The sequence below is a fragment of the Oncorhynchus tshawytscha genome, linkage group LG13, assembly GCF_018296145.1.
Source record: "Oncorhynchus tshawytscha isolate Ot180627B linkage group LG13, Otsh_v2.0, whole genome shotgun sequence".
Taxonomy (NCBI): domain Eukaryota; kingdom Metazoa; phylum Chordata; class Actinopteri; order Salmoniformes; family Salmonidae; genus Oncorhynchus; species Oncorhynchus tshawytscha.
The window spans coordinates 28,027,481-28,089,572 of NC_056441.1; the positions used below are offsets into that span (position 1 = coordinate 28,027,481).

Sequence of the window (62,092 nt, forward strand, 5' to 3'; positions counted from 1 at the left end):
CGTGTCTGTCACTTTTGCATTTTTGTTACAAGTTCAGGAAATCTAAACTTTCCTCTTCTAATCACTCAGGCCTTTGAAAGGGCTACAAATAATTAGTGGGGACAGTAATTCCCCCTTCTGCCCCCCTTATCCACCCCCCCTCCCCCTCCCCTCCCCTCAACCCTCTAGAAGACTAGTGGAGGTGGAAGCACCTTTGGGATGCTAATGCAAACTCAGCTAATGCCAGCTCAGCTTAGGCTCAGCTTTGACACGACAGATTAACTTTCTCTGTAGAGTGGTTGCTTTTGACTTGGGATACTGTCGTAGGATACTGTAATATAATACTGTAGTAGGATACTGTTGTAGAATACTGTAGTAGGATACTGTAGTAGAATACTGTAGTAGGATACTGTAATATAATACTGTAGTAAAATACTGTAGTAGGATAATGTAGTAGGATACTGTAGTAGGATACTGTAGTAGAATACTGTAGTAGGATACTGTAATATAATACTGTAGTAGGATACTGTAGTAGAATACTGTAGTAGGATACTGTAATATAATACTGTAGTAAAATACTGTAGTAGGATAATGTAGTAGGATACTGTAGTAGAATACTGTAGTAGGATACTGTAGTAGAATACTGTAATAGAATACTGTAGTAAAATACTGTAGTAGGATAATGTAGTAGGAAACTGTAGTAGAATACTGTAGTAGGATACTGTAATATAATACTGTAGTAGGATATTGTAGTAGGATACTGTAGTAAAATACTGTAGTAGGATACTGTAATATAATACTGTAGTAGGATACTGTTGTAGAATACTGTAGTAGGATACTGTAGTAGAATACTGTAATATAATACTGTAGTAAAATACTGTAGTAGGATAATGTAGTAGGATACTGTAGTAGAATACTGTTGTAGGATACTGTAGTAGAATACTGTAGTAGATTACTATAATATAATACTGTAGTAGGATAATGTAGTAGGATAATGTAGTAGGATACTGTAATATAATACTGTAGTAGGATACTGTTGTAGAATACTGTAGTAGGATACTGTAGTAGAATACTGTAATATAATACTGTAGTAAAATACTGTAGTAGGATAATGTAGTAGGATACTGTAGTAGAATACTGTAGTAGGATACTGCAGTAGAATACTGTCGTAGAATACTGTAATATAATACTGTAGTAGGATAATGTAGTAGGATACTGTAATATAATACTGTATTAGGATACTGTTGTAGAATACTGTAGTAGGATACTGTAGTAGGATACCGCAGTAGAATACTGTGGTAGGATAATGGGGCGGCAGGGTAGCCTAGTGGTTAGAGCATTGCATTGGACTAGTAACCGGAAGGTTGCAAGTTCAAACCCCCGAGCTAACAAGGTACAAATCTGTCGTTGTGCCCCTGAACAGGCAGTTATAACCCACTGTTCCTAGGCCGATATTGAAAATAAGAATGTATTCTGACTTGCCTAGTAAAATAATTAAAAAAAAAAAAAATAGAATACTGTAGTAGGATACTGTAATATAATACTGTAATAGAATACTGTAGTATACTACTGTAGTAGGGAAGGTGTTAGAAGATCAGCTTTGGTAAAGCTAGGATTCTAGCTACTAGCTATAACTAGGCCACTGTGACTGGACTGATAGTTCACTTGACAGCTAGTTTTGCATCTGCCACGCATGCTCTCGTAGTGAAACATACAGCGCAACACAATGTAACTACAACTGTGTGGTACAATATTGTATCGTAACAATTACCTTTCTAGGACTACTGTCCATCACTGCCATTGAATTGAGGTGAAACACAGATTCACAGATTGTGGCTTTAAGTCATTGGATTGATGATTTAGATCAGGTATTCCCAAACTCGGAGGGGGAGGTTTTTTCCTCGCCTGAGTAGCCTCATTTCACTGCCAAAAATACAATTAAACTATCTAGTGTTCAGCAAAATAATAACACAATGTCAAATACACAATGTAAAATAATGAAACATCCAATCACATTAACCATTACACTCTCACAGGAATGTCCCTAAAGGTCCATATGTAGCCAAACGTAGCTAATGCTTATTTTGTTTGCTCCAAAATAGATAAATGGTCAAAATAAATGTATGGCTCGCGTCCATAGAGATATACCAGCTCTACATCATGGCTACATCTGCACCTTTAGATGACACAAGTTGTTCTGCTTCCACGAGCACATCCAATGCTAGCATCAGTAATTCCACATTTGTTGCTAGCCCAGCTATCATGGACACTGACAGTTGTGAATCTGCTGCAGCCTAAATGCTATTGCCCCCTTACCCGGGAAAGCACCAAACATCAGGGACGTTGGACCATCGAAGAGATGCAAATATGATGAGAACTACATTGATTTGGGGTTCACTTATATTGGGAGTAGTGCCTTTCCTCAGCCACAGTGTGTTATATGTGCAAAAGCACTATCTCATATCTCAATGAAACCTTCACTCTTGCACAGACATTTAGAAACAAAACCTGCCAATTTGGAAAATACGTTTTTTGAGCGACAATTAAGATGACTTTCGAGTAGTAAGACATGTATAAAAGCAACATATACCATTAATTAGAAGGGGCTAGAATCATCTTATATGGTGAGCTACTATTGTGCAGGACTTAAATCTTCCTGCTACGTAGATATGGCTGGGACAATGTTGCGGGAAAAAGGCCAAAAAAACTATACAGACAATGTCTTCATCAAACAACACTGTTTCATGACGCATCAGTGACATGGCAGGAGATGTTTTGAAACAACAATTATTTCTTTGGATACAAGCCAGTGAATTCTATGCGTTACAGCTGGATGAGTCAACAGATGTGGCGGGCCTGGCACATCTCCTGATATATGTCCGTTAAGTTTATGAGGTGTCAATTAAGGAAGGCATCCTCTTCTGCAAACCACTGGAAACCAGAAGAACAGGAGAGGATATTTTTAAAGTACTTGACAGCTTTGTGACATCAAATGGACTTTGGTGGTCAAGATGTGTTGGTATCTGTACTGATGGTGCAAAAGCCATGACAGGGAGACATAGTGGAGTGGTAACGCGCGTTCAAGAAGTTGCTCCCGATGCATCTTGGGTACACTGCAGCATCCACCGAGAGGCTCTTGCTGCCAAGGGAATGCCTGACAGCTTGAAATATGTTTTGGACACCACAGTGAAAATGCTTAACTTTGTTAAAGCAAGGCCCCTGAACTCTCGTGTATTTTCTGCACTATGCAATGATATGGGCAGCAACCATGTAACGCTTTTACAACATACAGAAGTGCTGGTTATCAAGGGCCAAAGTATTGACACATTTCTTTTAATTGAGAGACAAGCTTAAAGTTCTCTTTACTGACTATAATTTTCACTTGTCTGACCGCTTGCATGATGACGAGTTCCCCACACGACTGGCCAATATGAATGATGTTTTCTCTCGCCTGAATGATCTGAATCTAGGATTACAGGGACTCTCGGAACTATAATCAATGTGTGGGACACAATTGAGGCTATGATTAAGAAGTTGGATCTCTTCTCTTTCTGCATTAACAAGGACAACACAGGTCTTTCCATCATTGTATGATTTTTGTGTGCAAATGAACTCGAGCTTACGGACAATGGCAAATGTGTTATAGCGAAGTACCCGAGTAAGGTGTGTGCGCAATTACGCATGTACTTTCTTGAAATGGACGACACAAACAACTGGATTAGTTATCCCTTTCATGCCCTGCCTTCAGTCCACTTACCGTTATCTGAACAAGAGAGCCTCATCGAAATTTCAACAAGCGGTTCTATGAAAATTGAATTGAATCAAAAGCCACTGCCAGATTTCTGGATTGGGCTGCGCTCAGAGTATCCTGCCTTGGCAAATCGTGCTGTTAAGACACTGTTGCCCTTTGCAACCATGTACCTATGTGAGAGTGGATTCTCGGCCCTCACTAGAAGGAAAACTACAGTTGAAGTCTGAAGTTTACATACACTTAGGTTGGAGTCATTTAAACTTGTTTTTCAGCCACTCCACAATTGTTTCCAGACAGATTATTTCACTTATAATTCACTGTATCACAATTCCAGTGGGTCAGAAGTTTACATACACTCAGTTGACTGTGCCTTTAAACATCTTGGAAAATTCCAGGAAATTATGTTATGGCTTTAGAAGCTTCTGATAGGCTAATTGACATCATTTGAGTTAATTGGAGGTGTACATGTGGATGTATTTCAAGGCCTACCTTCAAGCTCAGTGCCTCTTTGCTTGACATCATGGGAAAATAAAAGGGAAAAAAATTGTAGACCTCCACAAGTCTGGTTCATCCTTGGGAGAAATTTCCAAACGCCTGAAAGTACCGCGTTCATCTGTACTAACAATAGTACGCAAGTATAAACACCATGTGACCACGTAGGCATCATACCGCTCAGGAAGGAGACGCGTTCTGTCTCCTAGAGATGAACGTACTTTGGTGCAAAAATTGCAAATCAATCCCAGAACAACAGCAAAGGACCTTGTGAAGATGCTGGAGGAAACAGGTACAAAAATATCTATATCCACAGTAAAAGGAGTCCTATATCGACATAACCTGAAAGGCCAATCAGCAAAGAAGAAGTCACTGCTCCAAAAACGCCATAAAAAAGCCAGACTACGGTTTGCAACTGCACATGGGGACAAAGATCATACTTTTTGGAGAAATGTCCTCTGGTCTGATGAAACAAAAATATAACTGTTTGTCCATAATGTCCATCATTATGTTTGGAGGAAAAAGGGGGAGGCTTGAACCAGGGACCCTCTGCACACATCAACAGACAGTCACCCACCCGGGCGCGAAGGGACCCTCTGCACACATCAACAACAGTCACCCACCCATCGCTCCACAAAAGCCGTGGCCCTTGCAGAGCAAGGGGAACCACTACTTCAAGGTCTTAGAGCAAGTGACGTCACCGATTGAAACGCTATTTAGCGCGCACCACCGCTAACTAGCTAGCCGTTTCACATCCGTTACACTAGCATTATGTTGTGGGGGTGGAAGCATCATGTTGTGGGGGTGCTTTGCTGTAGGAGGGACTGGTGCACTTCACAAAATAGATGGCTTTATGAGGAAGGAAAATATTGTAGATATATTGAAGCAACATCTCCAGACATCAGTCAGGAATTTAAAGGTTGGTCGCAAATGGGTCTTCCAAATGGACAATGACACCAAGTATACTTTCAAAGTTGTGGCAAAATGGCTTAAGGACAACAAATTCAAGGTATTGGAGTGGCCATCACAAAGCACTGACCTCAATCCCATAGAAAATGTGTGGGTAGAACTGAAAAAGCGTGTGCGAGCAAGGAGGCCTACAAACCTGACTCAGTTACACCAGCTCTATCAGGAGGAATGGGCCAAAACTTATTGTGGGAAACTTGTGGAAGGCTCTCCAAAACATTTGACCCAAGTTAAACAATTTAAAGGCAATGATACCAAATACTAATTGAGTGTATGTAAACTTCTGACCCACTGGTAATGTGATGAAAGAAATAAAACCTGAATTAAATCTCTATTATTCTGACATTTCACATTCTTAAAATAAAGTGGGGAGCCTAACTGACCTAAGACAGGGAATTTTTACTAGGTTTAAATGTCAGGAATTGTGAAAAACAGAGTTTAAATGTATCTGGCTAAGGTGAATGTAAACTTTTGACTTCAAATATAATACAGGCACTGACTGTGTGTGTAAAATGATTTAAGACTGAGAATCTCTCCAATACAACCCAACATTGCAGAGTTATGTGTATCCTTTAAAGCACGCCCTCCTCATTAACCTGTGGTGAGTTATTCACCATTTCTGATGAACAAATAAGGTTTTATATGCAAGATGGTTAAATAAAGAGCAAAGTATTGATTATTATTATTTGTGCCCTGGTCTTATAACAGCTCTTTGTTTCTTCCCACAAGCCGGGTTGTGACAAACTCACTCATTCTTATGTTTAATAAATGTATTGTATAGGTTGTGTGTGTGGCAGGCTTTCAATGATGGCAAAAAACAACAACATTTGAGAGTGCGCTGACCCTGGTGCTAGAGGGGGTACACAGATGGAGGTTGAATGTTTGAAGGGGTACGGGACTATAAAACGTTTGGGACCACTGCTGTAAAAGCTGTATAGTAGGGCTCCAGACTAACTTTTTCCCCTGGTGCCACTAGAACTTGTGGGTTTGCACCTTGACACCAGTCCACCTTGACACCAGTCCACCTTGACACCAGTCCACATTAAAATCATTCACTGCTGTAATGTGAGAGTGAGCATCTCATAATATTTTCAGGCCTGTATACTATATACTAATCACAGGTATATGATTAAGGAAAATCCTCATTCTCTACGGAGGCTAAAATCAAGCCATTCAGTTTCCTGAAAGCAGTCTGCCGGTCACGCTGGTTAGAAGGATTTTTAATACACCTTAACAAACACGTGTACAAAACACTGGTATGTACCCAAACAAAAGAGCGAGGGTTAACCTCGTAGAACTACACGGGACGAGACCCGTAATACACGCAGCACAAAACACACCGCATAGGTACTCACACCACCAACAGACATGGGATAATCAACAGTCAATGGGGAAACAAAGGGCACATTTATACAAACACAATCAGTGAGGAATTGGAACCAGGTGTACGTAATGACACCGTTCAGTGCAGCCTAGAAGGCCGGGAACGTCGACCTCCGGAACTGGTAAACAGAATGAGCAGCAGTACCGGGGGGAGCCGTGATACTGCCGGTCTGTCTGTCTGTGAGTGTGTTTCTGTTTTCAGTCTGTTTCAGTGGGTTTGGTGTTGCCTGGTGTAAATATGAGCAGCTGATTTCAGTCTGTTTCAGTGGGTTTGGTGTTGCCTGGTGTAAATATGAGCAGCTGATTTCAGTCTGTTTCAGTGGGTTTGGTGTTGCCTGGTGTAAATATGAGCAGCTGATTTCAGTCTGTTTCAGTGGGTTTGGTGTTGCCTGGTGTAAATATGAGCAGCTGATTTCAGTCTGTTTCAGTGGGTTTGGTGTTGCCTGGTGTAAATATGAGCAGCTGATTTCAGTCTGTTTCAGTGGGTTTGGTGTTGCCTGGTGTAAATATGAGCAGCTGATTTCAGTCTGTTTCAGTGGGTTTGGTGTTGCCTGGTGTAAATATGAGCAGCTGATTTCAGTCTGTTTCAGTGGGTTTGGTGTTGCCTGGTGTAAATATGAGCAGCTGATTTCAGTCTGTTTCAGTGGGTTTGATGTTGCCTGGTGTAAATATGAGCAGCTGATTTCAGTCTGTTTCAGTGGGTTTGGTGTTGCCTGGTGTAAATATGAGCAGCTGATTTCAGTCTGTTTCAGTGGGTTTGGTGTTGCCTGGTGTAAATATGAGCAGCTGATTTCAGTCTGTTTCAGTGGGTTTGGTGTTGCCTGGTGTAAATATGAGCAGCTGATTTCAGTCTGTTTCAGTGGGTTTGGTGTTGCCTGGTGTTAATACTGTATGAGCCGTTGAGGTCAGCAGACACTAGTGTGTGAGAAAACATGTTTAAATCTGCTCAGCGCAGCTGTGCGATCTCTTTAACCAGTGGTGTAAAGTACTTAAATACTACCTAAGTCGTTTTTTGGGGTATCTGTATTTTATTTTAATATTTATATTTTTGATCACTTTTTTTTTTTTTACTTCACTACATTCCTGAAGCAAATAATGTACGTTTTACTCCATCCAAAAGTACTCGTTACATTTTGAATGCTTAGCAGGACAGGAAAATGGTCTAACATTATCAACAGAACATCCCTGGTCATCTCTACTGCCTCTGATCTGGCGGACTCACTAAACACACCTACTTCGTTTGTAAATGATGTCTGAGTGTTGGAGTGTTACAATAACTACATTAACTTTTTGATACTTACGTATATTTAAAACCAAATACTTATAGACTTACTCAAGTAGGATTTTACTGGGTGACTTTCACTTTTACTTGAGTCATTTTCTATTAAGGCATCTTTACTTTTACTCAAGTATGACAATTGGATACTTTTTCCACCACTGTCTCTAACACACACGCAGACACACACACATGTACATACATGAACACACACACACACACACACACATGTACATACACACACGCACACACACACATGTACATACACACATGCACACACACACACACACACACACACACACACACACACACACACACACACACACACACACACACACACACACACACACACACACACACACACACACACACACACACACACACACACACACACACACACACACACACACACGTACATACATACACACGCACACAGACACAAACACACGCGCACGTGCACACGCACTCACACACACACACACACACACACACACACACACACACACACACACACACACACACACACACACACACACACACACACACACACACACACACACACACACACACACACAATCATTATTCATGTCATAGTTTGTATTTTCTGTGTGCCTTTTCTAGGAAACTAGCACCCTTTCCACTGGATATGAGGTGGCTGGGTTACATACTGTAGGTATGGTAGGAAGGACATGAGATGGCAGGGTTACATACTGTAGGTATGGTAGGAAGGACATGAGCTGGCAGGGTTACATACTGTAGGTATGGTAGGAAGGACATGAGCTGGCAGGGTTACATACTGTAGGTATGGTAGGAAGGACATGAGCTGGCAGGGTTACATACTGTAGGTATGGTAGGAAGGACATGAGCTGGCAGGGTTACATACTGTAGGTATGGTAGGAAGGACATGAGCTGGCAGGGTTACATACTGTAGGTATGGTAGGAAGGACATGAGCTGGCAGGGTTACATACTGTAGGTATGGTAGGAAGGACATGAGCTGGCAGGGTTACATACTGTAGGTATGGTAGGAAGGACATGAGCTGGCAGGGTTACATACTGTAGGTATGGTAGGAAGGACATGAGCTGGCAGGGTTACATACTGTAGGTATGGTAGGAAGGACATGAGCTGGCAGGGTTACATACTGTAGGTATGGTAGGAAGGACATGAGCTGGCAGGGTTACATACTGTAGGTATGGTAGGAAGGACATGAGCTGGCAGGGTTAGGTATGGGAGTAGAGAGAGAGTTGATGGAGAGAGATCAAAAGGACAGATTCACAGACACACAGACAGAAAGTTCTGACAAACAGAAAGTGTTAACCACCCCCATACATGGATTAATGGTAGCAGGTCTCACCTCTGAGGACGTTATTTACCCAGAAGACTGACGGGACGTGAGCCCACAGAGCAGACACATCACTAAGCACTCTCTTCCTGTTTCATCACTTCCTCTTTAAAAATGCACATGTTCACATGATACGGTGTCAGCTACTGATGAATGTTCTACGACCTATTAGGATTTCTTATTCATCTGTTATGAAGCTTTTGTCACCACTGACATACAGCGGACTAACAACACCATTTATTTTGATGGTCTTTTCTGGTGTTCATCCTGGGACACATAGGGGAGATGGATTACGATGGTCTGTTGCTGAGTATTTGAATGTAATCTTTGGCTAATCTTTGTTAAAAGAACACACACTGCTGAGGAAATTCCCGACAGAAGTGGTCCTTTTTTGACTGATCATCTACCCTATACACTACCGGTCCAAAGTTTTAGAACACCTACTGATTCAAGGGTTTTTCTTTATTTTTTACATTTTTCTTCATTGTAGACATCAACACTACGAAATAACACATAAGGAATCATGCAGTGACCAAAAAATTGTTAAACAAATCAAAATATATTTTATATTTGAGATTCTTCAAATAGCCACCCTTTGCCTTGATGACAGCTTTGCACACTCTTGGCAATATCTCAACCAGCTTCATGAGGAATGATTTTCCAACAGTCTTGAAGGAGTTCCCACATGCTGAGCACTTGTTGGCTGCTATTCCTTCACTCTGTGGTCCGACTCATCCCAAACCATCTCAATTGGGTTGAGGTCAGGGGATTGTGGAGGCCAGGTCATCTGATGCAGCACTCCATCATGCTCCTGGGTCAAATAGTCCTTACACAGCATGGAGATGTGTTGAGTCATTGTCCTGTTGAAAAACAAATGATAGTCCGCCTAAACCCAAACCAGATGGGATGGCGTATCACTGCAGAATGCTGTGGTAGCCATGCTAGTTAAGTGTGCCATGAATTCTAAATAAATCACTGACAGTGTCACCAGCATAGCACCCCCACACCATAACACCTCCTCCTCCATGCTTTGTGTTGGGAAATACACATGCGGAGATCATCCGTTCACCTACTCTGCGTCTCACAAAAACACGCTGGTTGGAATCAAAAATCTCAAATTTGGACTCCAGACCAAAGGACAAATTTCCACCGGTCTAATGTCCATTGCTCGTGTTTCTTGGCCCAAGCAAGTCTCTTCTTCTTAATGGTATCCTTTAGTAGTGGTTTCTTTGCAGCAATTCGATGATGAAGGCTTAATTCACGCACTCTGCTTTGAACAGTTGATGTTGAGATGTGTCTGTTACTTGAACTCTGTGAATCATTTAGTTGGGCTGCAATTTCTGAGGCTGGTAACTCTAATGAACTTATCCTCTGCAGCAGAGGTAACTCTGGGTCTTCCATTCCTGTTGCGGTCCTCATGAGAGCCAGTTTCATCATAGCACTTGATGGTTTTTGCGACTTCACTTAAAGAAACTGTCAAAGTTCTTGAAATGTTCCGTATTGACTGACCTTCATGTCTTCAAGTAATGATGGACTGTCATTTCTCTTTGCTTATTTGAGCTGTTCTTCCCATAATATGGACTTGGTCTTTTACCAAATAGGGCTATTTTCTGTATACCACCCCTACCTTGTCACAACACAACTGATTGGCTCAAATGCATAAAGAAGGAAATAAGTTCCTCAAATGAACTTTTAACAAGGCACACCTGTTAATTGAAATGCCTTCTATGTGACTACCTCAAGAATCTGGTTGAGAGAATTTCAAGAGTGTGCAAAGCTGTCATCAAGGCAAAGGGTGGCTATTTGAAGAATCTCAAATATAAAATATTTGTTTCACACTTTTTTGGTTACTATATGATTCCATATGTGTTATTTCATAGTGTTGATGTCTTCACTATTATTCTACAATGTAGAAAAAGTACAAATAAAGACAAAACCCTTGAATGAGTTGTTGTTGTAAAACTTTGGACCGGTAGCATATGTGTCCCAGGTTTTCCAGGTAGGAAGCAGCCCTTCTCTAGGCAGCCAGAACCACAGCCAGGACAAGAGCCAGCCAGGGCCTCAGCCAAGCGTCTTGTCTGTCTGGCCAGTCTGAGGGAGCTAACCAGGAGCTGGAGGCCAGCAGACTATAAAACGGAATAAACAAAGGGGTTGGGCATGAGCAGGGTGCTTTTTACTGCATTCCCACGCCAGCAGCAGCAGCAGCAGCTTACTGAGAAGTGCTACCTGAAAAACGCAGGACCCTCCCCCTTCCATCCCCCTTCCATCTACCCCCATCCCTACTAGCAGCAGGAGTAGACAACCAATCCAAGGCGACTGCTGCAGCCCAGGTGTACAAACACTTAACACAGCCCGAGATCAAAGGGTCTCATTAAAGCACAATAGATCCCTATCCCCCACCCCCTAATCCAGACTTGTACCACAGCATGGGCTTTCTCTATATCAATCCACTTCCTTAGGCTACACCTGCTAGAGCTCCCCCTACTGTCTGTTCAAACCTGGGACAAGACAGTCACTTTGAGTCAGGGAATCAATGAGGATTGTAACACTTCCCCTAGTGGTCGGTTAGTGGCTGGCCTTTGTCCTGACCTTTAAACTTTGCTGAGATTATAGGTGGTTTGCTTGGATACAACATCCATACAACTCTACTTTATTATCACCCAAGATTTTACAGGTTTACTGTATGCAGACAAATAGACACAGAGCATTACTGAGCTATAAAGATAGTCCAAAACAATTATTCACTCTGTCCAGTCATTTTGGACAAGAAATGAAACATTTAAGTGATACTTAGCAACAGTGGATTTCAGCCTGTCCAAGTATTCAACCACACGTATGAGTGAGCAGTGAAACTGTATCAGCCTCTTATAATAAGATAAACAAATGGAAACACAATCAACTGGATGCCGTGTCCCTGTGATCCAGATGTGCTGGTATTACAACAGTTTTATATAGCAATGATAAATATACAAGAGTGGGTAGATATTTTATAGCGGAATCATCCTTCAGAATTTGTGTGTCAACTCAGGCAGGTTCTCAAAAACAAGCTGCAAAAGAAGAGCCAGAACCCTATAGAAATCATTTGATTTAGATTTCGAAAACTTTATTGACAGATGTCAGTGAGTCAGTCAGATCAGGCCTGGGAAAGGTCAGCCTCAGAACCTCAGAGCCCGCTACCAGCCCCGGTGTGTCTTTGATGGGGAGGCCCTCTCTTTGTAGTCGGCGTGTTAGTCAGTAAAAGTTAAAGGGCCTAAATGGTCCCTAACAGGAAGCAGTTTACACAGTGAAGCTCAAGCTGCCTGTGGCCCCTATTGTTCCCGGGCCCCTCACCACTTCATTACGATTTCCATAAGAAAGGAACAGTAATTTACCCTTTTCTTCTGGTCTCCCTTCATCTTGGTGGAGTGGACCTCTCTCTGTCCTCAGTCACTTGTTCATTCTCTCCTTCATGCTACCAATGTATGGGTGGTGATGTAATGGCCTTGTATGCTCTGAAAGCATTTAAAACATCATGGAGACCAGTTAGTAAGGATTACAAATAAGGACAAGTTAGAATAAAACTGTATAATGGACAAGCATTTGTCTGTTTTGTGATGAGAAGTAGGACTAATTTGCAGAGCACCTTGACCTGAGAAAGTCAGGTCTGTCTTGATGAAAGACTGGCTCGAGTTCATGAGGTGAAACTTGTTGTCTTTGGTGCTTCTGAGGAGGTTAGCATAACTGAGCTGTACACAGAGAAGATGTTCAAATCCTGGCTGACTGAAGGGTCACTGTGACTGGCCACTCTGTCCACTGATCTGGATAGAGAGAAGACTAGTGTCCACGACCAGCTGAGCTGAGCTATAGAGACCACTGTGGAGAGCGTTCAAACTGTTTCACAGAAAGAGAGAAGACTAGTGTCCACGACCAGCTGAGCTGAGCTATAGAGACCACTGTGGAGAGCGTTCAAACTGTTTCACAGATAGCGTTCAAACTGTTTCACAGAAAGAGAGAAGACTAGTGTCCACGACCAGCTGAGCTGAGCTATAGAGACCACTGTGGAGAGCGTTCAAACTGTTTCACAGAAAGAGAGAAGACTAGTGTCCACGACCAGCTGAGCTGAGCTATAGAGACCACTGTGGAGAGCGTTCAAACTGTTTCACAGATAGAGAGAAGACTAGTGTCCACGACTGAGCTGAGAGCTATCAGCTGAGCTGAGCTATAGAGACAGCTGAGCTGAGCTATAGAGACCACTGTGGAGAGCGTTCAAACTGTTTCACAGATAGAGAGAAGACTAGTGTCCACGACCAGCTGAGCTGAGCTATAGAGACCACTGTGGAGAGCGTTCAAACTGTTTCACAGAAAGAGAGAAGACTAGTGTCCACGACCAGCTGAGCTGAGCTATAGAGACCACTGTGGAGAGCGTTCAAACTGTTTCACAGAAAGAGAGAAGACTAGTGTCCACGACCAGCTGAGCTGAGCTATAGAGACCACTGTGGAGAGCGTTCAAACTGTTTCACAGAAAGAGAGAAGACTAGTGTCCACTGACCAGCTGAGCTGAGCTATAGAGACCACTGTGGAGAGCGTTCAAACTGTTTCACAGAAAGAGAGAAGACTAGTGTCCACGACCAGCTGAGCTGAGCTATAGAGACCACTGTGGAGAGCGTTCAAACTGTTTCACAGATAGAGAGAAGACTAGTGTCCACGACCAGCTGAGCTGAGCTAGCTATGAGACCACTGTGGAGAGCGTTCAAACTGTTTCACAGAAAGAGAGAAGACTAGTGTCCACGACCAGCTGAGCTGAGCTATAGAGACCACTGTGGAGAGCGTTCAAACTGTTTCACAGAAAGAGAGAAGACTAGTGTCCACGACCAGCTGAGCTGAGCTATAGAGACCACTGTGGAGAGCGTTCAAACTGTTTCACAGAAAGAGAGAAGACTAGTGTCCACGACCAGCTGAGCTGAGCTATAGAGACCACTGTGGAGAGCGTTCAAACTGTTTCACAGATAGAGAGAAGACTAGTGTCCACGACCAGCTGAGCTGAGCTATAGAGACCACTGTGGAGAGCGTTCAAACTGTTTCACAGATAGAGAGAAGACTAGTGTCCACGACCAGCTGAGCTGAGCTATAGAGACCACTGTGGAGAGCGTTCAAACTGTTTCACAGATAGAGAGAAGACTAGTGTCCACGACCAGCTGAGCTGAGCTATAGAGACCACTGTGGAGAGCGTTCAAACTGTTTCACAGATAGAGAGAAGACTAGTGTCCACGACCAGCTGAGCTGAGCTATAGAGACCACTGTGGAGAGCGTTCAAACTGTTTCACAGATAGAGAGAAGTATAATCGATATAATGGTCATCCACATTATAAGGCATGGTGTTCAAACCCAGCAAAGTTGACTGTATAGAGAATCCCAGCTGTGGCAACGCACATGAAGGTAAGACACCCCCTCTCTCTCTCACACACACACACACACACACACACACACACACACACACACACACACACACACACACACACACACACACACACACACACACACACACACACCCCACTATCCCCTTCCCCTAACCCTCATTCCACACTTTGAACTTCTGAAGTGAGAAGGGGAGAAATGCAGCGAGAGCAGAATTAATTTATGCGGAGAGAACGATGTGTAACTTCTCCAGTTAATCCCATCAACCCTGACGCATGGACACATCCTGGGACACATGCAAACACCGATCAAACATGTCCTCTCTCGCTCACGCCTGGTAGGATACCCCAGATACCCCACTTTGAGAGGTCACTTGTCAACACGAGGTGAAACAGTCTGTTATTATATAATCCAGGGTGGTTATAACTCAGGCTATAACACCAGTTATAACCTCTAAAAGGACCCACGGTGCTCTCTTCATATCTTTCTGTTTCCGAAGGGTCTTGGCTGGAAGGCCGGTTGTTGTTCCTCCAGTCTGAGAAGGGGAGGGCAGCCGGCTGCAGACCCCCTCAGTGAGCCGGGCTGTTTTACCCACGGCCCCATGCAGACCCTGACAATAGAACCCGGCTGGAATCATTGTCTTACCTATTGTTGCAGGGGGAGCCAGAGAGGCTGGGTTCGGGTTGAGGTCCAGAGCACATATGTCTCAGAGTAGGAATGCTGATCTAGAATCAGGTCCCCCCTGTCCATGTACGTCTTAATCATTATAATCTAATAGGCAAAACAGAACCTAGATCTGCAAACCTACTCTGAGAGGCTTTGCCGCCACACCAGCAGGCCTCCTTATTAATACGCTAAATCTCCAAACCTCATTTCCAGGTTATATTTATATTTTATATTTATGTAACCTACAGTTGAGGTCAGAAGTTAACATACACTTTAGCCAAATACATTAAACTCAGGTCTTCACAATTCCTGACATTTAATCCAAGTAAAAATTCCCTGTCTTAGGTCAGTTAGGATCATCACTTTATTTTAAGAATGTGAAATGTCAGAATAATAGTAGAGAGAATGATTTATTTCAGCTTTTATTTCTTTCACCACATTCCCAGTGGGTCAGAAGTTTAAATACACTCAATTAGTATTTGGTAGTGTTGCCTTTAAATTGTTTAACTTGGATCAAATGCTTCAGGTAGCCTTCCACAAGTTTCCCACAATAAGTTGGGTGAATTTTGGCCCATTTCCCCTGACAGAGCTGGTGTAACTGAGTCAGGTTTGTAGGCCTCCTTGCTTTCACAAGCTTTTTCAGTTCTGCCTACAAATGTTCTATTGGATTGAGGTCAGGGCTTTGTGATGGCCACTCCAATACCTTGACGTTGTTGTCCTTAAGCCATTTTGCCACAACTTTGGAAGTATGCTTGGGGTCATTGTCCATTTGGAATACCCATTTGCGACCAAGCTTTAACTTCCTGACTGATGTCTGGAGATGTTGCTTCAATATATCCACAACATTTTCCCTGCCTCATGATGCCATCTATTTTGTGAAGTACACCAGTCCCTCCTGCAGCAAAGCACCCCCACAACATGATGCTGCCACCCCCACAACATAATGCTGCCACCCCAGTGCTTCACGTTTGGGATGGTGTTCTTTGGTTTGCAAGCCTCCCCCTTTTTCCTCCAAACATAACGATGGTCATTATGGCCAAACAGTTCTATTTTTGTTTCATCAGACCAGAGGACATTTCTCCAAAAAGTACAATCTTTGTCCCCATGTGCAGCTGCAAGCCGTAGTCTGGCTTTTGTATGGCGGTTTTGGAGCAGTGGTTTCTACCTTGCTGAGCGGCCTTTCAGGTTATGTCGATATAGGTCTTGTTTTGCAGTGGAAATAGATACTTTTGTACCTGTTTCGTCCAGCATCTTCACAGGGTCCTTTGCTGTTGTTCTGGGATTAATTTGCACATTTCGTACCAAAGAACGTTCATCTCTAGGAGACAGAACGTGTCTCCTTCCTGAGCGATATGATAGCTGCGTGGTCCTATGGTGTTTATACTTGCATGCTATTGTTTGTACAGATGAACGTGGTACCTTCAGGCGTTTGGAAATTGCTGAGGTCTTGGCTGATTTCTTTTGATTTTCCGACGATGTCACGCAAAGAGGCACTGAGTTTGAAGGTAGGCCTTGAAATACATGAACACCTCCGATTGACTCAAATTATGTCAATTAGCCTATCAGAAGCTTCTGAAGCAATGACATAATTTTCTGGAATTTTCCAAGCTGTTTACAGTTAGCTTAGTGTATGTAAACTTCTGACCCACTGGAATTGTGATAGTCAATTATAAGTGAAATAATCTGTCTGTAAACAACTGTTGGAAAAATTACTTGTGTCATGCACAAAGTAGATGTCCTAACCGACCTGCCAAAACTATAGTTTGTTAACAAGACATTTGTGGAGTGGTTGAAAAACTTGTTTTAATGACTCCAAACTAAGTGTATGTAAACTTCCGACTTCAACTGTATATTTGTAATCTTCTCTTCAGTGGAGGTTTCTAAAGAAAAAAATACCATGAAACCCTCATGGGTAACCCAGTAATATTCATTTAACCATTTCAAACCTAGGAACTACAAATATTGATGTCATCCACTCTATACACACACACGTTGTCGGCCTGCTCCATCCCTACCTGACACCTGCTCCATCCCTACCTGACACCTGCTCCAGCCCTACCTGACACCTGCTCCAGCCCTACCTGACACCTGCTCCAGCCCTACCTGACACCTGCTCCAGCCCTACCTGACACCTGCTCCAGCCCTACCTGACTCCTGCTCCAGCCCTACCTGACACATGCTCCAGCCCTACCTGACACCTGCTCCTTCCTCCTTAAACCTGATTCTATATCAGATCATATATAACACCCATATATTTCAAGTGATTCATAGGAGATCCATACAAACCTCAAGTCTCAAGGGCAGCACACGTTACATAATAGCAACATGTGTATGTAATAGCAACACTCAACACAATGAAGTTTAATTTCAAACTTGTGAAATATGTCAGTCAGCCAGCAGCCCTGGATGTCCTCCAAAATAAATATGACTTCCGGTTAACCTGGCCTTCAACTACGTTTTATGATTGGGTAATAAAAACAATAGAACAAATAAAAAAATGTGACATTTGGCACCTTCACCTCTCACGTCTCCGAAAGCTCTGGTTACATTCCACAATGAACTAAACGGAACAAATATATAAACGCAACAATTCATGAGTTACTGTTCATATAAGGGAACCAGTCAATTTAAATAAATTCATTAGGCCCTAATCTATGGATTTCACATGACTGGGAAGGGGTGGGCCTGGGAAGGCATAGGCCCATCCACTGTGGAGCCAGGGCCAGAATGAGTTTTTCCCCACAAAAGGGCTTTATTACAGATAGAAATACTTAATCAGCTGTTCGGGTGGCTGGTCTCTGACAATCCCGCAGGTGGAGAAGCAGGATGTGGAGGTCCTGGGCTGGCGTGGTTACACGTGGTCTGTGGTTGTGAGGCTGGTCTCTGACAATCCCGCAGGTGGAGAAGCAGGATGTGGAGGTCCTGGGCTGGCGTGGTTACACGTGGTCTGTGGTTGTGAGGCTGGTCTCTGACAATCCCGCAGGTGGAGAAGCAGGATGTGGAGGTCCTGGGCTGGCGTGGTTACACGTGGTCTGTGGTTGTGAGGCTGGTCTCTGACAATCCTGCAGGTGGAAAAGCAGGATGTGGAGGTCCTGGGCTGGCGTGGTTACACGTGGTCTGTGGTTGTGAGGCTGGTCTCTGACAATCCCGCAGGTGGAGAAGCAGGATGTGGAGGTCCTGGGCTGGCGTGGTTACACGTGGTCTGTGGTTGTGAGGCTGGTCTCTGACAATCCCGCAGGTGGAGAAGCAGGATGTGGAGGTCCTGGGCTGGCGTGGTTACACGTGGTCTGTGGTTGTGAGGCTGGTCTCTGACAATCCCGCAGGTGGAGAAGCAGGATGTGGAGGTCCTGGGCTGGCGTGGTTACACGTGGTCTGTGGTTGTGAGGCTGGTCTCTGACAATCCCGCAGGTGGAGAAGCAGGATGTGGAGGTCCTGGGCTGGCGTGGTTACACGTGGTCTGTGGTTGTGAGGCTGGTCTCTGACAATCCCGCAGGTGGAGAAGCACTGCGTCTCAGTGAAAGAGGCGTCACTGCAGTACCTGGTTCGAACCCAGGCTGCATTACATCCGGCTGTGATTGCGAGTCCCACAGGACGGCACACAATTGGCCCAGCGTTGTCTGGGTTTGGCCGGGCTAGGCCGTCATTGTAAATAAGAATTTATTCTTAAATGACTTCGCTAGTTAAATAAAAATGAATGTGGTTTGAATCAATTTATAAAAATAAAAAAAAGGTTCCAAACATTTATTGAGACACTCAGAACACATGGAACAGAACAAAGATGTCACTACAGTCATCAAGTTTCTGTCACAGGAATGAGACTAACAGGACGGCAGAAAAGGGGAGAGAAAGAGAGACTGTGATGAAGACAGTAAGATAGGGGTGATTCTATTCAACTGTAACATCGGTGCCAGAGGTTGCTTTTGATAAGGACTCATAGTAGTTGTTTTGTTTTCTTGGGCAGAGTAAGAGTGCAGAGGGGTATGGAGGGTTGGCTGGGGAACGACAGCGACGTCTCTCAGCTGAATTTGGCTTTAGAGAAGTCCATCTCCGGGTGCTGCGACATGAACCTGGAACACAATGACAGGGGTCACATCATGCAGTCTGAACAGTGAAAGAGTAGCCTGGTCCCAGTCGACAAGGAACTGGTAAATGACAATAGGAGTTTGCAAGACTATTTAAGTGCATCTAGCTTAAAGACAGCATACCTGCCATGTGTTAATCAGACTACAGAGGATAAACTCCTCCCAGCGTTGAGCCCAGTAAGGGGACAGGGGAGGAAGTGAAGCTGGTAGCAGCAGTGAAGGCGTTTAGAGATGCACCGATGTGGACATTAACTAATATTTTTAGGCTATTATCGTCCAATACCTAAAGTAACCAAATCAGACTGACATCCATTTCTAAAGGACTTGAATGTCTGCTATTGTGTCAAACAGTAATGAACATACAGTAAAGTCGACCCGTAGTGACCGTACCAGATCTTTTGAATAGGACTCTTTCATAAACTAGAGGAAGTGAGAGGCGATGCAGAACGACACATAACCAGGCAAGTGAACAACCACGGCTAACCTACCATTGGCCTAGTCATGACCAGGACAGGAAGTAGAAGGGCTTAATAACCTGAACTCTGACAAGAGACTGCCCTCCACATAGTCTCCGACGGCTCCTTCCCTAGATCAGGGTTTCCAGTAAACCACAGGGAAACCTAACGCTGGCCATGCTTGTGACTTGGTCTAGAAGGTGTTTCACCTCCACAGTGATGAGACCTTAACATCCATCTCCGACGGCTACAGCTCTGTCCAGTACAGACCCCTTATCTCAGTGGAATTGTCCTAATACTCATGTCTGGCGAGTCATACGGAGATGAAATATTTGCCAACCATCACTAAATGCACCTCAAATTGCCCAAATCACATTGCTAGGAAAGGTCATTGTCTGGTCATCTTTAGAATACGGAGCCTATTCACAAGACTATGTAGTACGTAAACTGAATATAACTTTGTTCTTCAATAAAAACAGGGCACATATATGAGTAGGTGGAATGCACAGTTTAACACAAGTTAAACAGTTGGAGACATGCTTTTCTCACAAACCCCTTGGATCAGGGTTTCTGTACAATGATGTCCAAGGTCAGTGTGGGGCCCTGACTTTGAACAGGGATAACTTATGCACGACTCATAAAAAAGCAGTGTAATGGGAGACATGTTTCCTCCCCAGACACCTCGGGTATTACGACGGTAGAGGAGCAACAGGCGAGGTCAGCTCTGGTCCCGACTCCGTACGGAAGCTGGTACAGACGTCTCACTATCCGTTTATGGCTGCAGTGATTATGTAACCTGACCTTGACTGGAAACAGTCTGCTTTCAAATTCACATTTGACCTCCTTTTTATGGCTATGTTAAACTATACAGTAGCTACTAGAACATGTTAGACAATAAAAAGCAAAGCACCAAGTGGGAGCCTAGTGGTTGGAGCGTTGGGCCAGTAACCGAAAGGTTGCTAGATCAAATCCCTGAGCCGACTAGGTGAAAAATGTGGCGATCTGTCCTTGAGCAAGGCCCTTAACCCTAAGTGCTCCAGGGTCGCTTTCAATAATGGCCGATCCCTGGCTGTGACCCCATTATCTGCGGGTGTCTCAGGGGAATGGGATATGCAAAAAACGAATTTCACACCACACACTTGTACATGTGTGAAACAGAACAAATATGCCCCCCCCCCCCTCTATTGTACCTTTACCTGTGAGAAAGGTCAGTAGTTAAGTCCCAGGGAGGACTTGACATGGGTCAAACTTTACACTGTATATGTGAAGAAAAGTATTGCACTACTTAAACATTATCATAACAGGCATGCTATATGATGGTGCTATAAGCAATGTGCTGAAAGCTACTTTTTGAGGATGTCTTGTTTATTCTGCTCTTCGGAGGTGGGTAGACCCATGGACTTCTGTCTCTGATCGTACATCATCTTCTCCACCATACCACGGGTCTCCCCATCCAGATCTGACAGCTGAGACAGCCGGCACACAGAGATGGAAGAGGAGAGAGCGAGAGAAAGAGGGGGAAGAGGAGAGAGCAAGAGAAAGAGGGGGAAGAGGAGAGAGCAAGAGAGCGAGACGGAGGGTGAGCGATAGAGAGGAGATGAGAGACGGAGGGTGAGCGATAGAGGAGATGAGAGACGGAGGGTGAGCGATAGAGAGGAGATGAGAGACGGAGGGTGAGCGATAGAGGAGATGAGAGATGGAGGGTGAGCGATAGAGGAGATGAGAGATGGAGGGTGAGCGATAGAGAGGAGATGAGAGATGGAGGGTGAGCGATAGAGAGGAGATGAGAGATGGAGGGTGAGCGATAGAGAGGAGATGAGAGATGGAGGGTGAGCGATAGAGAGGAGATAAGATATGGAGGGTGAGGGATAGATGGAGGGTGAGGGAGAGATGGAGGGTGAGGGATAGAGAGGAGATGAGATATGGAGGGTGAGGGATAGAGAGGAGATGAGATATGGAGGGTGAGGGATAGAGAGGAGATGAGATATGGAGGGTGAGGGATAGAGAGGAGATGAGAGATGGAGGGTGAGGGATAGAGAGGAGATGAGAGATGGAGGGTGAGGGAGAGATGGAGGGTGAGGGATAGAGAGGAGATGAGATATGGAGGGTGAGGGATAGAGAGGAGATGAGATATGGAGGGTGAGGGATAGAGAGGAGATGAGAGATGGAGGGTGAGGGAGAGATGGAGGGTGAGGGATAGAGTTTAATAAGTGGGAGATGCATTACCTTTTTACTTTTAAATATAGGAGAATAATCACGTGTTCTCTTGCAAATTACAGTGAGCCTTGCATCAGTAGTAGCTTGGCGTTGTTTACCTTCGAGTTTTCCGGACAGATCTTCTTCGTGTTGAGTTCTGGGTCCGTGGTCACCATCTTATTCCACCACTCCATCTTGTTGATCTGAAACAGACAAGGCATGACTGACTGACTTATAAAATATTTCATGCTGAAACCATCTCTCTCAATTAAACCAATTGAAATAAAGTAAATAAAAGCATCCTCTCTGAAGTACCTTCTCCAGGTGAATGGTGACCACCTTGCCGTCCTCAATGAGCCAGGAGCTCTCCTCCACCTTGACGTGGTTGTAGAGCTGTCCATCGATCACAGGAGGATGGCCCTTCAGACCCACCTTCAGCATACCACGCTGGATGTCCACCTCCACATCCTTCCCTTTCAAACGGAACTTCACATCAAAAGGCACCACCAGCTGGGGGGGCGGAATAGAGGGCAACACCCAGTTAGAATGAAGGCACCACCAGCTGGGGGGGCGGAATAGAGGGCAACACCCAGTTAGAATGAAGGCACCACCAGCTGGGGGGGCGGAATAGAGGGCAACACCCAGTTAGAATGAAGGCACCACCAGCTGGGGGGGCGGAATAGAGGGCAACACCCAGTTAGAATGAAGGCACCACCAGCTGGGGGGGCGGAATAGAGGGCAACACCCAGTTAGAATGAAGGCACCACCAGCTGGGGGGGCGGAATAGAGGGCAACACCCAGTTAGAATGAAGGCACCACCAGCTGGGGGGGCAGAATAGAGGGCAACACCCAGTTAGAATGAAGGCACCACCAGCTGGGGGGCAGAATAGAGGGCAACACCCAGTTAGAATGAAGGCACCACCAGCTGGGGGGCAGAATAGAGGGCAACACCCAGTTAGAATGAAGGCACCACCAGCTGGGGAGGCAGAATAGAGGACAACACCCAGTTAGAATGAAGGCACCACCAGCTGGGGGGGGCAGAATAGAGGGCAACACCCAGTTAGAATGAAGGCACCACTAGCTAGGAGGCAAGGACATAGGGGAACCAACAGAATACCTGAACCTTGTCTGCCCAGATTACATCTTGCCCAATTCTAAACCAATCCCTAGCGACTGCAGACAAAACGATAAACAACATCCGCTCTGAAATAGAGGGAGCTGCTGCACGATTAGCCCACGAACGGAGAGCACAAACACCTCGATAGTTAAAGCAACAATCATGCTCCAGTTAGACAACTTTAATATCACTAGGGAACATAGCAACACGGTAATCACTGAAGACAAGGGAAACAAACTCACGTCCACTTCAGACAGGGACTGTGTCCAGCGATAGTTGGCCAGGTCAGCTCCGTTGCCTGCGTTGGGTTTAATCTTGTCCTTGTCTTTCTCGTCTTCTTCTCCTTCGGAATCAGTCTGGCAGAAATGAAGACTGTGATTCATTGTCTTCAACATACTGCACATACATATAATACCCGTGTGCTGTAAAGTGCATCAGTTTTTCCCCTAGTTCATACGATACCGCTCATTTATCTACTGAGGAATCCCAACAGAATCTCTTACCCCCTTGTCTCCCTTCTCTCTCCCTTCCTTCTCAGCTTTCTCAGCTGGAGCTACTGCATTTGTGGCCTCTTTCTTCTCCTCTTGTTTATTTTGCTGAAACCAAGACAAGAGACATTAAAGTAGCGCATATAAACTTCATCAAGACAACGACATTGTTAAACCTAGTGTGTATAGTACATCAATCAATCATTCATTCATTCATAACTGACAATCGTTTTTTCTTACCTGGTCGATTTCAGACTGAAGTCTCTCTGCCTCTTCGTCTGTCAGTTCTTTGATTTTGGGCTCGTCGTCTGCGTTCTTCCTCTTCTTTTCCTCCTCTTCCTCAGCTAGCTTGGCAGCCCTCTTTGCCTTCTCTCTCTTCTCCTTCTCCTGCCTCTTCTCCTTCTCTCTGTGGGCCTTCAGGGCAAGACCACTGTGGTGGGCAAACGACTCCTTCACCAGCTGGGGACAGAGGGGTCGTCACTAGGTAACACAGCCACAAAGTCATAAACCCCTCACTCACATTTCTACAATTTCTCTTCTTAAAATCTGATTTTAAAACTTATCCTAAACCACACTGTTAACGTTATGTATAACCCTAACCTTAAAATAAGACCAAAAAACAGTTTTGTTTGGATTATTTTTACAATATAGCCAATTTTTTACTTTGTGCAATCTAGTGGAAACTGGACAGAGGGGAAAAGGGGGAGATTAGACTGACAAACTACTTTAGCAGTTCTGCATCTTTTGACATATGCATCTTTGTTATGTTTCACTATATTGGATCACTCCGCGGCGGAGGGATACATCGAGGTGAGGAGTTATACCAGTGTACACCGGTGTCACGGCTGGGGTCCACCCCTATATATAGACACACCTCCATTTTCTCGGTGGACGTCTATGGTTTGAGGTACAAACTTTCTGAAGCTCGCTTGTTAAGTGTAATATCTTCCTTGGAAGTTCTCTCACTGGCTGTTTGCAGCCTGGAGCAGCTGGCCACATGGCCGCCGCTCCTCAGTGCTCCACTCGCAGCGCGCGGTTGGTCTGGATCTTCCGCCGTGGTTTGTCGTACTTGTGTTTCGCTAGCGTTACACTACGACTCTGTGTGCATCCATTAGTATGGTGGTTCTTGCTGACACAAACTGTAATTTACCTTACACAACCTGCCCACTGGTTGTTCTGTGTGTTGTCAATTGAGTCATCGAGTATCGAGTCAGACCGTCAGCAGGTTGATGACGACAGCTGTTCCCTGTTGGCCAGTGATAGGCTGTTCCTGGGGGACGATGTTGGCACTGTTCACCGTGAGCGGGGGGGCTACCAGGCTGACAGGCCATCACAAGCCGCCAGCGGGGATCCATTGCACCCAGTGGCTCGAGAGCCTATGAGGAGCCTACTCACTCAGGTAGCCACTGCACTGGACATCAACTGGTGGACAGAGATGACTCTCCATCTGTCCCCATCTCTACTGAGTTCTGCGAGGCCTTGCAGGAGAGCTGGGCCTCTGCCAGGGGGCGCTTCCGACTCACAGCAGAGACTGGACCATGGAGTTATGTTGCTGGCGCGGAGTCACTTGGCCTCCGGGAGAACCCGACCATGGACACCATAATAGCTGCCATGGTCCTCCCGGACCGGGAGATTATAGGGCGGAACCTGCGACTGAAGCCGGACCCCCCCGCGAGCTGAATGGCACCAATGGTCCATGTTAGGACTACAGAGGGCGTAATGAACACCATGCAGAGTTTAAGGGCACCGGCTACAACCGCGACATACCAGTTGCCCTGGTGGTTGTTCTGCTCTTGGTGCACTGGTATTGAGGTTGTGCCTGAGTCATGCAGGGTGCAGTGTGTCCTCGTATGGACCCTGGTGGGAGGAGTACATCTCTCCGCTCCAACCCCTCATTCCTCCCGAAGGTTCTGTCAGACAGGCATGTGAACATCCCTTTTATCCTGTCTGCTTACGACCCTAAGGCAGTGGCGGGGGAGTCTGGGCCTCCCTCCGGCATGCTGTGCCCTGTGAGGGCACGCGCAGCCTATATGGAGCGGACACGTCAGTGGGAACAACAGACCAGCTCTTTGTCTGCTATGGTGAGAGAGTCCTGGGGGCTGAGCTATCACAGCAGAGGCTCTCTCACTGGATCGTGGACACGATTACGACAGCATACCGCCTGGCTGGCAGGCCAGTGCTGGGATCTGTGGTGGCACATTCAACACGAGGGGTGGCTGTGTCCTGGGCTCTACTGAGAGGATTGCCCCCTAGCTGATATCTGTGCTGCGGCCAGCTGGGCTTCCTCTTGCACCTTTGCTAGGTACTATTGGGTAAATGTGGCACCTCCCCCTGCAGTTGGTTCAGCGGTCCTGGGCGTCGCCTCCCCTTCCGGGGACTATGCTGGGACCCCCCTTCCACATTGACGGCCCCTGCGTCTCGGTCCCGCGGAGTGATCCAATATAGTGAAACATAACTGTGGTTACGTAACATTCGGTTATGTGAGCTATATAGATCACTCCAATCCTCTACGGTGCTAGAGCACCTCAAAAATGATGTGTCGTGGCCATAGGGCAATATATAGGGGCAGACCCCAGTCGTGACACAGGTGTACATGAGAGTACATTTGTAAATCCTCACCTCGGATGGATCCCTCCACCGCAAAGTGATACCAATATATTGGAGTGATCCATATAACTCATAACCGTGGTTACATACGTAACCTTTGTTCGGTTACGCCTTGATCACACTGATAGTAACCTTGGGCAAAACACTACGCAGCATCATCTGGATGTGTTCAACAACAGTTCAACATTCACCATCTGCTACCATTTCTGTCAAGCCGTCTATGCATAATGTTTGACGCATATGTTAACATAAACACCGCACAGAACGCACTGCAACTGCCTCTGCAACGCAATGCTGAAAGGTAAGGTGTCCCAAAATGCTATGACACTGTCGGTTTGATCGAGGCGTTAGGTAGCCAATTCTGGACTCACCTTCTCTGGTGCTCCTGCCTCTCCACCCGTGAAGAAGTCGGTTTTACGCCGGAGGAAGCTGAAAAACGTGTTTACTAACTGTTGGGAGAATAAATATTACATTAGAGATGATACACAGCCAACCTGAGCTTTAAACACGCCCATTTGCTATGCCTTACCAAAGGTTGCCACACCACCTGCATGCCTAAACACAACTAACTAGCTAAACTGTGGTTAACGAATATGATACTGGTGTGAAATGTAACATACGTAACTACAGGTTTGTGGTGCCATATTCATGGTGGAAACGCGGGACACTCCCCATCATACAGCTAACGTACATTAGCCGGCTAGCCAGTTGTTTTATGATGAATTTCATAGCATCCTAACAAGCTGGAGTTTACCTCTTGTACACCTCCTTCATGCTGTTGTGCCATAACAAGCAACATCCCGTCATACTTCTCATCATCACCCATTTTCTGTCCAATGAACTTGATTAAAATATAATTTGAAATGCAGGCTAGCAGGGAGCTAAAATGGAGCAATGTGAAGTCACGTTGCTGTGCTACTTCCTGGAAACAAGCACCGCCTTGTTTCTCAGCGAATTAAAAGTTTGACGCAAACAACCATGAGTCCAACCTTTTGATTGGCAAACTAAACAGCCAATTAGATCCTGTTAGATGAACGGCTATGGCGTGTTCAAGTTTTGACAGTGTGAAACCGAGTGCAGCGGGGAACCGAATATTCGTGATGAGAAATTACTGTTTGATTGATGGCAAAAAACGTACTGGTAATTCATTATGACATAATTATCGTATATTCATGTCGTTTCACTATTATACTTTTTTCTTACGTTAATCTGTTATAAATTTGCATTTGAAAGAATTCAAATGTATTTATGTACAGACATTTTCACATGCAAACACGATTTATATGCTCAAGGATTACTTTCTGATTCTGAACATCTTTGGTGTAGCCATTATATCAAATCTCCCCACCTCTAAATTGGCAATGACCCTTGTTTGTCTTGAGAAATCCTATTGAAAATGTTACATTTGATAGTTGGATAACATCATTCTAATTCTAATCCTTCATTTATTAACAGTGATTTAGCAGGAGATATCTCTGATGGATAGGTGTCAATGACCAACAGCTCAATGTTCCATATTTTGACCCAGATAACATACTGTATCTTGACTCCATGACTGAACTATTCAAACATACTGAAAAAGGGGTCACAGTGACTGCCACACAGTGTTATGTTGAGTGATACGCAACGGGTGGAAATATATATTTTTTCTAGGTTACCTAGCCTATTTGCAAAAACACATGGAAGGCCAAAAATAAAGTAGGCTATTGATAATGAGATTAAAATGATACCTATCTACATGATTAGGATCTAGGCTACTTGTGTCATTATTTTCCTAAAATTATATTGCCCTTTGTCAATGCCAAATGCTGATATCCTATGATCCTGAGTTTGCATTTACCCCTTAACTAGCAAGAAATAGAAGACTGAACCAAGGCCGTGTGTTGGGGTGGTAGTCTGTATGGGAGCATTGACCCCGTCCTTGGTAGTCAGGTCAACATGATAAATGTCATTGATCTCGTAGTGCAGCTGGCTTCCTCACGTCTCTCCCTCCCTGCACGCCAAATGTCACAGTTGTATTGAATACGCCCTATCACCTCACTCCACGTGGAGAGAACCTAATGCAGAGAGCAGAGCAGTCCAGGGTCACTCTGTTGTTCTCAGATGTGAGTGTGTGTGGTTTGAGGGGGAGGGGTCAAGGCTGACTGGTCACACACAGATCAGAGGAGAGTGTCCTGTCTTCCTATAAATAAGACTCGGTCTACTGGAGTTGTCAGACAGTCAGAGCTGCTGATCACACTGCTGGACAATATTTCAAAGAGAGAATGTGGCTATTCTCACGTCTATAGCATAGCTCTGTAAAGCCTCTGCACTGGGGACATCTTATCATCTATTGATTGATTGATACTTTATTGATCCTCAAAGGGGAATTCTCCATGATGTTTCCTCTTGAAGAGATGAAGAGCACCTGTCACTGTTCAGGTTACCGGGAGCAACAACATCAGCCTCACACCATCCTGTACAACATCCTGAGCCGGGCGGACAGTAACTACAGCAACAACGACAGCCTGATCAACAACAACCAGGTGAACCAGTACAACTACAATAAGATGATGCCTCACAACTGTCACTGCAAGCGGCAACAGGTGGTGTGTCTGAAGAACCCTGAGGGAACCTGTCAGATGACATCTGATGTTCTGGTCAAAACCATCTGCTTCATGAAGAGTTTACCCTCCTTCAGTCAGCTTCCAGTGGAGGATCAGCTATCTCTGCTGAGGTACTGCTGGGTGCCCCTGTTCTCTCTGGGCCTGGCCCAGGAACGGACTGTGTTCGAGGTGAAGGATGTTCCACAGGCTAGCATGCTGAGGAGGATCCTCCTCAACGGTCAAGGGCCACAGAGTGAGGAAGAACAGGAGGTGGAAGATGAGGGGAAGAGGTTGCTGCCCACCCTGGCTGGGGTGCATAAACTCAGGTCCTGTCTGAACAGACTGTGGACTCTGGATCTCAGCCCAAAGGAATATGCCTATCTGAAGGGAGCTATGCTGTTCAATCCAGGTAAATATCATCTTATCTTCTCAGCATGCTATGATGTAATGTGGAACTCCAAATCTACCTTAACTGACATTGTATTAATTTAATTTGTTGTAAATATTTGAAGCAATCAATAAATCGATGATTATTTAATGATCTAACATGACAATACAGTAAACAGCTCCACTCTTTCTTCTGTCAGTGTTAAACTGCTGATGGTGGAATACAGTTGACATGACATTTCCCTCACTTCCTCTTAACAGACGTCCCAGGACTGAGGACCACTGTATTCATCAACAGTCTACAACAGCAGGCCCAGAGAGCACTACAGGAGGTTGTGCTGACCCTTCACCCAGGAGACTTGGGTCGATTCAGCTGCATCCTACTATCGACCTCTGACTTACAGACTGTCACCCAATCACTCATCACAGAACTGTTCTTCAGACCAGTTATTGGTCAGGCGGATCTGTTTAATTTGTTACGCGAGATGCTGTTTATTAGACAAGAATAAAGCTGAAAGTGTGTGTGTGTGTGTGTGTATATATATATGTGTTTGAATTATATTTTAGGGTATTTTCTACAGTGACAACTATGAACGTGAAGAATGCAACCAGGCAATAAAAGTTGAACTAAATGATTGTTTTTCTTCTCTTCTATCCACACATTTAATCATTGTTCTATCATTTACTTTTGCATGTATCTGATCATTTAACAGTGGTGTGATAACAATAAATGAAGTGAGAGCAACAGTATTTTCTATTGGATCAAAAACAAAATCCTGTAATATTGTACTGGCTCTTAGCATATGTACTCTGGCTCCTACCTGTGGTATTCTACCTGGACCTACAAGTATCTGTTGTGCTGTTCACTGTACAGGGTATTGAATGGAAAGTACCAAAAATCCCCTGAGTGACGGGACCTGGAAAACTCCCCAATGCATAAGGAAGGCTAGCAAAATGCGGCTTTAGACTGTATTAATACCCCAACTAACTCAACAATATGTCAACACTCATATTTCCTGTAAACCTACCTCTTTATCCATTTCCTGTCTATGCCCAGGACTAGAATGACCTGTTTTACAGTCATTCCGTGGTCTGTATTATTTTGTCCTTGCCAAAGATAAAAGTTGTCCCCAGAGGGCACAAGTGAACACCCTGGTACTGGTACTGCGCACATGCCAAAGTTATGTGTACATTTGGACCTGTTCTACAGGGCAAAACATTACGTTATAGAACATTCAGACAAAAATGTTTTAAGAATAAAATATATGCTTGCCATCCATAGTAGAACAGATCTTTATATTTCAATTTGCAAACTTCTAAACATTTCACATCACAGAACCCTCATTGGTTTGTAAGTCTGCATGTTGTCAGAGATTCTTCCATTTCAATACATCAACACCCACACAATAGAACTGAGTTGTAGATAGTTTGGAAGAGTAGTGTGTGTGAGTAACTGGCTGATTCATGTCCAGTAACGCGACAGGAAAAGGCTATTTAGAAAGAATGAAAACACAGAGATACACAGAGCTTAATGTCAACAACACACACAAAACATATGACTGGGACTCTTCCACTGGTGAGCTAATGGAAAGTGAGCTAGTCACAGGTTCAGACATTCTTGCCTGGAGGATTTCCATTTAAAATATTTATTTATTAACAAATCATTCATTTAGACATTCTTAGAGAGGCGGATCCTAACTTCCACATAAATCCACTTAGTCTCATTGTACAGAACTGAAATTAGACTTAAGTGGAAGTTAGAATTTTCCCCATAGAGCAACACAGTTCATTTTTACCAGCCACAATAAAACAGAAGACAAAATGTGCAAGAATAGCATGGCATCAATGCCTTTACAACTTCATTTATGCTTGTGCATCCGTTTAAACAAAAAAAGTTGTATATAAAATCACAGAAATGCACACATTATACAATTTAATTTCAAGTATATACTCATTGGCGTCTACAATGAGATCATGTTAATCATTATCCAGGCCACATGCTCGTGAGAGATTTTGGACCCTAACCAATTTTAAAGCAATACAAACATTAGGATTACCGTTATGGGTAACACTTCACTTGACATCCACCGTCATAACACGTTATGACATAGTAATAACCATTTTAATAGGTACCTTTTTTAATATGGTCATATCCCTTGTCATGACACATATTGCGTTATTTTATGGCTAGTTATGACACCTACATAAGCGTGTCAAAACCTACCACACAAGGCAAAACATTCCACTACACAATTACACTGTTGACATGTTCTATATTTGTGTGTGAAATTGACCACGTTAAATGATCACTGTAATTGCACACACATTGATGTCAGGCATGCACTTACCCCAACGCTCCGTTGCTGATGGCTGGGATGAACGCAGATGCAGATTTCAGGAGCAGGATGACGTATATTACAGCATGTACGTGATAGGTGACGTATATAACAGCATGTACGTGATAGGTGACGTATATAACAGCATGTACGTGATAGGTGACGTATATAACAGCATGTACGTGATAGGTGACGTATATAACAGCATGTACGTGATAGGTGACGTATATAACAGCATGTACGTGATAGGCGACTTATAGGATGATGTATATAACAGCATGTACGTGATAGGTGACGTATATACCAGCATGTACGTGATAGGTGACGTATATTACAGCATGTACGTGATAGGTGACTTATAGGATGATGTATATAACAGCATGTACGTGATAGGTGACGTATATAACAGCATGTACATGATAGGTGACGTATATTACAGCATGTACGTGATAGGTGACTTATAGGTGACGTATATTACAGCATGTACGTGATAGGTGACTTATATTACAGCATGTACGTGATAGGTGACTTATAGGATGACGTATATTACAGCATGTACGTGATAGGTGACGTATATTACAGCATGTACGTGATAGGTGACTTATAGGATGACGTATATTACAGCATGTACGTGATAGGTGACTTATAGGATGACGTATATTACAGCATGTACGTGATAGGTGACGTATATAACAGCATGTACGTGATAGGTGACTTATAGGTGACGTATATAACAGCATGTACGTGATAGGTGACTTATAGGTGGCGTATATAACAGCATGTACGTGATAGGTGACTTATAGGATGACGTATATTACAGCATGTACGTGATAGGTGACTTATAGGATGACGTATATTACAGCATGTACGTGATAGGTGACTTATAGGATGACGTATATAACAGCATGTACGTGATAGGTGACTTATAGGTGACGTATATAACAGCATGTACGTGATAGGTGACTTATAGGATGACGGTCATAATGCTTCACAACAGTGTCAAAAAGCGGATTTTCTACAAGTGAATTAAAATACAACAAAATAATTCATTATAACAGAGGATTTAAGAAACAATCTTTTAAAAACGGAAGGACACTTCTTGGCCAGGAAAAAACTATTTTGAATAAATGTGAGTTTTGATTCTATAACCAGCCATAAAATAATGCAATATATGTCACAGCAGGTGTAAACATATGGGTCAAGACAGTGTAATGACCATATTATGACAGGTTATGTCAAGTGTTTCCACATAGTTAAGACCATGTCATAACATGTTATGACACTGGGTGTTAAGTAAAATGTTACCTAGTTAGGTACAGGAGCATGATATTCTCTTGGCATCAAAAAGCACATCTACATCTTGTATTTCAAAGTCACCAATACGTCAATAACATTCATCGTCTTTGAGGTGTTCCCTCTTCATCCGTTCCCAGTGTTTTTTTTTTGGCCTCCAGTACATTTCAGGTTAGTTCTTGGTGTCTACATGTTGCACTATAAAACCGTTGACCAATCATGTGTGCGGTTATCTATCTTCCTCGCGCCAGTTTACTTTACCCTGCAAGTCCCTGGATGTGAGTACACTACCTTGAAACTGATTCTTGTGTTAGTGTTGAAGCGATAATGCAGAAAGAGATCCGGCAGCAGTGGAGAGCCGAGTTTCATATCAAAAGAGCTAGTTGTTATTCAAGGGTAAAGTAACACACACCACCATGGATGTAATTGGAGGGCAATAAGAGGAACAACAAAACAGGGGAAGCTGCTGGAAGGGTTTGGGAAGTAAATCTACAGTGACTTTTCTATGAGACAAACCAACCCCCAAACAAGGGGGCAATACGCCAGAATCAAAGATAAATTCACGACCCTGGTTACATTAGAATCCTTCAATATACAGATGACACGATTCATAGTATCGCCTTCAAAGTAAAGTCGTGGTCTTCGGACGGAGTTTGCATACGCATAATACTCCTCCCACTTCATTTAACATAGTGCAATTCTCAGGCTCCTTAAAGTTCCCAACACAGAATTAAATAGACCTTACAATACGTGTATCTGTATGGCTCCCAACCTCTTCAGCTGGCGACTGGTGAGTAGCTCCATGGTATCAGCAGTGTTGAAGAAGGATCATCATGTTCTGACTGAAGTCCCGGGCAGGGGCATGCCTAACACAGACATCTGACGTTCAGAACGTTCTGCTTCAATCAAAATATGATAAAGGCATGAGATGTAGAACATAATCGAACAGACAAACTTCATTGTCCACGCAAGGTGGAAATGTGTCTTTGGCTTCAAAGTCAGTTCCACTCATAGCTCCTCTCTAATCAGGGACCGATTTAGTCCTGGGACACCAGGTGGGTGCAATTAATTATTAGGTAGAACAGAAAGCCAGCAGGCTCCGGACCTCATAGGGTCAGAGTTGAAAACCCCTGCAGCAATGTGCCACTGCTAAACGAACACAGGGGACACACTGCGATTTCAGTAAAAAAAAGGTGTGTATTGAAGGACTCTAACCCTATCATAACAAGCTCTTAATGATGACTACAACACTGCAGGACACACAACATAGAGTACCCACGTCAAGTCTCTTACCTGCTCCACTGGTCATCCTCATGTTCCTAGCGTTCATATCAGAATCTGTCTCCTTGGAGATCTGGATATCGTAATCCTCTTTGTGGTAAAACAGAGTGAGTCAACTAACAGTGTAATAACAAATGAAAGCCCATGAAGGATTCCTTCAACAAGTACGTAAAATAGGGGAAAAGCGGTTGTTTATCATTGGAGGTGTTGCTTACTGTTATTGCTGATGGTTGATGTTTGGTAGTTGCTCATTGTTTCGTTTCCGCTGTCGGAGGTACTCCTCTGTGACCTTCGGTATGGAGGTCTCTTCTTGCTCTTCCTAGTGCTGATCCTGGATGCATAGAATGGATTCAAATAGTAGAAACTTTATTATCCATTTTAATGTATTGATTTGCTGTCACATTACCAACAGCTTGCACGCGCACACACACACACACACTTGTTGTGCCCTTGATCAAGGCAGTTAAACACTACCAGCAAATGTCAGTGAATGGTAGCTACCTGATGATGCCCTTGACCAGTCGACCTTCTGCGTCCTGCTCATCAAGCTGATGCTCCTCGGCCAGGTCACTGATCAGCTGGCTGATCTCACCGGTCTTCTTCAGGAACACTGAGTCCGAGGTGCAGTGGGCCAGCTCCTCGATCTGGTACTCAGAGTACAGCTCCAGAAGCTTCTGGGTGATCAGAGAGTCCACGTCACCCATGCTCAGATCACCCGTATCCCCCTCATACCAGGAGTAGGATGGAGGGCTGTACCGTCTCCCTCCTCCACCTCTTCCATTGTGTAACAGAGGCCTGGTAATGACCACTGGCTCCTCCTCCATTCTGGGAATATCCACTTTGACCCCTCTGATGTAGATGTCCTCCGACCAATCAGAGCCACTACCCCCGCCCTCCTTCCTGGTTTGGGGGTCGTTGGCCCCATGGTGGCTCTGGAGACCCCGGAGGTTGACCTTCTCCTGATCGTCATCTGGGGACCTCCCTGTGGGACTGGGGGCCAGGATGGTGCGCCGACACACCATGTAGAGTCCACAGGTCAGCACGCTGCACACCCAGTTCTTACAGCTGCCTGGGGAGGAGGGGGCACAAGGACCACACCCGTGATCCCCTGGAGGAGAGTCTGCTGATCCGGGGATGAAGCCGATGGTCTCATCAGCCGCCTTGCTCTGCACGTCCCCATGGTGGGCCTTGTGGTGGGTCCCCCTGGGACCCTGGTGCCTCAACTCCACCGGGTCCACACATCGCTCCTCATAGCAGGACTCCTGGCTGGTGCTGCTGCTCCGGTAGAGGAGATGGTTGGGTTCCACAGGTATGAGGCCGACCTGGCCCCCTGGCTCTGACCAGGGTCTGGGGCTCCCTGTGATGCTGCTGGGCATGGTGGCTCACTAGAGCCAAGGCCTGGGAAAGAAGAGGACAGGGAGTGTGGGGGAGGGCAATTCATTACATTAATGTAGGAAATATGTATGCTATATTTTTTAAACAATGCTTAATCCTGTCATAATAATCAGCAGCTTGAAATAGACAACAAAGCAGCCGTGAATCAAATCCAAGGCTTGGTGATGAGATGAGAAATTGATTCAGGTGTGTTATTGCTGTGGTAGGAAAAACATTTGCAGCCTGGGTCTCCAGCACACGGAGAAGCCCCGATGAGTATTGAATTACCCGGCTAACTTGCATAAATATTCTTTAAAAACTTTTTATTTTGTAGAAAGATCAACTTGAAAACGGGGATGGCCTAATTGACTAAACAACCAAAAACACACGCGTAAGTTTAGCTTTCTTAATGAACCAGAAAAGCTAGTCATTTCTAGTTGTTGATTGAAGTGAGCTGGCTAATGTAGGAAATGTGTAGTATACCCCTCTGGCCTGTAGGCCACGTTCAAAACGTACTTTCACAGAAAGTCAACAAAGGCCATATGGAAGCCAGGATGAGGACGGTGTCCATAGGCCAAAATGTAAACCAATGTGTCATAAGCTGAATGTAATCAAAATACTTTGTCTGATAGGCTGTGGGGTGGGGGTGACTACAACAATGTCCTGATCAGATGTTTGATGAAAGCAGGGCCGGGCCTACTTCATACAATGAAAGGTTACTACTGCCATATGCTGAGACGCAGAACAACTGGTTGAAATGGACGACGACCTTTTCAGTCCATCTACAGCCTTTTGTCAACAACAAAACAATACAATAGTTGTCAAGGTGCTACTTCCAAAACACATATCTAATCAACTTTCGTTCCATCTGTAATGGATACTTTAAAATAAGTTACACCTGGGTTTATTAATTTGGCTTTACTCACGGCATTCGAAGGGTGATCGCGGTTCTCCACCGAGTTTTCTTCCGAGTGGTTATATTCCATAAAGAGCAAGAGTTTACATTTGTATTTTTTATTTTTTTAATTACCGACAAAAAAGACGCGGCATAGTTTCGTTTCGTAAATGCTTCCTACAACAGATTTTCACCTGCGCGACAAGGTAATAAAGCGAGAGAGTTACTCCAACCAAAATCACCGCAGTAAATTAGTTTAGGCTACTTTAGATATTCAGAGTTCGCTCGTCAATAGCTGTCCAACGGAACGTCCTAAGGTAATATCTAGAATCAGATGACGGTAGAGAGCAAAATACACCTTTTGTTTTTACCGATAGTCGAACTCTTCCCTTAACAGGGTCGAACAGAAGGCAATATTCTGTTTTCTGGCGCTTTTTCTGGCGCTTGGGTGGTTTAGGGACCGTCGTAAAAGTGCAATACCGGTGATTACACGTGTAAGCAGAAAAAAAAGGTTTTGCATTCCCATTCAGGAGGGTTAGCCCTATGAAGACTACACACAAGTTTCTGCCTTTCTATGGAGTTTTTTTGCGAGCCACATCTGCATTGCTTGCTCTTTGGGTTTTAGGCTGAATTTTGTATAAACACTTTTTTTAAAAAGGGCTTTATAAATACATTTGGTTTGATGTGGTTTTAGATTTTACACTGCATGTACAAAACATAAGAACACCTGCTCATTCCATGACATACTGACCAGGTGAAAGCTATGATCCCTTATTGATGCCACGTGTTAAATCAGTGTAGATGAAGGCAATGTGACAAGTGAAACAAGGATTTTTAAGCCTTGAGAAAATTGAGACATGGATTGTGTATGTGTGCCATTCATATGGTGAATGAGCAAGACAACATATTTAAGTGCCTTTGAACGGGGTATGGTAGTAGGTGTGTCAAGAACTGCAACACTGCTGGTTTTTCCACACTCAACAGTTTCCCATGTGTATCGAGTGGTCCACCACCCAAAGGACATCCAGCCAACTTGACACAACTGTGGGAAGCATTGGCGTCTACATGGGCCAGCATACCTGTGGAATGCTTGACACCTTGTAGAGTCCATGCCCTGACGAATTGAGGCTGTTCTGAGGGGGAAAGGAGGTGAAGCGCAATATTAGGAAGGTGTTCCTAATGTTTTGTGCACTCAGTGTATATGTCATTTGAACTGGAATCTATTGAAAATGAGATTTTTATGTGAATTCACACATACAGATCACTGCACCTGTACATAGCCCATCTGTAAATAGCCCATCCAACTACCTCATCCCCATACTGTATTTATTTTGCTCCTTTGCACCCCAGTATCTCTACTTGCACATTCATCTTATGCACATCTATCACACCAGTGTTTAATTTGTATGTTGTAATTACTTCGCCACTATGGCCTATTTATTGCCTTAACTCCCTTATCTGGCCTCATTTGCACACACTGTATATAGATTTTCTTCAGCTGTATTATTGACTGTATGTTTGTTTATTCCATGTGTAACTCTGTGTTGTTGTATGTCACACTGCTGTGCTTTATCTTGGCCAGGTTGCAGTTGTAAATGAGAACTTGTTCTCAACTAGCCTACCTGGTTAAATAAAAGGTGAAATATATATTTTTTTATAACCACAGGAAAAATATTTGTAGGAAATCAAACTGGACGAACTTGTATATCTATATATCATGTTGACAGTGAGCTAATGAAAATTACATGACCATCGATGCTTGGCTGCCATTTGACAAATCATCTCTCTTTTGTCCATAATCACCTCATCATGTAGGCCAGTCTACCCTCACCATCTGCCAGCTGTTGGCTAGAGCACATGCCATAACCACAATGGGCACATTAGCTATATAAATGCAATATAGGCCTACAGTATTGTGACAAAACCATCAGTTGAGGTGAAGATAGAATGGAAACCAACTTTTATTTTTTTGGTACATGGGAATTGAACCGCAAAAGTAATTATGAAAACTTGTTCTCAACTAGCCTACCTGCTTAAATAAAGGTGAAATAAAAAACCACATCATGCACAGCCTTTTATCCGCAACAAGTCAAATTGATAGAGAAAACAAAGCTAGGTAATTAATTTCAATGATGTAAAGGCCTATCATTGGTTCCCACCAGTGATTGAATGAGCTCTAATAATATTTTAGGGCCACACTGCTAGGTTTCCATCCAATTGGCGACAGATTTTCATGAGAATATTCTAGAATCCGCATGAAGGAAAATATGCAAATTGTCCCACTAGTGGTGTGTTTCCACCAAACGGACTTGTTGCAAATAAAAATCAGTGTGTGATTTCGCAAAAGTTTTCATGTACTGAATAAACGTTAAGTTCAATGTGTTTCCATTGCATTTTCAACTCTACCGACAGTTTCTTCACAAAATTATTGCATTAAATAGCAAATGTGCTACTCTGTTCTTGGCACATGTGCTTTAGCCAACAGCTCGCAGATAGAGTGCAGGTAGCCTGTGCAGGCATCGTCTACATCAATGCTTCCCAAACAAGATGATCAATGTTTTTCCTAGCCACTGTGCATCTACATCTGCATTGCTTGCCGTTTTAGTCTGGGTTTCTGTAAAGCACTTTGTTACATCTGCTGATGTAAAACGGGCTTTATAAATACATTTGATTGATTGAGAGCCTCCATACTTATTGGGAAGGAGCATTAAGATCACTGTGCACTTTCACCACCCTATGAAGTTCATTATTTCATCTGTGGCCTAATAAACTGCATGGTTTCCAAAGTCTAGTGGGAGGACCACACGCCATATCGTCACGTGACATCCTTTACTTCAATACTTGTGCAAAAAGGAATTTTCGCCGCTATTTCCACATAGTTAATTTCCCAGACACAAAAAGATCCCATCATGTCAAACAAATAGACGCAAAGTAAAGTTTGTGGTTATTGTGTTGTAGTAAAGTGTACTTACACAAGCCTCAGAGCTGAATTACATCCATATCCAAGAAGTATTGGTGATTTCCGATTGAGCCGACAAATGCAGCAACGTTTACTGTGAATGCAGTCGCGGTGAATGAGGGAACATTGCCTTTAAATTTCAATCGAGCGGTCTTGAATCCACTCTGCACAGTGGATTTTGACAGGGAGCGATGAAATTTTGGAAGCCAGTCATTGTCAATGGAGGGAAGGGAAGTGGCCAGGAGCGCAATGTGGGCGAGGGATGGTCAACAATGCGGGACCAAAGTTGGGGAAAGGTGAACTTTATGGAAATAGGCTGCTCTGCGACACTATTGACCAATCTAAGCTCACGATAACTTCCAGCCCCTATTGGTTTGGCTGTTCATGCCTATCACTATCTAACCTGCTTCCTAGCACCCACACGAGGGCGAAGCTAGCATGGCTATCCAAATGATTGTGTTATGTGGACATCACGTCAGACTACAGTAGCCAAACTCAACTGGCGGACCGCGGTCCTGGTCCGGACCCAGAGAAGGGTCAATCCAATCGGACAACATCGCATTTTGTTATATAAAAGTCAATGCATTTTTTTAGACAGCTTTAAAAAAAATATCAAAACGGGCGCCGCGGCCTCTAACTCAGCAACCTCTCTTTCTCTCTCTCTCTCGAAGCAACGGCCACCTTAACTAGTGCTCCGCCTAAATCCAATTGCATGGTTATTTGCAAATACAAGAGGCTGCGTTTTACCCAATCACATTAATCCAAATATCCTCTGTGGAACCTTGGGACAAGCAGGCAGAAAGAATCGGAAAGATTTGACCACGTTTCAACTGTAAATATCACAGATTGAAGGAGCTTAGTTACCAGTATCTCTGTTAATATGGCTTGTTTAAAAAAAAAGAGTTGATTCTGAAAACAGGACAGTATTAATTAATTCTCCCCGCAAATAGCACAAAACCAATGTGCCTGATATTCAGTGAGTAAAGTGCCAATGTTTAACGCCATGAGGACACCAGGCGTAGTAAATTAGATCGGACGTATCCCCTGAACACAGGTGAGAACAAACAAGATTAAGGATATCCATGAGGTCATCAAAGGGATGCTTACAAAGTGGGGGAGAGATCTGAAGTCAGAGTTCATCATCATCACAGATGAAGCTCCAGCCATGATAGGAAGAGGGAGGGGACTGGTTGCACGTTTGAAAGAGGACCACCCTGACCTGACAAATCACTGCATCATCCATCAATCTGTCCTGTGTGCCAGTCTGGGAAATGAGTATTCTGAGGTCATGACAACGATGATGAAGCTGATCAATGGCATCTGATACGAGGCATTCTGACAAAGGCCAATGCTAGTTCTGATGACTTACTACGGCACAGCAATGTCAGAAAGCTCAGCAAATGCAGGGTTTTGTAATGTTTTTGGGCCTTTCAGGAGGAAATCAAAGCTTTCTTAACAGAGCAAAAGTGTGACAAGGCAACTCAGTTTGAGTTTTAGAAAGTAGAAACAGTTGCATTTGACAGACATTACATCACACCTTAAATCAACTGAATGTTAAGCTGCAGGGACGGGACAACACCGTGTGGGATATGATAACAGCAGTTCGGGATTTCCAGATGAAACTTGAGCTTTTCAAGAATGATGTCCAGGGAGAACTTGTCCACTTCTCCAATCTCCTGGTGCAAATGCAGGGAGACAAATGTGTTCCCAACCATGTTGATTTCATCCAGAAGTTGATGGATAACAAGGCTCGCTTTGATGACTTCACTGTTGGAAGAGAACTGGTGCTGCTCATCCAGAACCTCTTCCTCGTCACAAACCTGACAAAGTTCTCAGAAGAAGTAAAACAGACCTTCAGATGGGTAGATGTTGCATCACTGCAAATGGAGTTGATTGAACTGTAAGAAAATGTGTATTTGAAGACGCAGGCTGGTGATTGTGACCCTGTCACTTTCTGGGGAAATATAGTGCCTGCAGCTGATGTCCCTGTTCAAGAAACTGGCACTATACATCCTAACCATGTTTGGCTCCACATACAGCTGTGAATCAGCCTTATCCACAACAAACTTTATTAAAAACAAATACCGCACCAGGCTCACCAATGTTCTCTCTACTACCGCATGGCAAGCGGTACCGGAGTGCCAAGTCTAGGACAAAAAGGCTTCTCAACAGTTTTTACCCCCAAGCCATAAGACTCCTGAACAGGTAATCAAATGGCTACCCGGACTATTTGCATTGTGTTCCCCCCCAACCCCTATTTTTTACTCTGCTGCTACTCTCTGTTTATCATATATGCATAGTCACTTTAACTATACATTCATGTACATACTACCTCAATTGGGCCGACCAACCAGTGCTCCCGCACATTGGCTAACCGGGCTATCTGCATTGTGTCCCGCCCACCACCCGCCAGCCCCTCTTTTACGCTACTGCTACTCTCTGTTCATCATATATGCATAGTCACTTTAACCATATCTACATACTACCTCAATCAGCCCGACTAACCGGTGTCTGTATGTAGCCTCCCTACTTTTATAGCCTTGCTGTATATAGCCTGTCTTTTTGTTGTTCTATTTCTTTACCAACCTATTGTTCACCTAATATATTTTTTGCACTATTGGTTAGAGCCTGTAAGCATTTCACTGTAAGGTCTACACCTGTAGTATTTGGTGCATGTGATAAATACACTTTGATTTGATTTGAACACATGGACCCGTGTCTGAGTTGCTCTCACACCATTTATGCTCAAGTTTAAAGCATTGGCAGGAGACAGAAAGTATAATTTCTGGGCAAGGCATGGATGGCCCAGACTGACTTATAAATGAATATTGCATGGCCCAGACTGACTTATAAATGAATATTGCATGGCCCTGACTGACTTATAAATGAATATTGCGTGGCCCTGACTGACTTATAAATGAATATTGCATGGCCCAGACTGACTTATAAATGAATATTGCATGGCCCTGACTGACTTATAAATGAATATTGCATGGCCCTGACTGACTTATAAATGAATATTGCATGGCCCTGACTGACTTATAAATGAATATTGCATGGCCCTGACTGACTTATAAATGAATATTGCGTGGCCCTGACTGACTTATAAATGAATATTGCGTGGCCCACAGTGATGTTATGTGAATTCAGATGACTATTTGTTGAACTCTCCTTCGTTCTCCAGAAAACACTATTTTATAAAAAAATAGAGTAATTTAAGGTCAATGTACAATGGTTAACAGTGCCCTTTTTGCATAGACAATTATGCAACCACTTCTGTTCTTCAGCAATGTTGCACATGTTTACATTTGAAATAAGTAATTCATTCAAATTTGTACAATTTAATGTAGATTTAATAAAATCAACGTTTCCTAAATCATGGACGACTATGTTTGATGACCCTCTACATACCTAACCATTTCCTTGGCTCTCTTGTAGAGTGTGTGCATTGTTTTCAGTGCCATTGTAACGGAATTCCTCTTCTTCAGAGGAGGAGTAGCAAGGATCAGACCAATGTGCAGCGTGGTAAGTGTCCATAATGATCTATTTAATAAATCAACTGAACAAACATAACAAAAGTACAAACAACCGAAACAGTCCCGTATGGTGAAAACACTAACACAGGGTACAATCACCCACAAAACACAATAGAAAACAGGCTACCTAAATATGGCTCCCAATCAGAGACAACGACTGACACCTGCCTCTGATTGAGAACCATACTAGGCCAAACACATAGAAATATAACAACAGAACAAAACATAGAAAAACAACATAGAATGCCCACCCCAACTCACGCCCTGACCAACTAAAATAAAGACATAAAAAAGGAACTAAGGTCAGAACGTGACAGCCATGATGTCCTTGAGGAGCAGATTCAATATATGAGCAGCACAGCCAATGGGTGTGATGTGAGGGTAGGACTCCTCCACTTTAGACCAAGCAGCCTTCATGTTCACAGCATTGTCTGTGTCCATGTGCAAATGCCTTCTGTGGTCCAAGGTCATTGATGACTGCCTTCAGCTCATCCGCAATGTAGAGACCAGTGTGTCTGTTGTCCCTGGTGTCCATGCTCTTGTAGAATACTGGTTGAGGGGTGGAGATAATGTAGTTAATTATTCCTTGTCTACGAACATTCGACCACCCATCAGAGACGATTGCAATACAGTCTGCTTTCTCTATGATTTGCTTGACCTTCACTTGAACTCTGTTGAACTGCATCCAGCAAATAGTAGATAAAGCATGCCTGGTTGGAGGGGTGTATGCTGGGCGATGAACATTCAGAAATCTCTTCCAATACACATTGCCTGTGAGCATCAGAGTTGAACCAGTTGCATACACAGCTCGAGCAAGACATTCCTCAGAATTTCTCTGGCTACGTTCCTCAATTGAGTAAAAAAAACCTTTTGATTCCAGGAGGACCATGAGCTGTTGCTATCGATAAGGTGTCTGATTCACAATTTTCACCTCAAATAGAAGTAGTGGGACTTTAGTCAGAGGTTGCTTGTTGTAAGTGCTGAGGGAACTTTATGCAATTGGCCAGATGATTCGGCCTCTTTGTTGTATTCTTCACATATGATTTGGCACAGTATTTGCAAATGTACACAGCTTTTCCTTCTACATTAGCTGCAGTGAAATGTCTCCATGTACAGATAAATAATTAAGCAGATAGACTAAGCAACTCCTTTGTAAGATAAATGTTTTAAAATGAAACATGTATGGAAACAGGTGAATTAACACTCTTCAGTTAGCAGACTCATGCAAGCTAAACCCCACATGGTAGCAAAAACTAGCTAGCAGAAATGGTTAACAAGTTAGAAATGATTTAAACACACTTTGCTGTAGGCTACTATTTACTAGTTAACAAAAAATCATATATGTCGTATAAGATATATTCACCTCACCCAGTATTGTAATCAAAACTTACCAGAAAGCATGTAGTCCTTGGCTCAGTGTAGTAGTGTGGACTCAATAGCATCTCATTAGTGTGCAAGATCTTGAGAATCAGCTGTACATGTGTTGGAAGAATGCACTGTGCATGCAGAGGGTTGCAATTCCATTGAATTGGGGATGGTTTAACCATCTATCCCCCCAAAAAGGTTCACTGTTATAAGTTAACTTTTTTGATGAATTTAAGCAAAACTTAACTTCCCATAGAAAATTCAGTGCCTTTGCAACCCTAGTTATTGCTCTAATGTTCTATTATCATGACTCTATGTTATTATTCTACTATGAGAGATACTAGATACATACTATGACAGCAACTCACTGTAATAGGTGCACACGTTTTATCTGGCACAAGTGACGATTAAAATGATCACCAGGTATGCTCCATATGGAGCCACATAGGACACTTTTTCTCTCTTGCTCTTCCCCACCAGTCTGGCAGGTGTCAATCTGATTGATGGGGATCATTACTGTCCCCTGCTGGAAGCAGTGTGTGCCATCAGGCCCCCTATCCATGATGAGGATACCTGTCACACTTTCACCCTCACGTCTTATCAGACACATGACACTGCTAACCAGCCTGGATTCAGATAGTATTAAAAATCATTCCATGTCTTCAGCTGTGCTTGGCTCAGAGGAACTAATAAAATATTCCCAAAAGTACAAACCCATATCCTGCCCATCTGGCATTCCAGACAGGATCAAGCAAACACTGAAAGTATTTGAAAGACATCGAATACTGTTTGATCCCATGTCTGACTAGCCATGGAGTAAAGATTCAGAATGTTCCCTTGGGTTTTAGATGTTACAATATTGTTGACACATTTGTCTTTTACACTGAGGTGAATGACTAAGCCGGTAAGGGCACACCAGTTTGTCACAGTAAGATAAACAGAGAGAGAGCAACACCTCCCATGCATTGACCATCCATGTGTGGTGGCTCAAATCAAAGATGCTATTTCCTGCCAGAGGAAGTGGAGGCACAGAAATCATTTTTTTAGGAGCCGTTTCCTTTCCTCTCTTTTTCCATAACGCCTGGCAACATTCATAATAAAGAAAATAAAGAGAAAAATAACGTTCACGCAGAATACAGAAATAAAAAAAAAAAAATAAATCTTTCATTGGCATCAGCAGAAACGATCTTGTTGACAGGACCTTTAGACAGAGGGTAGATTTGCAGGAAGAGGAGAAAGGTGTCTTAAATGCCTCCCCTAGCCACTCAACCCAGCTCTTCAAGTGTCAGCAAGCCACAGCCAAACCACTATCTGCCAAGCAGAAAGGCCCTAGCACAACCTAAATTGAGTCCAGAGCTTTAGGGGAGTCCAGAACATGACGAAGTGGCATCTGTAGCCACCAGTTGAGGTGAGATTTCAGTTTCTCTGTATTTTTATGCCATTTGGGCTGTTTAGGTTTACATAGGCAGTTCATTGATCTTTTTGCGATTGGCTTAGTCAAAAGATCAGAATTTGGCTGCCTGTGTAAATGCAGCCTTGGCACCTGTCTTTGCTTTCATGTATGCTTGTTACTAATATTTTTGTCTTCTAGGTGCTGTGACCTGGAAGTGTTGTCAGGACTTCTCTCATCAAACGAAGTCTCTCGGACTTCAATTGTTTTAAATAAAATTTACTAATACATATTAGTCTTTATCTATTTAATTGTTTTCAGACAAATGTTTTGAATGCCTTCAAAGGGATGTCAGTGTTGTGGTAGTTAGGTTGCTTGTTCCAGTAGAAGAAATGTTGGCTCTCTGGCATTTGACAGGATCTTTTGCATCACTGGACCTCTGCAATCAATGAGCCTGAATCAGAGTTTTGGGCCTGATGCCCTTAATATTAATGGTGACTCTAATGCACTTGCTTTCTATCTCACTAAACCCTCCTGAAAGTTCACTGAAGTATTTCATTCCCCCCTCTCCAAAAAAGTAAATGAATGGTTTTTTCCATGTCTGAACATCCAGAAAATGACAAACTACTTGTCACATACGCTGACTACAAGTGTGAATTTTGCCATAATGTTTACTTGCAAGCCCCTTTCATTTTTTAAAATGAATTTTTCAGCTGTCTTATAGCTTGAGATGCCATTAAGCTGTTGAGGAGCCTTTTGGTCCTAGACCTGGCACTCCGGAACCGCTTACCAATGCGGTAGCAGAAGTTTAACTTGGACTGCAACTGATCAGGATGCTCTTGATGGTGCAGCTGTAAAACCTTCTGGGGACCCATGCCAATTCTTGTGTTTGACCCTTGAGAGTTCATTGGCGACGTGGACACCAAGTATCTTAACTCTCGACCTGCTCCATTACAGGCCCGTTAATGGGGGCTTGTTCGGCCCGCCTTTTCCTGTAGTCCACGATCAGCTCCTTAGTCTTGCTCACGTTGAGGGAGAGGTTTTTCTGGTACCACCCGAAAGGCCGTCTCGTCGGTATCAGGCCAAACATTCCTGTTACTGAGCTCAGCTCCATGTTTCAAAATGAGCTGTACATCTTGCCTCATATCTTATGTTCGCATAGCCAATATACATCTAAGAATATGACTGTCAGAAAAGAAACGGGAATAGCAGCATTGTCATTGGAGTATTTGCATGTGTGGGTTCTATAATGGAATTTCACCTTGCAAACCTTGTACCCAGAATGTCACTAACTGCTTGTTGGTGCCTGCTTGACCAATCTGAATCAAACATCACCAGGTATGCTCCATATGGAGACACACAGGACACTTTTTCTCTCTTGCTCTTCCCCACCAGTCTGGCAGGTGTCAATCTGATGAGGATCATTACTGTCCCCTGCTGGAAGCGTGTGAGCAGGAGGAGCCAGTGTGTGCCATCAGGCCCCCTATCCATGATGAGGATATCTGTCACACTTTCACCCTCACGTCTTATCAGACACATGGCACTGCTAACCAGCCTGGATTCGGGTAGTATTAAAAATCATTCCATGTCTTCAGCTGTGCTTGGCTCAGTGGAACTAATAAAATATTCCCAAAAGTACAAACCCATATCCAGATCCCATGTCTGCCTAGATTCAGAATGTTCCCTTGGGTTTTAGATGTTATAATATTGTTGACATATTTGTCTTCTACACTGAGGTGAATGACTAAGCCGGGAAGGGCACACCAGTTTGTCACAGTAAAATAGGGAGAGAGCAACACCTCGCAGAATACAGAAATTTAAAAAAAAATACAAATCTTTCATTGGCATCAGCAGAAACGATCTTGTTGACAGGACCTTTAGACAGAGGGTAGATTTGCAGGAAGAGGAGAAAGGTGTCTTAAATCATACTGAAAATGAGTTCTATTAATCAACAAAGGATGGAGGTGACTCTTCTGTTCTCTCAAATGGGAGACAACACTCTCTTCTCTATTCGTCAGGCCATTCAACAATCTGCTTCACCCATTATATTTCATCATAATAAGCATACAACGTACAGCTCTCTCTATCTCTCTCTCTCTCTCACACTTTCAATTTAATTCAAAGGGCTTTATTGGCATGGGAAACATATGGGAAACATATGTTTACACTGCCAAAGCAAATGGAATAGACAATAAACAAGGGGTGGTGGAGGTGCCACTGCTAGTCCCACACTGGGTAAGGCCATAGCTTCTAGAGGAGAGGCTTTGGGTAGGGCCGCCGGCAGACCTAGGGTTGGACTTCACATACCTTAAGGGAACATTTTGACATTTGCCATATGGTTAGTGAGAAAGTCCACATTGCAAATGTACGGTCCCTTACTAGACATTTCTAAAATTGGCGGACAGCGTCGGGGCGTGCAGCAGGGCCGGATCTTCCAGGAAGTCATCAAACGAAGTCTCTCGGACATTCGGTTTTCGTTTAATAAAACTCCAATTTTGGTGATTTTTCCGCTGTCCCGGTAAATCCCACAAGAGGGCGAGTGGAATCATATTGCAAATGTACAAAACATCACCAATCACGACGTGGCCTTATCTCCTAAACGGAAAAGACTTTGAAGATGAAACTTGGTGAGCATAGGTTTGGCATAATGGGCAGTTGGCCCCGAACAAGATGGCGTCCAGGCCTCAACGGGATTAATGGTCAAAAATGAAAATAGAGCAATAATTTCTCCGCTTCACGTCAAAGTAAATGAACCTACGGTGTCAATAAAAAAAGAACCAGCCATTTATCTATCGAAATCGTACAATGTCCTTTTTTTTTTTAAATTACAGATCCAGTTGCAGCTTGTTCAGATGAATCTTTTTGAATTGTGTTTCCGAGCTATGCGAGATTTCTGTGATTTTCTGAAATAACACACACTCATTCAACCCTCTGTAAATAAGTCAGTTCTTAACATAAATACATATATGCATTCCCCATAAATACATTCCTGTAAATATATGCAAAATCAACCTGACATTGAAATTTTAAAAACTTCATTTTGGTTATTCAAACATTGGAAACAGTGTATTTTTCACAAAGATGTGTAATGACTTCCCACAAGCAAAAATGGAATGTCAAAGTTGTTTCTTATTCATCCTCTTTGCATTTGTGTGTATTTGTCTGAAAATAAGGTAGTTGTTTTTGTATAAGGTAGTTGAAATTGTTAGGCATTACTAGTTAGATTTTACTGCATAGTGGTATTGAACTAGAAGCACAAGCATTTTTGCTTCTTATTCTCCCATTAACATTTGTGTGCTAACAATGTGTATGTGACCAATAAAATTTGATTTGAATTTTTGCAAACAATGAACAAAACAAAAAATTGCTACCAATGTATGTGACCAAAAAATGTCAAGAGAAAAACATTGTACAAGTTAAATCACGTAAAAGCCAAGAGAGAAATTACACAACATATTTCACAAGCAGCAACTTTTCAGTAGATATGAAACACTTTTTCCCCAAACATTGCAACCAAAATGTATTCCAAAAGCTATATTTAAATGAAGTTCTACAGAACCCACAGAGGAGACAACGCAATAGCTGCCAGCTCGCTAACTTAGGCTGCTTTTACACAGGCAGACCAATTCAGATCCTTTTTTACTCATTTGTCTTTTGACCAATCACATCAGATCTTTTCAAATCAGCTCTTTTTCAGAGCAGATCTGATTTGTCAAAAGACTAATTAGTGAAAAACAAGCTCAGAATTGTGCTGCCTGTGTAAACGCTGCCTTACTGCCTTGAGTTGTTGATATATCAGCTGAGTGTATATTTATAGCCTGAACAGCCAGTTGTCATCACTGTTTGATTGATTGATCATGTTCATCTGCATGTCATTGTGGTGTCATAACGTTTTGTGTGAATTTCAAAAGTCTTTCCTTAACTCTTCGCGTCCTCTGTCCTCACCTTGGTTGTTTTCAAATCTGTCCGCTCCACAAAGACATACAGCTGAGAATGATCAATCAATAAGCCAGTGATTGGATGGCAACTGCAGGTTCAGGCAATAAATACACACCAAGCTGGTACGTCAACTAAGCATGGCAGTAAGGCAGTAAGGCACTGAGCTACTAATTGCTTTGTCTGGGCTGTTGGTGGTTTAAGGCTTTGATATGGCTTTTGGAATTAATTTGGGGTAAGATTCTTTGACCAATGTGTTTCAGGTCAACTGCAAGGTTGCTGCTTGTATTTGGAATGTTGATGTGTAATGGCAACTTCTTTTCTTGACAGGATTGTGTTCCTTTGCTCATTGTTTGCAGAACACTCAAGTTTTACATGGGCTCCACGTGGTAAGGCATGAACACAAAACGTTGTCACTTTTGTCAGACCAACCTTCAAGTTTGGCACTGAATCTATAACTTCCCTTCTGTTTAGATGCCCAGAGAGTAAGAGGCTATGGGTTTTCTGGCTCTTCCAGAATGGAAGTTGAGCAGAGGCAAACAGGTGGCAGCTATCCCCAGGATCAATTCAGACCAGCCTCTCACACTTCTGGTTCGGTCCAGAGTGAAGCTACTTACCGCGGGACTGGATACAACACACTCGGAGGCTTTGCTCCAAGCTCCCTCCAGCCAGCCCCAAGGGGCTCTGGATCTATCCCCAGCAGCTTTACCTCCGCCCAGACAAAGGGTAAGAGGACCCGTGCCAAGAATACTGACATTAGCCTCTCTGGTTCTATAGCCAGTGGATCCTCTGTCACCCACAACAAGCATCAAACCAAGGCCAGCAGAACCTATGGTCAAAGTGTCACTGACCCCAGTGCATTAAGGCCAGTTTCAAGTTGGGGTAAAGAGAATCCAGGCCAACACTCTTCGTACTGTACAGCCTCACTCCGGCAGCTCTGGACTAGTCCAGAATCCTGATGTTGTGTTTAATGTCCAGAGTAGAACTGCCTCTAACCTGAAACCATCTACTCCTAACTATGGCTCTACCCAGAGTGAATTCAAGTTCTCCACCTCCAGACAACCCAACCAAGGCCTTGTCCAGACTCTGAGTAGAGGAGCCCCCAGCCTCTATGGTCAAACTGCCACCCACACCACCTCCCTCACCCACTATGTCCAGGACCTGAAGCAAGGGAGCAGCTTCCCTTCCCTGGCTTTCAAGGGACCAATGGAGATCTCTGCCCGGTCAATTTCCACTCCTGACCGTGAAGTTCCCTCAAGTGGTTCTTCACAAACTTCATTTAGACCAGGTTCTACTGAAGGTGGGAGTGCAACAAACCGCTACAAGCCTAGCTTCTCCCAAGATGTCATGCAATACCAGAGCAACTCTGCCAGTAGAAGTGTTTCAACTTCCAATCAATATGCCCAAACCTCTGGCCAGAGAATAGATGGAGCCTCTACCTCAAGTCGCGGCCTGGCCTCTCGCTCCAGTCTTTTTCGCCCCAGCTCTACAGCTAGTGGAAACTCCTATGGCGCCTACAAGCCTGGCTCTGACCTTGGTGCAACACCAAGCCAAAGCTTGTTTACCTCTAACCAAGGTGGAAGGGGTTCAACATACAGCCAGAATCTCCTTGTAAAACCTGCCCAAGGGAAGTACGGACAAATGTCTGCTCAGTGGGGGAGCTACCAGCCCAGCTATGCTGCCAGTAGTGGGCCAGTCTCCAGCCTCTTCAGTTCTACCCAGGCTGCCAGATCTTCAACATTCATCCAGAATGCTCCTGCCCCAGCCCAGAAGCCAAGTGGCTCTAAACCTGTCCCCAGTCAACGCTATCAGCCCAGCTATTTGTTCAATGCAGTGAAGTCCAACACTAGCTCTGCCAGACGTCCCACCCAGAGCCTCTTGTCTAGCAGCTATGGCCCTACCCAGAGCAGGACCAGCAGTGCCAGCTCGATCAACCCTCGCCGCTTTGCCCTGACCATCATGCACAGCATCCCAGAATTGTACGGCGGATCTACAATCCACCGGCTCAAAGACCCTACTCGGTAGGAGTAGTGCCTCCCCTAGCCACTCAACCCAGCTCTTCAAGTGTCAGCAAGCCACAGCCAAACCACTATCTGCCAAGCAGAAAGGCCCTAGCACAACCTAAATTGAGTCCAGAGCTTTAGGGGAGTCCAGAACATGACGAAGTGGCATCTGTAGCCACCAGTTGAGGTGAGATTTCAGTTTCTCTGTATTTTTATGCCATTTGGGCTGTTTAGGTTTACATAGGCAGTTCATTGATCTTTTTGCGATTGGCTTAGTCAAAAGATCAGAATTTGGCTGCCTGTGTAAATGCAGCCTTGGCACCTGTCTTTGCTTTCATGTATGCTTGTTACTAATATTTTTGTCTTCTAGGTGCTGTGACCTGGAAGTGTTGTCAGGACTTCTCTACTTCAATTGTTTTAAATAAAATTTACTAATACATATTAGTCTTTATCTATTTAATTGTTTTCAGACAAATGTTTTGAATGCCTTCAAAGGGATGTCAGTGTTGTGGTAGTTAGGTTGCTTGTTCCAGTAGAAGAAATGTTGGCTCTCTGGCATTTGACAGGATCTTTTGCATCACTGGACCTCTGCAATCAATGAGCCTGAATCAGAGTTTTGGGCCTGATGCCCTTAATATTAATGGTGACTCTAATGCACTTGCTTTCTATCTCACTAAACCCTCCTGAAAGTTCACTGAAGTATTTCATTCCCCCCCCTCTCCAAAAAAGTAAATGAATGGTTTTTTCCATGTCTGAACATCCAGAAAATGACAAACTACTTGTCACATACGCTGACTACAAGTGTGAATTTTGCCATAATGTTTACTTGCAAGCCCCTTTCATTTTTTAAAATGAATTTTTCAGCTGTCTTATAGCTTGAGATGCCATTAAGCTGTTGAGGAGCCTTTTGGTCCTAGACCTGGCACTCCGGAACCGCTTACCGTGCGGTAGCAGAAGTTTAACTTGGACTGCAACTGATCAGGATGCTCTTGATGGTGCAGCTGTAAAACCTTCTGGGGACCCATGCCAATTCTTGTGTTTGACCCTTGAGAGTTCATTGGCGACGTGGACACCAAGTATCTTAACTCTCGACCTGCTCCATTACAGGCCCGTTAATGGGGGCTTGTTCGGCCCGCCTTTTCCTGTAGTCCACGATCAGCTCCTTAGTCTTGCTCACGTTGAGGGAGAGGTTTTTCTGGTACCACCCGAAAGGCCGTCTCGTCGGTATCAGGCCAAACATTCCTGTTACTGAGCTCAGCTCCATGTTTCAAAATGAGCTGTACATCTTGCCTCATATCTTATGTTCGCATAGCCAATATACATCTAAGAATATGACTGTCAGAAAAGAAACGGGAATAGCAGCATTGTCATTGGAGTATTTGCATGTGTGGGTTCTATAATGGAATTTCACCTTGCAAACCTTGTACCCAGAATGTCACTAACTGCTTGTTGGTGCCTGCTTGACCAATCTGAATCAAACATCACCAGGTATGCTCCATATGGAGACACACAGGACACTTTTTCTCTCTTGCTCTTCCCCACCAGTCTGGCAGGTGTCAATCTGATGAGGATCATTACTGTCCCCTGCTGGAAGCGTGTGAGCAGGAGGAGCCAGTGTGTGCCATCAGGCCCCCTATCCATGATGAGGATATCTGTCACACTTTCACCCTCACGTCTTATCAGACACATGGCACTGCTAACCAGCCTGGATTCGGGTAGTATTAAAAATCATTCCATGTCTTCAGCTGTGCTTGGCTCAGTGGAACTAATAAAATATTCCCAAAAGTACAAACCCATATCCAGATCCCATGTCTGCCTAGATTCAGAATGTTCCCTTGGGTTTTAGATGTTATAATATTGTTGACACATTTGTCTTCTACACTGAGGTGAATGACTAAGCCGGGAAGGGCACACCAGTTTGTCACAGTAAAATAGGGAGAGAGCAACACCTCGCAGAACACAGAAATTTAAAAAAAAATACAAATCTTTCATTGGCATCAGCAGAAACGATCTTGTTGACAGGACCTTTAGACAGAGGGTAGATTTGCAGGAAGAGGAGAAAGGTGTCTTAAATCATACTGAAAATGAGTTCTATTAATCAACAAAGGATGGAGGTGACTCTTCTGTTCTCTCAAATGGGAGACAACACTCTCTTCTCTATTCGTCAGGCCATTCAACAATCTGCTTCACCCATTATATTTCATCATAATAAGCATACAACGTACATCTCTCTCTCTCTCTCACACACACTTTCAATTTAATTCAAAGGGCTTTATTGGCATGGGAAACATATGGGAAACATATGGGAAACATATGTTTACACTGCCAAAGCAAATGGAATAGACAATAAACAAGGGGTGGTGGAGGTGCCACTGCTAGTCCCACACTGGGTAAGGCCATAGCTTCTAGAGGAGAGGCTTTGGGTAGGGCTGCCGGCAGACCTAGGGTTGGACTTCACATACCTTAAGGGAACATTTTGACATTTGCCATATGGTTAGTGAGAAAGTCCACATTGCAAATGTACGGTCCCTTACTAGACGTCCGACAACATTTCTAAAATTGGCGGACAGCGTCGGGGCGTGCAGCAGGGCCGGATCTTCCAGGAAGTCATCAAACGAAGTCTCTCGGACATTCGGTTTTCGTTTAATAAAACTCCAATTTTGGTGATTTTTCCGCTGTCCCGGTAAATCCCACAAGAGGGCGAGTGGAATCATATTGCAAATGTACAAAACATCACCAATCACGACGTGGCCTTATCTCCTAAACGGAAAAGACTTTGAAGACGAAACTTGGTGAGCATAGGTTTGGCATAATGGGCAGTTGGCCCCGAACAAGATGGCGTCCAGGCCTCAACGGGATTAATGGTCAAAAATGAAAATAGAGCAATAATTTCTCCGCTTCACGTCCAAGTAAATGAACCTACGGTGTCAATAAAAAAAGAACCAGCCATTTATCTATCGAAATCGTACAATGTCCATTTTTTTTTTTAAATTACAGATCCAGTTGCAGCTTGTTCAGACAAATCTTTTTTAATTGTGTTTCGGAGCTATGCGAGATTTCTGTGATTTTCTGTGATTTTCTGAAATAACACACACTCATTCAACCCTCTGTAAATAAGTCAGTTCTTAACATAAATACTTAAAACTCAATATTTTATAAGTGCCTTCCCCAAGGAGGATATGTGTTTACTTTCAGCTTCCTGTGTAAACCGGAAGTGCCTTAAAATGGTGTCATAGGTGCTGTTTCGAAGGGTTAAAAAGGTCTGATCTTTTCAAAACTTCATATTGGTTATTAGGCAACCCTCATGAACTGTAAATCAGTCATTTCTCACAACAGATGTCAAATAAAAGCTCTGTCACACACACACACACACACACACACACACGCAGCAAGGATGGAGTGACAAAGTACGGTGCTTAAAGACACTCAGAGCCTGCAATGGCATTACCATAATCTCTAGGCTGTGCCGAGTTCAACGAGATGCCCCGCTAGACCGTAGCTTGCTCGGTCTGAGCTCATAATGAAGCCTGGCCCTAAATTGCAGGGGCTTTTGGGTGACAGCGGGAGAACAGTTAGGGTTAGAAGCACAATTCTACCTCGGGAACATTCCTGAGGTCCTCCCGATCGGTGCAAGCCTAAACTTGACCATGTGGCATTAACCCTTAAAGGTTAAAAGAAGGTGTTTACGTCAAACAGTTTTCAATGACTTTTCTCCCCATAGTAATACATTGCCTGCACCACTAAATTCAACCTGAAGCCCATGTGGGTTATGAATGTCTTATGAACCTGTCTTCCATGACAATCCATCAGGCCACTATGAGGTCTGCCTGTGTTGATTCTAAGCTTCCTGGAGCAACCGGAAGTGGTTAAAATCACCCAAAAATTGTCTTGCCATACCCAACCTGCAGTTTGTGAGAAATAGTGCATTCAACCCTGTGTAAATCAGTCAGTTCTTAATGTATAGACTTAAAACTCAGGATTCTGTAAAAGCCTACTCAAATGAGGATATCAGGGTTTCTTGATCTCACAGATTACAATGACATCTCTCCTTATAGGAATACATTGCCTGCTCCCCTAAATTCAACCTAGAGCCTATGTGGGTTAATAATGCCTTATGAACCTGTCTTCGATGAAAATCCATCAGGCCTCTATGAGGTCTACCTGTGACCGATTCTAATCTTCCCCAAGAAACCCGGAAGTGGTTCAAATCACCCTGAAAAGGTTTTTTCCATACCCAACCTGATGTTTGATAGAAATTGTGCATTCAACCCTGTGTAAATCAGTCAGTTCTTAACGTAAAGACTTAAAACTCAGGATTCTGTAACTGCATACCCCAATGAGGATATGTGTTTACTTTTAGCTTCCTGTGCCAACCGGAAGTGCCATAATTGTGTGTCATAGGGGCTGTTTCGAAGGGTTAAAAAAGTCAGATCTTTCCAAAACAAAATCAGTCATGTCTCCCATAAAATTTCCAAGAAAAACTCACACACACACACACACACACACACACACACACACACACACACACACACACACAGCTTGGACGGAGAGACACAGTGTGGTGTGTAGAGACAGACAGAGCCTGCAATAGTTAACTTTGTTCTAACTATTAAAGAACCGTCAGACCTAGAGTTCTGAAACTTTAGAAACCTGTTCTACAGCTCAGGTCGATAGTGTGTGGTGAGTTATGTGGCTCTAGAAGGTTCCTTGACTGAGAAACAGCCTCATACATTTGAAATGACTTCAATTCATTTTGACCATTACGGAAATGACGACATTTAGAAAAGTCCCAGAGTCGCAAGACTAGGTCCATTGAAACCGGCTCGTCCCATAGAGACGGACCCCAACGTTTCTGTCCGATAGCTCATTCAGGGACCCCACCCCGTAGCAAGGCATGGAAAAAAGTGGATTTTCAGCACCAATTAAGGTCTTGCTCAGGCACCGAATGACCTATCGAGCTGAAACTCCCTCATCATACATGACAAATCTAGGTTGATTCATGGCTTAACATAGTGCTATATATCATTTTGGCAGTATAAATGCCGACTTCCATTTATCGTACATGGCAAATGGACATAACATCCTGATTTGCCACTTTCAAATCTTTAATATTGCATTTGGACATTTCTTATGGCATTTGGCAAACAAAATAAAACAGTGACTTTTGACTTCCTATGAAATAATATTGTAAATGAACAAAAAAATATGCCCTATGGACAAGTAAAAAAAAAATGATAATGAAATTTGACAAAAGTTTATTCATACAGGTCTTACACATGTGTAATTGACACAAAATCTAAAGAATTTCGAAAAACAGTCCAGAAAGCACTTTTTTAAGGGGTGATAAGCTTTTGAAAACATTTTCAATTTTTCAAAATTTTACTCTTGGGTCTTGACTTGTGTTACATTTGCAATATGAAAAATCACAGTGGAGCGCACTCGCCATCTGTTGGATTTTTGGAGTGCTACACTTGGCATTTGCCATATGGCATATGCAATCAACCTTGATTGAAACGACGCCGAATTGAGTGGTATTGGACACCGTGTATATGTTTCGTACGGTGTCAATGACTTCCCATTCATTTTTGTTTCTTATTCATCCCTTTACATTTGTGTGTATTTGTCTGTATAAGGTAGTTGTTTTTGTATAAGGTAGTTGAAATTGTTAGATTACTAGTTAGATTTTACTGCATAGTCGGAACTAGAAGCACAAGCATTTCGCTACACTCGCATTAACATATGCTAACAATGTGTATGTGACCAATAAAATTTGATTTGAATTTTTGCAAACAATGAACAAAACAAACAAATCCCCTGTCAAGAGAATACATTGTACAAGTTAAATCACGTAAAAGCCAAGAGAGAAATTACACAACATATTTCACAAGCAGCAACTTTTCAGTAGATATGAAACACTTTTTCCCCAAACATTGCAACCAAAATGTATTCCAAAAGCTATATTTAAATGAAGTTCTACAGAACCCACAGAGGAGACAACGCAATAGCTGCCAGCTCGCTAACTTAGGCTGCTTTTACACAGGCAGACCAATTCAGATCCTTTTTTTACTCATTTGTCTTTTGACCAATCACATCAGATCTTTTCAAATCAGCTCTTTTTCAGAGCAGATCTGATTTGTCAAAAGACTAATTAGTGAAAAACAAGCTCAGAATTGTGCTGCCTGTGTAAACGCTGCCTTACTGCCTTGAGTTGTTGATATATCAGCTGAGTGTATATTTATAGCCTGAACAGCCAGTTGTCATCACTGTTTGATTGATTGATCATGTTCATCTGCATGTCATTGTGGTGTCATAACGTTTTGTGTGAATTTCAAAAGTCTTTCCTTAACTCTTCGCGTCCTCTGTCCTCACCTTGGTTGTTTTCAAATCTGTCCGCTCCACAAAGACATACAGCTGAGAATGATCAATCAATAAGCCAGTGATTGGATGGCAACTGCAGGTTCAGGCAATAAATACACACCAAGCTGGTACGTCAACTAAGCATGGCAGTAAGGCAGTAAGGCACTGAGCTACTAATTGCTTTGTCTGGGCTGTTGGTGGTTTAAGGCTTTGATATGGCTTTTGGAATTAATTTGGGGTAAGATTCTTTGACCAATGTGTTTCAGGTCAACTGCAAGGTTGCTGCTTGTATTTGGAATGTTGATGTGTAATGGCAACTTCTTTTCTTGACAGGATTGTGTTCCTTTGCTCATTGTTTGCAGAACACTCAAGTTTTACATGGGCTCCACGTGGTAAGGCATGAACACAAAACGTTGTCACTTTTGTCAGACCAACCTTCAAGTTTGGCACTGAATCTATAACTTCCCTTCTGTTTAGATGCCCAGAGAGTAAGAGGCTATGGGTTTTCTGGCTCTTCCAGAATGGAAGTTGAGCAGAGGCAAACAGGTGGCAGCTATCCCCAGGATCAATTCAGACCAGCCTCTCACACTTCTGGTTCGGTCCAGAGTGAAGCTACTTACCGCGGGACTGGATACAACACACTCGGAGGCTTTGCTCCAAGCTCCCTCCAGCCAGCCCCAAGGGGCTCTGGATCTATCCCCAGCAGCTTTACCTCCGCCCAGACAAAGGGTAAGAGGACCCGTGCCAAGAATACTGACATTAGCCTCTCTGGTTCTATAGCCAGTGGATCCTCTGTCACCCACAACAAGCATCAAACCAAGGCCAGCAGAACCTATGGTCAAAGTGTCACTGACCCCAGTGCATTAAGGCCAGTTTCAAGTTGGGAGGTAAAGAGAATCCAGGCCAACACTCTTCGTACTGTACAGCCTCACTCCGGCAGCTCTGGACTAGTCCAGAATCCTGATGTTGTGTTTAATGTCCAGAGTAGAACTGCCTCTAACCTGAAACCATCTACTCCTAACTATGGCTCTACCCAGAGTGAATTCAAGTTCTCCACCTCCAGACAACCCAACCAAGGCCTTGTCCAGACTCTGAGTAGAGGAGCCCCCAGCCTCTATGGTCAAACTGCCACCCACACCACCTCCCTCACCCACTATGTCCAGGACCTGAAGCAAGGGAGCAGCTTCCCTTCCCTGGCTTTCAAGGGACCAATGGAGATCTCTGCCCGGTCAATTTCCACTCCTGACCGTGAAGTTCCCTCAAGTGGTTCTTCACAAACTTCATTTAGACCAGGTTCTACTGAAGGTGGGAGTGCAACAAACCGCTACAAGCCTAGCTTCTCCCAAGATGTCATGCAATACCAGAGCAACTCTGCCAGTAGAAGTGTTTCAACTTCCAATCAATATGCCCAAACCTCTGGCCAGAGAATAGATGGAGCCTCTACCTCAAGTCGCGGCCTGGCCTCTCGCTCCAGTCTTTTTCGCCCCAGCTCTACAGCTAGTGGAAACTCCTATGGCGCCTACAAGCCTGGCTCTGACCTTGGTGCAACACCAAGCCAAAGCTTGTTTACCTCTAACCAAGGTGGAAGGGGTTCAACATACAGCCAGAATCTCCTTGTAAAACCTGCCCAAGGGAAGTACGGACAAATGTCTGCTCAGTGGGGGAGCTACCAGCCCAGCTATGCTGCCAGTAGTGGGCCAGTCTCCAGCCTCTTCAGTTCTACCCAGGCTGCCAGATCTTCAACATTCATCCAGAATGCTCCTGCCCCAGCCCAGAAGCCAAGTGGCTCTAAACCTGTCCCCAGTCAACGCTATCAGCCCAGCTATTTGTTCAATGCAGTGAAGTCCAACACTAGCTCTGCCAGACGTCCCACCCAGAGCCTCTTGTCTAGCAGCTATGGCCCTACCCAGAGCAGGACCAGCAGTGCCAGCTCGATCAACCCTCGCCGCTTTGCCCTGACCATCATGCACAGCATCCCAGAATTGTACGGCGGATCTACAATCCACCGGCTCAAAGACCCTACTCGGTAGGAGTAGTGCCTCCCTAGCCACTCAACCCAGCTCTTCAAGTGTCAGCAAGCCACAGCCAAACCACTATCTGCCAAGCAGAAAGGCCCTAGCACAACCTAAATTGAGTCCAGAGCTTTAGGGGAGTCCAGAACATGACGAAGTGGCATCTGTAGCCACCAGTTGAGGTGAGATTTCAGTTTCTCTGTATTTTTATGCCATTTGGGCTGTTTAGGTTTACATAGGCAGTTCATTGATCTTTTTGCGATTGGCTTAGTCAAAAGATCAGAATTTGGCTGCCTGTGTAAATGCAGCCTTGGCACCTGTCTTTGCTTTCATGTATGCTTGTTACTAATATTTTTGTCTTCTAGGTGCTGTGACCTGGAAGTGTTGTCAGGACTTCTCTACTTCAATTGTTTTAAATAAAATTTACTAATACATATTAGTCTTTATCTATTTAATTGTTTTCAGACAAATGTTTTGAATGCCTTCAAAGGGATGTCAGTGTTGTGGTAGTTAGGTTGCTTGTTCCAGTAGAAGAAATGTTGGCTCTCTGGCATTTGACAGGATCTTTTGCATCACTGGACCTCTGCAATCAATGAGCCTGAATCAGAGTTTTGGGCCTGATGCCCTTAATATTAATGGTGACTCTAATGCACTTGCTTTCTATCTCACTAAACCCTCCTGAAAGTTCACTGAAGTATTTCATTCCCCCCTCTCCAAAAAAGTAAATGAATGGTTTTTTCCATGTCTGAACATCCAGAAAATGACAAACTACTTGTCACATACGCTGACTACAAGTGTGAATTTTGCCATAATGTTTACTTGCAAGCCCCTTTCATTTTTTAAAAATGAATTTTTCAGCTGTCTTATAGCTTGAGATGCCATTAAGCTGTTGAGGAGCCTTTTGGTCCTAGACCTGGCACTCCGAACCGCTTACCGTGCGGTAGCAGAAGTTTAACTTGGACTGCAACTGATCAGGATGCTCTTGATGGTGCAGCTGTAAAACCTTCTGGGGACCCATGCCAATTCTTGTGTTTGACCCTTGAGAGTTCATTGGCGACGTGGACACCAAGTATCTTAACTCTCGACCTGCTCCATTACAGGCCCGTTAATGGGGGCTTGTTCGGCCCGCCTTTTCCTGTAGTCCACGATCAGCTCCTTAGTCTTGCTCACGTTGAGGGAGAGGTTTTTCTGGTACCACCCGAAAGGCCGTCTCGTCGGTATCAGGCCAAACATTCCTGTTACTGAGCTCAGCTCCATGTTTCAAAATGAGCTGTACATCTTGCCTCATATCTTATGTTCGCATAGCCAATATACATCTAAGAATATGACTGTCAGAAAAGAAACGGGAATAGCAGCATTGTCATTGGAGTATTTGCATGTGTGGGTTCTATAATGGAATTTCACCTTGCAAACCTTGTACCCAGAATGTCACTAACTGCTTGTTGGTGCCTGCTTGACCAATCTGAATCAAACATCACCAGGTATGCTCCATATGGAGACACACAGGACACTTTTTCTCTCTTGCTCTTCCCCACCAGTCTGGCAGGTGTCAATCTGATGAGGATCATTACTGTCCCCTGCTGGAAGCGTGTGAGCAGGAGGAGCCAGTGTGTGCCATCAGGCCCCCTATCCATGATGAGGATATCTGTCACACTTTCACCCTCACGTCTTATCAGACACATGGCACTGCTAACCAGCCTGGATTCGGGTAGTATTAAAAATCATTCCATGTCTTCAGCTGTGCTTGGCTCAGTGGAACTAATAAAATATTCCCAAAAGTACAAACCCATATCCAGATCCCATGTCTGCCTAGATTCAGAATGTTCCCTTGGGTTTTAGATGTTATAATATTGTTGACACATTTGTCTTCTACACTGAGGTGAATGACTAAGCCGGGAAGGGCACACCAGTTTGTCACAGTAAAATAGGGAGAGAGCAACACCTCGCATGCATTGACCATCCATGTGTGGTGGCTCAAATCAAAGATGCTATGCCAGAAAAGGCAAGACATTTTTTTATTTCCTTTCCTCTCTTTTCCATAACGCCTGGCAGAATACAGAAATAAAAAAATACAAATAAATCTTTCATTGGCATCAGCAGAAACCATCTTGTTGACAGGACCTTTAGACAGAGGGTAGATTTGCAGGAAGAGGAGAAAGGTGTCTTAAATCATACTGAAAATGAGTTCTA

At 43.7% G+C, this 62,092-nt stretch overlaps 5 protein-coding genes and 1 long non-coding RNA gene across 12 annotated transcripts; 4 read left to right on the plus strand and 2 right to left on the minus strand.

The window, feature by feature from the left end:
* Nucleotides 1–18,974: 18,974 nt before the first annotated feature.
* On the minus strand, nucleotides 18,975–27,127 carry LOC112264638 (nuclear migration protein nudC). The gene is made up of 9 exons (XM_042295494.1): nucleotides 26,948–27,127; nucleotides 26,565–26,642; nucleotides 23,827–24,045; nucleotides 23,602–23,694; nucleotides 23,341–23,454; nucleotides 22,297–22,491; nucleotides 22,101–22,184; nucleotides 21,133–21,251; nucleotides 18,975–19,315 (listed from the first exon to the last, which is right to left on the minus strand). Exons 1-9 carry the CDS (start codon nucleotides 27,017–27,019, stop codon nucleotides 19,264–19,266), a joined length of 1,026 nt encoding a protein of 341 aa, XP_042151428.1. The 5' UTR covers nucleotides 27,020–27,127; the 3' UTR covers nucleotides 18,975–19,263.
* A 136-nt stretch (nucleotides 27,128–27,263) lies between these two features.
* LOC112264640 (nuclear receptor subfamily 0 group B member 2) lies at nucleotides 27,264–29,797 on the plus strand. 3 transcript variants are annotated; one of them, XM_024441380.1, is made up of 3 exons: nucleotides 27,264–27,327; nucleotides 28,558–29,187; nucleotides 29,427–29,797. In XM_024441380.1, exons 1-3 carry the CDS (start codon nucleotides 27,294–27,296, stop codon nucleotides 29,672–29,674), a joined length of 912 nt encoding a protein of 303 aa, XP_024297148.1. In that variant the 5' UTR covers nucleotides 27,264–27,293; the 3' UTR covers nucleotides 29,675–29,797. The 3 variants fall into 3 exon arrangements, with proteins under 3 accessions (XP_024297148.1, XP_042151429.1, XP_024297149.1); XM_042295495.1 differs by having other exon boundaries at nucleotides 27,265–27,333; XM_024441381.2 differs by lacking the exon at nucleotides 27,264–27,327 and having other exon boundaries at nucleotides 28,348–29,187.
* A 1,785-nt stretch (nucleotides 29,798–31,582) lies between these two features.
* On the plus strand, nucleotides 31,583–32,395 carry LOC121839052. 2 transcript variants are annotated; one of them, XR_006078596.1, is made up of 3 exons: nucleotides 31,583–32,067; nucleotides 32,098–32,139; nucleotides 32,182–32,395. It is a non-coding gene; the product is annotated as an uncharacterized LOC121839052 (long non-coding RNA). The 2 variants fall into 2 exon arrangements; XR_006078595.1 differs by having other exon boundaries at nucleotides 32,098–32,395.
* Nucleotides 32,396–33,001: 606 nt separating this feature from the next.
* Nucleotides 33,002–36,948, minus strand: LOC112264639 (keratinocyte differentiation factor 1). 4 transcript variants are annotated; one of them, XM_024441376.2, is made up of 5 exons: nucleotides 36,716–36,948; nucleotides 34,577–35,473; nucleotides 34,291–34,406; nucleotides 34,088–34,165; nucleotides 33,002–33,693 (listed from the first exon to the last, which is right to left on the minus strand). In XM_024441376.2, the coding sequence occupies exons 2-5, from the start codon at nucleotides 35,449–35,451 to the stop codon at nucleotides 33,626–33,628; spliced, it is 1,137 nt and encodes a 378-aa protein (XP_024297144.1). In that variant the 5' UTR covers nucleotides 35,452–35,473; nucleotides 36,716–36,948; the 3' UTR covers nucleotides 33,002–33,625. The 4 variants fall into 4 exon arrangements, with proteins under 4 accessions (XP_024297144.1, XP_024297147.1, XP_024297145.1 ...); XM_024441379.2 differs by having other exon boundaries at nucleotides 33,002–33,660; nucleotides 36,376–36,945; XM_024441377.2 differs by having other exon boundaries at nucleotides 33,002–33,690; nucleotides 36,376–36,944.
* A 13,100-nt stretch (nucleotides 36,949–50,048) lies between these two features.
* LOC121838935 lies at nucleotides 50,049–51,972 on the plus strand. Its single transcript, XM_042294901.1, has 3 exons — nucleotides 50,049–50,256; nucleotides 50,396–51,720; nucleotides 51,904–51,972. The coding sequence occupies exons 1-2, from the start codon at nucleotides 50,049–50,051 to the stop codon at nucleotides 51,553–51,555; spliced, it is 1,368 nt and encodes a 455-aa protein (XP_042150835.1). The 3' UTR covers nucleotides 51,556–51,720; nucleotides 51,904–51,972.
* A 6,045-nt stretch (nucleotides 51,973–58,017) lies between these two features.
* LOC112247638 lies at nucleotides 58,018–60,336 on the plus strand. The gene is made up of 4 exons (XM_042294996.1): nucleotides 58,018–58,128; nucleotides 58,224–58,282; nucleotides 58,368–60,084; nucleotides 60,268–60,336. Exons 1-3 carry the CDS (start codon nucleotides 58,106–58,108, stop codon nucleotides 59,918–59,920), a joined length of 1,635 nt encoding a protein of 544 aa, XP_042150930.1. The 5' UTR covers nucleotides 58,018–58,105; the 3' UTR covers nucleotides 59,921–60,084; nucleotides 60,268–60,336.
* Nucleotides 60,337–62,092: the final 1,756 nt, after the last annotated feature.

Coding starts and splice junctions, on each gene's coding strand:
- LOC112264638 (XM_042295494.1), bottom strand. CDS start 27,019: ATGGGTGATGATGAGAAGTATGACGGGATGTTGCTTGTTATGGCACAA. Junction 26,643..26,947: donor ATGAAGGAGGTGTACAAGAG/GTAAACTCCAGC, acceptor TTCTCCCAACAG/TTAGTAAACACGTTTTTCAG. Junction 22,185..22,296: donor TCACCATTCACCTGGAGAAG/GTACTTCAGAGA, acceptor TGTCTGTTTCAG/ATCAACAAGATGGAGTGGTG.
- LOC112264640 (XM_042295495.1), top strand. CDS start 27,294: ATGAGAAATTACTGTTTGATTGATGGCAAAAAACGTACTG. Junction 27,334..28,557: donor TGATGGCAAAAAACGTACTG/GTAATTCATTAT, acceptor TGATCCTCAAAG/GGGAATTCTCCATGATGTTT. Junction 29,188..29,426: donor AGCTATGCTGTTCAATCCAG/GTAAATATCATC, acceptor TCCTCTTAACAG/ACGTCCCAGGACTGAGGACC.
- LOC112264639 (XM_024441376.2), bottom strand. CDS start 35,451: ATGCCCAGCAGCATCACAGGGAGCCCCAGACCCTGGTCAGAGCCAGGG. Junction 34,407..34,576: donor CTGGTCAAGGGCATCATCAG/GTAGCTACCATT, acceptor CTATGCATCCAG/GATCAGCACTAGGAAGAGCA. Junction 33,694..34,087: donor GAGGATGACCAGTGGAGCAG/GTAAGAGACTTG, acceptor TTTTGATTGAAG/CAGAACGTTCTGAACGTCAG.
- LOC121838935 (XM_042294901.1), top strand. CDS start 50,049: ATGGAAGTTGAGCAGAGGCAAACAGGTGGCAGCTATCCCCAGGATCAA. Junction 50,257..50,395: donor TACCTCCGCCCAGACAAAGG/GTAAGAGGACCC, acceptor CAGTGCATTAAG/GCCAGTTTCAAGTTGGGGTA.
- LOC112247638 (XM_042294996.1), top strand. CDS start 58,106: ATGGCTTTTGGAATTAATTTGGG. Junction 58,129..58,223: donor GCTTTTGGAATTAATTTGGG/GTAAGATTCTTT, acceptor TTTTCTTGACAG/GATTGTGTTCCTTTGCTCAT. Junction 58,283..58,367: donor TTTTACATGGGCTCCACGTG/GTAAGGCATGAA, acceptor CCTTCTGTTTAG/ATGCCCAGAGAGTAAGAGGC.